Below are 72,089 nucleotides of genomic sequence, written 5' to 3'. Positions count from 1 at the left end.
GTGCAACAAGTAGCCTATCAGAACCAAACACCTTCAAGCCCATCGGAATACCCTTCATCGCAACTAAGCCCAATCAGAATGCAAACGTCCACAAGAACCAAATCTGTCGGAATGAAAGATGTATTCAGAATCACAACTGAGAATCGTAATTAAGCAACCTCCAACTGTTCGCAATCGCATCACATTGAATCCCATTCACAATGAACACTGCCAAACAACCCCGATGCGATCCATCGTTCGCAACAATCCACTAGTCGCAACCTATTGTAATGCAAACTGAAGTTTCTGTTGGAGAATCGTCTTCCAAAAGCTTCTGATCCTTCTTATCCCGCCTCCTTTGCCAATCACAATCAATCGTAGTTGGATTGGAACTTGAACTTGGAGATTGGCAATCCAAATTCGTATCAATTCCTCCCTCTTCAAAAAGAATTGCCCTTAATTCAGAAAGGTCATCGTTATCGAGATATGATGAAAAAAAGTCAATCTTCCTCCAACAACTCTAGGAACTTGCTGAGTTCAACCCTAACCCTGGCTTAAATTTGTGGAACAAAGTCCATCTTCCTATATCCCCATAAGCATTAGGACCATCAACACTTCCCAAAATCATGGCTTCCTAATTTACAGCAAACCACAAGAATAGAAGTCCAAACATCACAAATTTCTTCCCATGTAAATACTTGGGATTTGGACGCCTTCGCCATGAACACTATTTGGAACTTCCCCATATTGTCTTTTGGAGGGTACAAAATAGAGACAACAACATAAGGGTTCACATGAACATAACCTCTGCCTCCTTTGATGGAAACACACCTTGACATCCCACAAGCAAATATACCTTTGGGTCTTCTTCTAGCACATTTGGTCCCACCTTAGGATTCTCCTTAACCACAACCACATTTTCGGGATCAAGAACCTGCTCCATCTCTTCTACCTTTTCAAACTTTTCTTCAACTTCTTCATCTTTCAACATGAAATTGAAAATTTTAATTTCATCCTCCCCAATTTCATCCTCAACCAAGAAATTTGTAATGACCCAAAAATCAGAGGTGAAAATTTCATTTTTATTATAGCTAAAACATTGATACCATTTATTCCAAACATGTAAAATCCTTATTAAATAAAACATTTATCAGAGTTCGTCCCAAAATCATTCATTGCAAAATCATAGGTGTGTGCATTGCGATCAATTCGAGCCCTTTATTTCCAAATCGGTGAAACCTGAAACCAAAGCTGTAAACCGTAAGCACAAAGCTTAGTGAGTCCCCCAAAGCATACCCCACACACACAATCCACATAACATATATCGTGTTAGCTGTACAAGCTATCTCTACCGTTAGCCACAAGGGCTATCTCTACCATCAGCCATAAAGGCTGTCTCTACCATCAGCCACAAGGCTATATCTACCATCAACCATAAAGGTTGTCTCTACTATCAGCCACAAAGGTTGTCTCTACCATCAACCACAAAGGTTATCTCTACCGCATATCATGCATACATACATATCACACGCCTCTACATAGCAAGTATACCAATTATCATAAAATTAGCCAATTAAAGCTACACACATATCACATAAGCCATGAATACATAAAACCTGTAAGAATGCCATAGGCTACCCCATATGGTCTTTACCTAGGACTACCATGGGCTACCCCACATGGTCTTACATCAAATGCCATGGGCTCCCCTACATGGTCTTTACCTAGGAATGCTATGGGCTACCCCACATGGTCTTATATCCAATGCCACGGGCTCCGCCTAGGGTCTTCTATACAAAAACACACAATCACATATCATAACAAATCGCATATCATATCAAATCACATAATGACCAACGTATATAACATAATCACATAATGGATAGGACTTGGTGCCTTAGACCCATAGGTATGGTGAGAAGACTCACTTGACACTGCTGAAGCCCCACAAATAAAGCTTTTTATCTCCCCTTGCTGGTTGACAAATTCTTGAACTATCAACATCAAACAATACCCAATTAATAACTGGGTTCCAACACATAACCCTAACTCTATACTTAGGGTAAAAGACTACTTTACCCTAACTCAACTTTATTCAATACAAGGCCTAATTCAAAGCCCAAAAGCCAAACCATGGACCAAAGCCCAACACATGGCCCTATTTTCCAAATTGGGCCCAAACCTTTATTATAATCTTATCTTAAGGCCCAACCACTTATTCCAGTCCAAATAATTGGCATTCTGATGGTCCAATAGCTAATAGTCCTCAAGGCCCAATTATGGCCTAATTTTTCCAAATTGGGCCCAAGCCTCTCTAATGAGTCCTATCCTAAGGCCAAATGATTTCCTTAGTCCATAACATGTTCCCAATTGGCCCATTAAGGCCCAAATCCAATTTTAGGGTTGCTCACATAAAGTATCGATTAGGGTTAAGTGTTCATTCTTAACCCATTAAGGGCTTAATCCATTAAGTCCATTATTGCCTTAAGTTCATTTACCAATGATTATTAATTAATATTTTTAAATTCATTAAATAATCTTTATGCGGTCCCGATAAGTCCCAAATTTGGGTTTCGTGACATTAGAGTTTTCCAAACCCTAATTAGGGTTTCCAACCCATCTTAGACCAATAGGCCCAAAGCCAAATCATTAAGCCTATTAGGGTTTCAACATCCAATTGAATCAAACACAGTCATGCAAGCTCACCGCCACCCGACACGGCGGCCGGTGGCGGCAGCCACCACCTCACGGTGGTGGTTGGGGTTCCTTTCTTTCATTATTCCATTTTCTATTACATTTTACACGACTTTTGTCCCAAAATAACACACACACACACACTAAACTAGCATACACACACATATAACCACATGGTGGTGGCTGGTGGTGGCGAGTGGTGGCAGTGGGGTCTTTCTTCGGATCTCCGGCCAAGCAAGGCTCGTGCAACCTCAACCATCACAACATACGGGCACAAACACCACCATGCCCACTTCTAGCCGCGAACGAGCCCAACCGTAAATGGAAATCGGAGGGGCGTTTACGGTGGTGAGGAATGGTGATAGTCCACCAAAAACCGCAATCACAATAGCCACAGAAGAGGAAGAGGGCACAACTGGTTTTTGTTTGACATCGGCGATGAAGGTGTACTATGATGGCGACAACGACGACACACGACAGGTCCAACCATGAACGGAAGTTAAGAAGTGAGTACATGGTGACAATCCGTCATTGAGACACGACCATAGCAACACCATAACCTCCAGTAGCAGCAACGACGTTTCTGACATCCAACACCGAGAGAAACGACAAGGAAGAGAGAGAGAGAGATGGTGGTATAATGTTATGACGACTGTCCTCGATGTTCACGGCTTCGCCGGCGGTAGCAGCCACAACGGGGCGTCTCGGTGGTCCTCCGACTTCAACAAGCAAGGGATGATGATCGATGATGGAGGGGTTCGTGAGGTGTGCGACCACAAACGGAGAGATAAGGTGGGGTGGCGGCTGATTCTTTCACTTAGGGTTAAGGTTTAGAACCCTTAAATACGCGCTCCATATTAGAAGTTTGCCATAATGGCAGAACTGGTCGCTCCCCATAAACACTTTTGCAACAAAGGCCCAAATTTTACTCTTTATACCCCCGCTCCCCCAATTCCTTTCATTTTAAGTCCGAAATTTACCTTTTTAACCCAAGCTCCTGAAATCCTTTACAATTTAAGTCTAATACTTACCAAATAACCCCTTGGCCTCCAAAATCTTTTCAAAATAAATTCCAAAATTACTTTTTAACCCCCGAATGATCAGATTGATAACATTTAGCTTCTTAAAACCATTAATCCCGTAAATAATATGAATTTATTGCGACTACTCGTTCATCAAATTCTATCTATTTATTTATTTATTAAACAGGATGTTACAACTCTCCTGAAACATCCCAAAAATACAAGCCAAAAATTTTGTTTGAAAACAGTACTAAAACCATAATATCCACACATCATAAAAGAAAATCATAAGTTGTGTGTCTTAAAATGTCATAAAATATGTCTCATATCACAATTGATGTCAAATCATGTCAAAAATATCAGAGTCTAACTCCCAGGCTAAAACTGTGGTGGGTGTCATGCTATCATCCCGAGCCCTTCCCCTTGCTAGCCGAAGTACCTGAAACCAAAACTGAAACTGTAAGCACGAAGCTTAGTGAGTTCCGGACCAAACTACCACATACCATACAATAACATATAAAGCACATATTGGGCCTTACCCACTGCATCAGACCGAAGTCCGGAACTGACTAGGGCCTCGCCCACTGTACCGGACTGAAGTCCGGAACTAACTAGCGTCTCACCCTCTGCATCAGACCGAAGTCCAGAACTAACTAGGGCCTCGCCCTCTGCATCAGACCGAAGTCCGGAACTAACTATGTCACAACTAGAAATTTTGTGTCTTGTAATCACTATACTTAAGTAAAACATTGAACCAAAAACTTAAGATCATGTGTGATGCCTTCAAAAACTTCAATCAAATGCTTCATACAAGTACTACAAATAGTCAACAAGTAATTGGAAACCCTAGAAGTTCTTGTTTAGGTCAATTTTGGACTAGGACTTCCTTATTGGACTCAATGGACCAATAAGCTTCCAATTTGACCATCATGGGCTTAGAACCCTTAAATGGGCTCTAATTGGACCCACATACATTTATTTCAACCTTTTGGGCCATATTGGGCCTAAAATGGAATAAACTAAAAGTTTTGCACCGTGATTAACCTAAACTAGCCTAACAAAGTGTGAAAATCATATTATATTTTTTTGGAACAAAAATCATCCAACTTAACTTCTACATGGGCTTGAGGGCATAAAAGCCCAAAATTTTCCCTTTTCCTTCCAAATTCTCGGCCCAAGGCCCAAACCCAAGAAGAGATGAAGAGAGTTGACTTGCAATTGACACCTCATTATTGTCTTTTGGATCTCCATGCAACCTATTCCATGTTTCCATGCATATCACCTCAAGGGTCTATTTCTACCTCTCTTTCTCTTGCTCTCGGCCATTTCAAACACACACACACACACACACACCTCATAAATTCTCTCTAGAATACTTAAGAACTCATCCTTCCTCACCATTCAAAAATCTCAAAAATTAAGAGGCTTTCAAGAGGATATTTCTACAAACTCTTCATCTAAGGTAAGGTTATGCTTGGATCTATGACTTAGATTCTTTGTTTTTATCAAAAATCTCTTCCTAATCCACGCAAAAATCGTGATCTTGCATCCTAGAACCACCTCAAACTCGAGATCTTCAAGAAAAGGGTGCTAAGGCTAAAAATCACCAAGCTTTCTTCCATCTTTTCTTCAAAAACCGAAACCACACCCTAAGGTGAGCTTCATACTCCCTATCTTTCGGTTTTATAAGTTTTGTGGGGGGGGGGGGGGGGGGGGGAATACAAGTGAAAGTGTAGATCTATATGTGTTTTGTATGCCTTGTATGATTTCTATGCTTATATGTGTGTTTTGTGTGTTTATGATGTTGGATCTAACCATAAGCCCCTAAAAATCGAGATATACTTAATGTTAAACAATACTAGCATCAAATATATTTCTACATACAAATTATTCCAAGAAAAATAGCTAAATGGCTTAATAACATCTTCTTTGGGCTAAAAACTCAATTTTTGGACATAAAATGTTAAAAATATAAAGTTAAAGCGCCCAAAATGACATATTACGAATTCTGATGGATGAGAAGAGTCAAAACAGTTTCAATAAAGTATTTTCTGGAAATATACTCTTTTGGAGGGTTGAAAATATAAATTCCAAGCTTAATGGGCTAAAAATGACATTTTCGGCCCAATAGGGCCCAATATGCGAAATTTACTGTTTTGAAGGGCCAAAACTGTATTTTTCTGTAAAACAGTGGGCTATTAGTGTTCTAAGTCCTTTCCAAGGGTTAAAAATGCTTTTCATAATTAAAGAGGACCAAAGTTATAAAATTTTTCCAATTTGGGCCAAAAATGTAAAAATTGCGAAAAAGAGGGGCTACAACCGAGAAAACTGCATTTTCAGGGACTAAAGCTGTTTTCAACTAAGAATATGCTGAAAAATGTCAATTGCAATAAGTTTTGGTGTTAAAATGACAAGAAAAATGGTTAAGGACTAAACCGGAAATTTATTTATTCCAAGGGTTGAAAAAGTAAATTTACCAAACAAAGAGGAGTTGTAAACAGAAAATTTTCAATGTTAATTCAATACATCCGTTGTGATCAAATAATGGCACTACGACTATCGACGAATTTCAATACACAACAACACCAAAAATCGTTATCAAACGAATTGATTCGGTCTCGAATCAATAACAAACCCGAAACTACTAACACGACGATCACTCGATTCATACAAGTAATATTCGGGAATTCAATACACACGTGAGAGTGCACAGACGTCGACGCACCATCTTTGGGCCGCAAAGTGTAAAATCCTGTTTGTTGGGCCTAGCTAGCCCAATGACCTGATCTTTAGGCCCGAAGACTTCAACCTTACGAGTTGTTGGGTCCTACATGATCCAACACAGCGTAAAAGGACTTTTATTGGCTTTTATACTATTGGTCCCCAAGGGTCCTTTGGTACTGCTATTAAAGTCGAGAGTTCACCAAATGCGAGTCGGGCCAAGGGTTCTTCGCATTCACTATAGCCTCGACCGACTAATAGGATTATTGAGATCTTCGTGCCCTCTCTTCTCCTCGGTCGTGGGGCTACACGAAGTCAGGGCGGTTGGGTTATGTGAATAGTACGAACGACGCCTACGGGATCGTTAGTATAATTGTAAACTGGTCGTTTGTGTAACGCGTTTGTATAATAATTCACCATGCGCAATAATCCGACATCGCCGGGAATCAATGACTTCACATGCCGCGATGGTACAATAACTACATGGAATTCAAAGTGTTAGGAAAACATCGGGTTTTCCTAGGGTATTTTTTTTTATACATATAGTTTCGAAATGTATATAAGTTTAATGAACACTTATTACAACTATAGAAACAAACAAGCATACTTATGGATGTTCACAAACTTTTTCATAAACTCTTTTAAGAAAATATCGGATTTTCTGGTAGTTTTTCAAAAAATACAAAACGTTGTTTTTTTTTTCAAATACCGCTTATGAACTCACCAACATTCCATATGTTGACGTTTTTCAAAATACTTGTATTCTCAGGTAACAAGTAAACTGAAGGAAATGTATTCAGTGATGGCTTGCAGTTTGTTTATCTATGATCGAACAATTTATTTTTGGGAATGTAATATTAAAACAATGTACTCAGTGTAAACTCTACCAGTTGTACTATATTAATGCATGGTGATGAACGATGTTATGTTTCATATATATTCAATGTTATGGTATTCAATTAAGTCACGACAGCCCTCGGACGTTTCCGCCGTCTGGTTCGGGGGTGTGACAAACTAGGGCCTTACCCTCTGCATCGGACCGAAGTCCGGAAATAACTAGGGCCTTGCCCACTGCATCGGACCGGAGTCCGGAACTGACTGAACATATCATAACCTAATCATATCATATAACAATAATACATATACTGAATACTGCATCAGAGCCAGTCCGGAACACATAACACATAAACATGTCTGAATCATAAAGACATCAAGCATACTGAACTACTTCTCGGGACCACCCCGACATCGGACCATAGTCTGGAACTACTGCTATCTAAACGGGCCGACATTGTGGCCGTAGAACCGTTCCTACTGGAAGGAAACTCACCTCGAAGAACTGACTGCTGAAAATTCGAGTGAAAGATCCCTGACTGCTATCCCGATTCCTCTCCAGCTATCATGACCAATAAAACACTTAATCAAAACGAGGATCCTTCTATTGGTGAAATGACTATTTTACCCCTGTTATGGTGTGTGTCATAACCAAGGCCCAAACCCTTAACTTCTTTCTAAGTCCACTAAGAGCCCACCAAAGGCCTACTAATGGCCTAATTTTTCTAAATTGGGCCTAACTCCTCATATGGCCCTACTTAAGCCCAAAAACGTCTTTGGCCCATACTCTGACTCCTGCTGGCCTACTAAGGCCCAAAGTCCAAAATACAGCCCACACCAAGGCCCAAATACCCAAGGTCCAAACTGACTGAGTTACGCGGGGCGTACTCCAAAGTACGCTTAGCGTAACTGTTTGATAGCGAGTACGCTAAGCGTACTCCCATGTACACTCAGCGTAATACCTTGTTAAGTCTTTTCTCCATTAAGGGCTTAATATTCCTAGTCAGAAGCTACAAACTTAGATCTAAGTCTTATTCCATGCCTTAAACCATAAAGTTGCTTACTTGATGGCTTACATGACTCATATAAGCTCAAACTCTAAAAATAATAATATATTTCCATGGAAATGGCTAGATCTCATGCATGGCTTCATGAAAGCCTCAAAGATTGAAACTTTATTGCTAAGAAAGTGTTTTGAGCCTCAAGGATGGCAACCCTAAGCTCAAAAACGGATTCATAAGATCAAGGTCCAACCTTTGGACCTAAAGAGGTCCAAAACTCTCATAATCAGGAAGAAAGTTAAGTGCTTTATACCTTCTTTTGTGACAAAAGGGGGAGCTTAGTCCAGATCCTTGAGCTCAAGCTTCTTCTCCAACCTTCCCTTTCCTTCTTCACAACTTTCTTTCACTAAAAGCACTCACAAAAGCAACTTCACACAATGAAAAGGGGTAAGAACGAGTTAGGGTTTTCTTGTGGGTGAGGAGGCTGATAAAAAACCAGGGGGAAGGCTATAATGGGGTTTATATAGCTATTAAACCCTTAAATTAGGGTTTTCCTTATCTGTTCACGTATATTGCACATACACTTTGGTACGTTGCACGTATGTGTGCGCCGCCCGATTCTAAACGCGGCCCATTACGCCCCGCGTACACCCTGGCTATGCTTAACGTAAGTCTGATGGGTGGCCCAAGTCTTTGGTCCAAGTGCATAAGTCCAATCCAATACTCCTATTATCCATACTTGGCCCAATTATAATTTAAGAAAATTAAATAATTAACCTCGAAAGTCGATCGTTACAAATCACCCCCACTTGAATCAGACTTCATCCTCGAGGTCTGCTACTACTGAATTTGAAAACAACTCCGGATAATGCTCTCTCATCTCCTCCTCGGACTCCTACATCCACTCTGAACCCTTTCGGTGTTGCCACAACACCTTTACTAGCTGAACTACCTTGTTCCTCAAGGTCTTCGTCTTCCGATCCAAGATCGCAATGGGTCTCTCAATGTAATTTTGGTTGCTATCAACTTGAATATCCTCTAATGGAAAAATGATGACTCGTCCACCAAACACTTCCGTAACTGAGATACATGGAACGTGTTGTGGATCTGACTGAGCTCTGCTGGAAGGTCCAAACGGTAAGCAACCCGACCCACCCGGGCCAAAACCCTAAACGAACCTATGAATCTGGGGCCCAACTTGCCCCGCTTCTGGAATCTGATGACACCCTTCCAGGGTGACACCTTCAAGAGGACCATATCACCCACCTAGAACTCCAAGTCCGAACGCCTCCTGTCGGCATAACTCTTTTGCCGACTTTGAGCAGTCTGAAGCCTGCTACGGACCTGCTGTATCAACTCTGTGGTCTTGAGTACTACCTCCGTACTCCCCATAACTCTCTGAACGACCTCATCCCAACAGATTGGGGTCCTACACTTCCTCCCGTAGAGCATCTCGAAGGGAGGCCAGTCTATACTGGAGTGATAGCTGTTGTTATACGAAAATTCTGGTAACGGAAGATACGTATCCTAACTACCACCGAAATCTAGGACACATGCCCGTAGCATGTCCTCGAGAGTCTGAATTGTCCTCTCGCCATTCGGTCAAACCCTAAAAGTCAACCACTTCTTATCATAAGTTAATGTCATTATTTCTTATATTGAAGAAATTTAAAGTTTGTTTGATTATTTTAATATTATTTTTAAGCGAACGGGTGAAAGGAGGTGCCGTCTCGGGTTTTGAAATTTAAAAACCGCAAACACCTCGTGTCTTACAAGTTCACGGCCAAACTTTTAAGTTTGGGTCGGAAAAACTTCCAAAAATCGTAAACTCATGTATATACATGAGTTTACTCCCCAAGTTATTCACTTTTCACTTTTCAACCCAAAAGAGTAAACTCCAAAAGAGTAAACTCAAGAAATCCTCTCAAGTAGCAAACTAAAAACAGTTCAAGATCTTCAAACTTGTAAGTGTTCTAACCATTTCAAGTTGGTAAAACACTTAATCTAGTGTTTGCACATCTATTCATCCATTCATTTATGTATTTTGTCTAGATTTCAAAAAAACACCAAAAACACCAAGAACACACACTAAGTGTTCTTGGCCTTTTAGCTCAAATCAAGCCTCCTAATAGTAAGTACTTCCATCCTTGAGTGTTATTAAGCTAGTATTACATTTAAACACCAAGAAATTATAGCAAGAACACAAGGTTAGAGGTGTTCATGGTCCAAGAATGTTCTTGGGCCGTAAACAGCATAAATGCCACCAAAGTGTGCCTAAGTCTCTAATCTAAGTCCTAGTTTGATGTATAAACCATCCTTGACATGTTTAAACCTCCCTTTATTATGTTTAAGCCTTGAAAAACATCAACGACCAACATTTATAGGTGTTTAAAGTTTAGGGATCTCCCAAAACAATAAACACCCTAAAGTGTGTTTAAGTTGGCCATTTTCCTTCCTTAGGCCTAGAAACTAGCTTATACACTTACCTAATTGTGTTAAGGACTTGAAAACATGGCAATACCCTTTTCCATGAGGTTTTACGGTAGTAAACCCAAAGGGAAATGTCCATGAGGCCGTAAAATCCTCCGAGTGTTTTTGATGCCCAAGTCCCTTCCAAAGGCCATATCACTTAGTAGAAATGCTTCAATAGGCTTGTTAAACCACAAAACAACACTTGGTCAATAGGAGTAGAGTTTACGACCGTAAACTCTAGAGTTTACGGTCGTAAACTCTAGAGTTTACTGCCGTAAACTCCCTAGGATATGACCATCAAAACCGTAAACTCCAAGGGAGTTTACCCTTGAACTCCAAACACCCTAGCTTTGCCCTACCAACACTTGGATGCAATCCTTGTGATCTTTAACACTTGAAACAAGGTGTTTTCATGTTCTAGAGTGTCCCAACTTAATTTATTAGTTATAAATTGGCTAATTACTTATATATATGTTCATTATATGATAACTAGGCTCGTACGTGTGTACAAGTCTTCATTTGTCACCTAGCACCATACCTGACACTTCAATCCAATCCACTCACCACAAGTGAGTTCATACCCCGTTAACTAACCTTTGAAATACTTTTATATGTTTTAAATGCTTTTATGGGGGGGGGGGAATACAAGTTGAATACTTATAGTTATTACATCAATCATATGTGATTAATAACTACAAAACCAATGATGTTACTACTGTTCAAACTTTTTATCAAACTGTTTTACTTCAAACTGCTTTACAAACTCTTTTACTTATCTATTACTTTTACTTAAACTCTTTTATACTTATTATAATTTGCATGACCGTATATGTATAGTTATATAAGCAATGTTTAAAAGGCTTAGGAAGGCTGTCCGCCCTATTTCCTTTTCGCGCTTGAGATGTGGTCTGGTGGGATATCGGGTAGCCATTCGAAGGTTGTTTCAATATTAATTATATATCATGTGTACATATATAGTCATAAAAGTTCTTCCAAATTTATTCGTACTAGTTATTTCATTAGTGTGTTACCATATGGGTAGCATGGGATAATACTTATATAATTGCTAGATCAATGAGTCAGTTCATTCATAAGTCAATACTTATTACTATGAGAACATATACAATTATACTAGAAGGAGAACATATACACCTATACTAGAAGAAGAACATATACAACTATACTAGAAGAAGAACATATACAACTATACTAGAATGAGTAACAATACATTTACATATACATGAATACGTTATCAAATTGTGATCCACTGTATCGGAGCATGCCTTCAATGTCATGGCCCGAGTTGTAGCCAGAGTCTCTTGGAGGGAGAGCGTGAGTTTGCGTATAGATCTATACTGGATTGACTATCCTACACCTTGTTGCTAGCTACAGCTAGACCTGCAGGTCTGCAGGTGCCAAACGTCATACCTTTTTACGACCTACATTTGTCATTGTTACCTAGTCGATAGTATGGTACAATTGATCACATGATGCCTTAATATAAATCCTGTTTAAGGTAGTTAGTACAGCAGTAGTTCCTATAGTACAACACTACAATACTACAATAATTTACCCTTTTCATACATTTAGTGATCATTTCACTTAAACATTAATGTACAAACTATATTTTGTTAATGATAGTTACACTTGGGAAAATTACACACTTTTACGATAAACGAACATACAAAACAGTTACGCCTTGGTAGAAGGCTACTTTTAATAGAAAATATAGGTTTTTCTGAGAGATTCAAACTTTTACAAACACTTACAAACATTCACATACTTTTGCCACCAATGTTTACAAACTCATGCTTAAAACTACGTTCAAACATTTTGATACAAACACCGACACTAAAATACTTATGAACTCACCAGCTTAATGCTGATAAACTCTTTCAAAATAACTTGTATTCTCAGGTCATCAGTAGACAGATACCGAGGCCAGCTTTTGAGAAGATGGAGCGCATTCAAGACTCATCCTATTATTTTGATTTACTTTTTGGTGTCTATAACTGTTCAGAACACACTTGTATTAAAATTATATATTTAATGCAATGGATGATGTTGTTTGCTTATTTACTGTTATACTGTGTTGTGATACTTTACATGACGTCCTCCGCCCAAAAACGTTTCCGCCATTCTTGGTTTTGGGGTGTGACAGATTGGTATCAGAGCATTGTTTATAGTGAATTAAGTATATCAACCCATAAAAGATATACTAACTATAAACCCATTTGGGATTAAAACACTCTGACTAAGAGTCTATACTTTAAATACTAAAATAATTAATTAAGTATGCAAGTCTGCATTCATACTAAAATCAGTGTCACAATGACAAGAACAAAAGTATTACGATTGTTAAATATCACAAGTGAGCCCGGGGATGTATGGTCAGTCCTGGGAATGACATAGCCTGATCAACTATGCTGGTCCGAGGAGTGATTAGTATATGCCCTAGAATGGTTGTGATATGTTAACAAGTCTAAAAACTTACCAACAATACCATAAGGAGAACAGTAGAACCTAAACTTAAAATACTATAGGGGTATTTTGTGCTACTACAAGCTATTTATACGCTACCATAGGGGTATTTTGTGCTACTACAAGCTATTCTTATACCTCTCTTCTCGCGTAGATTTAAATGGCTGGATTCCATCATGGCGACCCGGAATTCCCAAATGAAGGCAATGCTGGGTGGATCGAAGAAGAGCCCGAAGATGACCATCCAATCCCTTTGGATGATCACCTCCCAGAAGGCTTTTCTGATGGATCTGACTCTAAGCCTGAAGTCAACGACCTACCGCCAGTAGGTTAAGCCCCAAACAACAACCCCCGACCACCTTTCCCAGGTCCTACACCCTTGTGGGCAACCAACTTGAATCGCTGGAGCGATGAACAGGGTCAACCCTTACCTTACTTTGAGGACCGAAGCTTTTACAACCTTAGCGAAGGTGGCTCTACGGATCGAGCTCTGCCCATCGTTATCCGCAGGATAGCTCGTAATGGTGAACAAGGTCGAGTAGCCATCGACCGAGTCATGGAGATTGATGCTAACTCTGGTGTCAAGACAGTCCGCATCCGCCATTTCGAGGAAGAAATGGAAAGGACCAGGAGAACCAATGAGACCCTGCAGCAACAGCTGGCTGCCTCCTGAGCCGATGTCATAGAACTTCGAATTCATCAAAGGGCTCAAGAATGACACCTTCAAGAGGTGGTCCGTCAAGTGGCAGACCTCAGGGTTCGCCCGAGGAATTCCCATCACCGTTAGAAGATGTCTAATACATCGTTGTCTTTTGGTTAAGGAATAGCCTTTAGTATCTGTGCCCTAAGTAGCACTTGTCTGTAAAATATTCCTAACTTTCAGTACTCTAACTAGGAATCTAGGAACTATCAAACTTTCCGTATGGTATGATGTAAGACCTACTGTTAGGTCGATTTTTCCCTGAACTTATTACATCAGTAATACCAGTATTATTGACAATTACTTTTGTGGGAAAAATCTGTACACTTGTGTTTTCCTAGTAATCTTCCTTGTTGTGGTCTCGAACACTCATTCAACTGTTGGGCTATGGTTAGGTAGTCCATGTGTCACTCTCACCCCACTTACAATTGATTCTTACCATTGTGTTTATCTTTATAAACTTATAGCTGAAAGATACCTCCTCGCAAATCTCCTAGGAATAACCCTGCACCTCCACCACCTCCTCCTCCGGTCATCGATACTGCAGCCCTGCGTGCTTCCCTAGCTGCAGCAGTGGCAACTGTCATGACTCAGTATCACTCTATTGATGCCAGCAGAGGTGGAACCCCTCTTGACTCTATTCCTGTTGTAATCCCTGTGCGCTTGAGAGAGTGCTCCTACAAGGATTTCACCAACTACAAGCCGAAGTCCTTCCAGGGAACCGACAGAGTCATTTCCCTCTCGTAATGGTTCAAGAAGACTGAATCAGTCTTTGAAATTTGTTCGTGCCCGGCTGCGAGCAAGGTCAAATATGCCGCATGCACCTTTGAAGGAAAAGCCCTAACGTAGTGGAATGACCACGTTAAAGCGCTAACTCTAGTAGTGGCGAATGACATGGGTTGGGAAACCATGAAAGACCTCATGATTGAGGAATACTGCCCGAGGGGTGAAATCCAGAAATTGGAGCAGGAGCTGTGGAGCCTAACCATGAAGGGCTCCAAATTCAGCGAACTGGTGGCCCTCTACCCCAATATGGTTCCCACTAAAGGGAAAAAGATCGAGAGGTACATATGGGGGATAGTGCCTCCGTATCAGGGGGATGTCCTATCGTCAAACCCTGCTACCTTCGACAGTGCCAAGCGACTGGAACAGAGACTCATTAACCTCGGAGTCAAAGCCCCTGCAGCAACAACAACCCTAGCCATCTCGGAACCCTCCAAACCCGATGACACTAAGCGGAAGTTCTGGGAGGAAAAGATGAAACATCGAGCTGCCGAAAAGTAGCAAGTTGTGGCAGTGCATGCCACAATAACCCCTGCTGCTGCTACTGCTCCGGTGGGATAGTATGCTGGAAATTTGCCTAAGTGCAACAAATGAAACTACCACCACAACGACCCCTGCCATGAAATGCAGTGCTCTAATTGCAACAAGAAAGGACACACAGTCCGTTTATGTAAATCTCCGGCGAGGATGATCACTCAAGTCCCCAGCTCTGGCGTGAGCTAGACCTGCTATGGATGTGGTGAGGCGGGCCACTATAAGAGGGACTACTCCAAAGCAAAGAATGCTGGTGGAGAAGCGAGGGTACTAGCAATAGGCCATGGGGAAGCAGTTGCTGACCTGGCGGTGGTGACTGGTACGTTCCTCCTCGATAACTCCTATGCATGCATTCTGTTCTATAGTGGAGCCGAGCGAAGCTTCGTGAACCATAAAGTTGCTAGCATGCTTAAACAAAAACCACACGCACTTAAGGAACTATTCACAGTAGAAATGGCTAATGGAAAAACAGAAAGTACAAATAGCATATACTTAGGATGTACCCTAACTGTAGATAACCATTCATTCCCAATCGACCTTATGCCGGTCTTGATTAAAAGCTTCGACGTTATCATCGACATGGATTGGTTGAGTCTTCATCGCGCCGACATCATGTGCTACGAGAAAGCAGTCCGTCTAAACCTCCCGTCTAACGATACTCTTATCGTCTACGTCAACAAACCCGGTGCGAGTCTACGTATTATATCAAATATTCAAGAACAGAAGTATCTACGTAAAGAATACCATGCATTCCTTTCTCACGTCGGCAATACGAGTCTTGAAACGAAAGAACTAAAGAACATTCCAGTAGTGAGCGACTTTCCCGACATCTTCCCAGAAGAGCTACCAGGATTACCTCCACAACGACAGGTCAAGTTCAGAATCGACTTAGTCCCAGGAGCTACCCCAGTAGCCAAGTCGCCCTACCGATTAGCACCAACAGAGATGCAGGAACTATCTGGTCAACTTAACGAACTGCTAAGCAAGGGCTTTATAAGACCAGGTTTCTCGCCTTGGGGAGCACCGATCTTATTCGTTAAGAAGAAAGACGGATCATTCCGTATGTGTATCGACTACAGAGAACTCAACAAACTGACGGTCAAGAATCGTTACCCTCTGCCTCGCATAGACGATCTATTTGACCAACTGCAAGGGGCGAACTACTTTTCCAAAATTGATCTAAGATCCGGATATCACCAGTTACGAGTGCTAGAGGAGGATGTCCCAAAGACAACCTTCCGAACTTGTTACGGACACTACGAGTTCGTGGTGATGCCATTCAGATTGACCAATGCGCCCGCAGTTTTCATGGATCTGATGAATAGAGTATGCCGACCTTATTTGGATCAGTTCGTCATTGTCTTCATAGATGACATCCTGATCTACTCCCAAAGTAAGGAAGAGCATGGCGATCACCTACGACAAGTTCTAGGAACTTTACGAACGGAGAAGCTTTATGCGAAGTTCTCTAAATGCGAATTTTGGATCCGAAGAGTCGAATTCTTAGGACACGTGGTAAGCGAAGAAGGAATCCATGTGGACCCATCCAAAATTAAGGCCATTTAGAATTGGTCAGCACCGAAGATGCCTACAGAAATTCAACAATTTATAGGTCTCACTGTTACACTATGTTGTGATACTTTAGATGACATCCGTCACCCCAAAACGTTTCCGTTGTTCTTGGTTTTGGGGTGTGACAGATTGGTATCAGAGCATTGTTTATAGTGAATTGAGTTTATCAACCCATAAAAGATATACTAACTATAAACCCATTTGGGATTAAAACACTCTGACTAAGAGTCTATACTTTAAATACTAAAATATTTAATTAAGTATACAAGTCTGCATTCATACTAAAATCAGTGTCACAATGACAAGAACAAAAGTATTACGATTGTTAAATATCACAAGTGAGCCGGGGATGTATGGTCAGTCCTGGGAATGACATAGCCTGATCAACTATGCTGGTCCGAGGAGTGATTAGTATATGCCTTAGAATGGTTGTGATATGTTAACAAGTCTAAAAACTTACCAACAATACCATAAGGAGAACAGTAGAACCTAAACTTAAAATACTATAAGGGTATTTTGTGCTACTACAAGCTATTTATACGCTACCATAGGGGTATTTTGTGCTACTACAAGCTATTCTTATACCTCTCTTCTCGCGTAGATTTAAATGGCTGGATTCCATCATGGCGACCCGTAATTCCCAAATGAAGGCAATGCTGGGTGGATCGGAGAAGAGCTCGAAGATGACCATCCAATCCCTTTGGATGATCACCTCGCAGAAGGCTTTTCTGATGGATCTGACTCTAAGCCTGAAGTCAACGACCTACCGCCAGTAGGTGAAGCCCCAAACAACAACCCCAGACCACCTTTCCCAGGTCCTACAGCCTTTTGGGCAACCAACTTGAATCGCTGGAGCGATGAACAGGGTCAACCCTTACCTTACTTTGAGGATCGAAGCTTTTACAACCTTAGCGAAGGTGGCTCTGCGGATCGAGCTCTGCCCATCGTTATTCGCAGGATAGCTCGTAATGGTGAACAAGGTCGAGTAGCCATCGACCGAGTCATGGAGATTGATGCTAACTCTGGTGTCAAGACAGTCCGCATCCACCATCTCGAGGAGGAAATGGAAAGGACCAGGAGAACCAATGAGACCCTGCAGCAAGAGCTAGCTGCCTCCCAAGCCGAAGTCATAGAACTTCGAATTCGTCAAAGGGCTCAAGAATGACACCTTCAAGAGGTGGTCCGTCAAGTGGCAGACCTCAGGGTTCGCCCGACGAATTCCCATCACCGTTAGAAGATGTCTAATACATCTTTGTCTTTTTCTTAAGGAATAACCTTTAGTATCTGTGCCCTAAGTAGCACTTGTCTGTAAAATATTCCTAACTTTCAGTACTCTAACTAGGAATCTAGGAACTATCAAACTTTCCGTATGGTATGATGTAAGACCTACTGTTAGGTCTATTTTTCCCTGAACTTATTACATCAGTAATACCAGTATTATTGACAACTACCTTTGTGGGAAAAATCTGTACACTTGTGTTTTCCTATTAATCTTCCTTGTTGTGGTCTCGAACACTCATTCAACTGTTGGGCTATGGTTAGTTAGTCCATGTGTCACTCTCACCCCACTTAAAATTGATTCTTACCATTGTGTTTATCTTTATAAACTTATAGCTGAAAGATACCTCCTCGCAAATCTCCCAGGAATAACCCTGCACGTCCACCACCTCCTCCTCCGGTCATCGATACTGCAGCCCTGAATGCTGTCGTAGCTGCAGCAGTGGCAACTGTCATGACTCAGTATCACTCTACTGATGCCAGCAGAGGTGGAACCCCTGTTGACTCTATTCCTGTTGAAATCCCTATGCGCTCGAGAGAGTACTCCTACAAGGATTTCACCAACTACAACCAAAGTGCTTCTAGGGAACCGACAGAGTCATTTCCCTCTCGCAATGGTTCGAGAAGACCGAATCAGTCTTTGAAATTTGTTCGTGCCCGGCTGCGAGCAAGGTTAAATATGCCACATGCACCTTTGAAGGAAAAGCCCTAACGTAGTGGAACGACCACGTTAAAGCGCTAACTCTAGTAGTGGCGAATGACATGGGTTACGAAACCATGAAAGACCTCATGATTGAGGAATACTGCCCGAGGGGCGAAATCCAGAAATTGGAGCAGGAGTTGTGGAGCCTAACCATGATGGGCTCCAGATTCATCAAACTGGTGGGCCTCTGCCCCAATATGGTTCCCACTAAAGGGAAAAAGATCGAGAGGTACATATGGGGGCTAGTGCCTCCGTATCAGGGGAATGTCCTATCATCAAACCCTACTACCTTCGACAGTGCCAAGCGACTGGCACAGAGACTCATTAACCTCGGAGTCAAAACCCCTGTAGCAACAACAACCCTAGCCATCTCGGAACCCTCCAAACCCGCTGACACTAAGCGGAAGTTCTGGGAGGAAAAGATGTGTAACGACGTAAATTTTAAAACCAAATTTTCATTTTTTCAAACGTTAAAAACATCGAGTAATAATTTAGATTCCAATGTAAACAATATTGTCACGACTGATTACATAACAAAGTTCCCAAAAATAGTTTCCCCCGAGTGTGTGTGTACGATCATGCCGGCGCCTTCCCACGGTCCTCGCTAGTACCTGAAACACATAACACAACAAATATAAGCATAAATGCTTAGTGAGTTCCCCAAAATACAACCTACGCACATACGCCTTTCCAGGCCCTGACCTTCCGGTCCATGTGTCTCAGGGGACTTCCGTCCCGACTGGGTAAACCTTCCGGTCCTACCCACGTCAACCTTACGGTCCATTTTACAACGCCCTTCGGCCCATAACATAATGCCTTCCGACCTATATCAAGCATATCATACATGGCACACATAACGATTAACTTATCACACATAATCCATATATCTCATATCATATTCGACCTTCCGGTCACACAGTCAAACCCTTCCAGGTACAGTATAGTGAGAAGACTCACCTCGTATATCTCGATAACTCGCGAACCCTGGAAATCACTCGTGCTCGAACCCCCGAGCTATAATCCTCCTATAACATCATATATCTCTAATTAATACTTGTACCACTAAGGTTGACCATCCCTATCAAGTCAACACTGGTCAACTCTGGTCAACAGTCAATGGTCAACTTGACCAGACTCGGCGAGTGCACTAGAGCGACTCGGCGAGTCTAAGCATTTTCACCAACTCGCAAGGATTTTCCTTTGACACGTCGAGTACTCCCCTGACTTGACGAGTTCCACCTGGTTATGAATCGCAGGGCCACCGCGACTCAACTCGCCGAGTCGCAAGGACAACTCGGCGAGTTCCAGCTCGACTCAGTCCACCTGTCAATCCCTCTCTAACTCCCCGTGACTCACTGAGTCAACCATAACTCAGAAGGACCACTCACTAAGTGGTTAAGGACAATCTTCATGCTACTCGCCGAGTTTGTTCTTCAGACTCGGCGAGTCCATGCCATGCATCGACTCAAACTTGCTTCTGAGGTCAGATCTGCTCCATAAACTCATAGATATGGCCATCCTAAGCTCATTTATCGCGTAAAGTCGCAGTCTTGGCCACCATGCAACACTTACAAGGTTCTTTTTGGAGAAATGACCACTAATATGGCAACCCTAGCCTCCAACCCAAAAGGAAGGACATAAAGCATATCATTTGGGACTTTCTGGATCTACTAAGGTCCAGATCTAGGTACCATATCTCCATGGGACCTCTCCCACTTCAGTTACAAAGCAAATAAGGCAAGAAGAAACCCTAGATTTGACTATATCAACATAAACACGGAAATAAGCTCTGAAAGATACCTCAAGAAGCTTCCCTTGGCGAAATGGAAGTAGATCCAAGCTCCCAACTCTTCTAGCTTAACTTTCCCCCTTCCTTTCTTGCAAAAACACAAAAATTTGGAGAACAATAGCCTCTTATCTCACTCACAGGAGCTCTCAGCTGCTTTGGTGCTCTCAAGGATCAAGGTGGCCGCAATGAAGGGCCATAAGATCCTTTAAATAGAGCTTAGGACCAGAAAATTAGGGTTTCATCAAACAACACGGACTTGCCGAGTCCATCCCTTGGACTCACCGAGTCCAGGCGCGAACCCACGTCCAGAACCGCGACCCTACTCGGCGAGTTCGAGCTCCAACTCGCCGAGTCCCCTCACAAAACACCAAAAATATGCGAATAAAAGATACCTGGAAATCCGGGCTGTTACAATTCTCCCCCACTAGAACTAGACTTCGCCCTCGAAGTCTCGCTTTGCAAATAGCTCTGGATGCTGCTCACGCATCTCACGCTCCGGCTCCCAGGTCATCTCTGAACCCTTCCGATGCTGCCACTGGACCAACACCAGGGGTACCTCCTTGTTCCTTAAAACCTTGATCTTCCGATCTCTGATGGCCACTGGTCTCTCGACATAATTCAGGCTCGCATCTACCTGAATATCCTCTAATGGAACCACTCCGATTCATCGGCTATACACTTCCTCAGCTACGACACATGAAAAGTGTCGTGAATCTGCCCCAACTCTGCTGGCAAATCCAAATGGTAGGCTACCCGGTCTACCCTCGCGATCACACGGAAAGGACCAATGTATCGGGGCCCCAACTTGCCTCTCTTCCTGAATCGAATCACTCCTTTCCAAGGAGAGACCTTCAGGAGTACAAGATCGCCGACCTGAAACTCAAGCTCGGACCGGCGTCTGTCTGCATAACTCTTCTGTCGGCTCTGTGCAGTCGTCTGGAGTACGATCTGGAGTATGATCTCCGTGCTACCCATCACCCGCTGCCCCACCTCACCCCAGCAGATGGGGGTGCGACACCTCCGTCCATACAACAGCTCAAAGGGTGGCATACCAATGCTCGAATGATGGATGTTGTTATACGAAACACTGCTAAAGGTAGATAGGTGTCCCAACTCCCTCCGAAATCCAAAACGCATGCTAGGAGCATATCCTCAAGCGTCTGAATTGTCCGATCACTCTGACCGTCTGTCTGGGGATGATATGCGGTACTAAAATGCAGTCTAGTACCCAATTCATCATGGAACTTCTTCCAGAAGCTGGAAGTGAAACGCACATCATGATCAGAAACAATCGAGATCGGCACCCCATGCCGTGATACCACCTCCCTCCCCTATAATTCCGCCAACTTCTCCGCAGAAGAGCTCTCGCTGATGGCCAGAAAATGAGCGCCCTTCATCAATCTATCTATGATCACCCAAATCGCATCGACTCCCCTCACAATCTGCGACAATTTGGTGATAAAATCCATGACAATCTGTTCCCACTTCCATTCGGGAATATCTATCGGCTGCAATTTACCGTGTGGTCGCTGGTGCTCGGCCTTGACCTGCCGACAAGTCAAGCATCTCTCAACAAACCATGCAACATCCCTTTTCATACAGAGCCACCAATACTCCTTCCTTAGGTCCAAATACATTTTCGTAGCCCCGGGATAAATCGAGAATTTAGATCGATGCGCTTCCTCCATCAAAATAGCACGCGCACCACCCACAAACGGTACCCAAATCCGACCCTGAAAAGTCATAAGCCCTCGGCCATCCGTGATGAATCTTGATATCTGACCTACAACCCGCTCCCTCTTTTGGTTTTCTGGTTTCACAGCCTCAGCCTGAGCTCCTCGAATAGTATCCAAAATTGGGATCATTACCGTCAACCTCAAACAAATATCTCGGATCGGGTCGCTTTCCGTCCTACGGCTCAATGCGTCGGCTACCACATTAGCCTTGCCTGGGTGGTACAGGATCTCACAATCGTAATCCTTTACCACATCCAACCACCTCCTCTGTCGCATATTCAGATTTGGCTGATCCATCAAGTACTTCAGGCTCTTGTGGTCCGTGTAGATGGTACACCGAACCCCATAAAGATAATGCCGCCAGATCTTGAGGGCAAACACCATAGCCCCCAATTCCAGGTCGTGGGTGGGATATCTCGACTCATGAGGCTTCAACTGCCTCGAAGCATATGCTATCACATGACCCCTCTGCATAAGCACCGCCCCCAAACCCGATATAGATGCATCACAGTACACCACGAAATCCTCCATCCCTTCCGGGAGTGCGAGCACCGGAGCCTCGCATAATTTCTGACGAAGCGTCTCGAATGATGACTACTGCTCCGGTCCCTATGAAAACACAGCACCCTTCCGGGTCATCCTAGTAAGTGGCACCACAATCTTGGAGAAATCCTTGATAAACCTGCGATAATATCCAGCCAAACCCAGAAAACTCTTGATCTCAGTGGGCGATCTCGGCACCTCCTACCTCAATACCGCCTCAATCTTGGCCGGGTCGACCAATATCCCTTTCTGGTTAACAAGATGCCCGAGGAACTAGACCTCTCGTAACCAGAAATCACACTTGGAGAATTTGGCATACAGCCTCTCCGATCTCAATACCCCAAGAAACTCTCTCAAATGTTCCTCATACTGATCCCTAGACCTCGAATACACCAAAATATCATCAATGAATACGATCACCGACCGATCCATCATTGGCCGGCACACCCGGTTCATAAGATCCCTGAACGCAGCCGGGGCATTGGTGAGCCCAAAAGGCATCACCACAAACTCATAATGTCCATAACGAGTTCTGAAAGCAGTCTTCTGGATATCTTCCTCTCGAACCCTCATCTGATGATACCCAACCTCAAGTCTATCTTGGAGAACCAAGATGCCCCCTGCAACTGATCGAATAGATTGTCGATCCTAGGTAACGGATACTGGTTCTTAACAGTCAACTTGTTCAACTCCCGGTAATCGATACACATCCGGTGTGAACCATCCTTTTTCTTGACAAACAAAATCGGCGCTCCCCAAGGTGAGCTACTCGGTCGAATGAACCCCATTCCCAACAGCTCCTGAAGCTGCGAGGATAACTCGTGCATTTCCGGTGGAGCGAGATGATAAGGTGCCTTGGCGATGGGCGCCGCTCCCGGAACCAAATCGATACGAAACTTCACTTGCCTCTCCAGAGGCACACCCGGTAACTCTTCAGGGAACACATCCGAAAACTCGCATACAATAGGAACGTCATCAATCGAATTGGGCCTCCCCGCGGCCACTCGAGTATCCATCACGTAGGCTATGAATCCATTGCAACCTTGCTGCAAACTCTGCCTTGCCCTGGCAACCGAACAAAACGCCGACCCACACCGGGTCCCTTCACCATAAACCGTAAGCACTCCACCACTAGGGTCTCGAATCGTCACCAGCTGTCTCTCGCAGTCAATGACTACCCTAAACTTACTCAACCAGTCCATGCCCACGATAACGCAGACATCCCCCATAGCTATAGGAACCAAGTCTATAGGGAACTCGACCCCAAAAATCTCGAGCACGCATCCTCGAATCACCTCAGTGGCATATACCGCTTTCTCATTTGTTATAGAAACTCGCAGGGGTCGACTCATCACCTCCCGATCAATACCAATGTGCTGGCTAAAAGCCAACGATACAAAAGACTAACTCGCACCCGAGTCAAATAATACCAAAGCAGGTACATAATTCACAAGAAAAGTACCTACGCATATCAAAATATAAGCACAATATCTCAACATAAAGGTAAATACATGAAAGAATACATACCGGCTACGACATCAGGCACCGTGCGGACCTCCTCCACAGTCAACTGGAAAGCTCTCCCACGAGCCTTCGGAGCCTCGGCCTTCACTGGCCGAATCTCGGTAACCCTGGCAGCAGGCGTAGATCCCTGGCGAAGCTGGGGGCACTCGGCCTTCCGATGGCCAGTCTGGTTGCAATGAAAGCAAACCATGAATCCCTTGGGGCAATCCCTAGCAATGTGCCCCTCCTTGCCACACTTGTAGCAAGCACCCGATCGACATGCCCCCTTGTGACCCTTGCCGCACTTTCCGCAATTGCGACCCTTCTGACCTCCGGATCTCGAATCGGCGGACTTGGTCCGCTTGGCTGCCGGCTGCGACTGAGCCGGCCTCCGATCCACCCGTTGAGACTCGGCCTCTTCCCTGGCCTGGGTCTCCAACTCGATCTCACGCTTCCTGGCATTCGCCTGAAGCTCAGCAAAAGTCTGATATGACGAGTTCGATACGAACTCCCGGATATCCCTCCTCAGCACTCCCAAATACCGACTCATCCGAGCCTGCTCCGTGGACACCTTCTCGGGGCAGAACATTGCCCTCTCATGAAACTTCCGCGTTATCACCGTGACAGAATTATTACCCTACTTGAGGGTCAAGAGCTCCTGAACCAACCATTCCCTCTCCACCTGGGGAACGTACTCGTCTCTGAACATAGCAGTAAACCTTTCCCAAGTCACAGCTGAAACCTCTGCCAGAGTGAAGTTCGCCGTCACGAACTTCCACCAATCCTTTGCTCCCAGGTGGAGCTGGTTCAAGGCGAACCGCACCCTCAGATGCTCCGGACATGAACATGTGTAGAAGCATCCCTCGATATCAGCAATCCATCTCATCGCAGCGATCGGATCCTGCGTCCCGTCAAACTCAGGTGGCTTCGTGTTGCTGAACTCCCGGAACAGCAACGAGTCACCTCCTTGTGGTCTGGCAGCGGCCACAGTTGCGGTAGCTACAGCGGCCGCGGCCTCAGTCAACGCGGCGTACCGCTCATCAAATGTCTCCATCAGCGTGGTCTTAATAGACCCAAACATCTCCGGAATCTCAGCCCGGATCGCTGCAACTACCTCCTCATGAATCATCTGATGAAGCTCCTCATCAGTCACACTACTCGTACCAGGTCTGTGGCGTGGTCCAACCATGATGTCTCTGAAATACAACATAAAAAATATCAGAGACTCTATCGAGCATAATCACACTTGATAATGCAGTCCTACTCAGTCTCCGATACCCAGGGATTCTTACTTGGGTTGCCCACTGACCTGGTGTCTTTAGTAGTACGGGCCCAATACTACCAACTACACCGCATCAGTATTCACCCCAAGTGCTCCTCCCCAAACCCCGGATCCTGAGTACTCTATTCTTGCCATGCACTAGTTACCTACTCGCTCTTAAAGCACCTCACAGAAGTAGGTTTCCCTAGACTAAGGCATCACAAATCAGGCCACTCTAGTCCTAATATGAATACCTAGTATACTAGCATGCATATCATATCATATCATATCTCATAACACATATTGTAAGAGTATTTTGGGGATTTTACCGTTCGAGCGCTGGCTGACCGTACACACTCCTTCTTCTTTGGTTGTTTCAAAAATCACTTATCAAATTTTATTGATTTATTAATTAAAATTTTCACAAATCCCCGGTTTGAGTTCAATTACGCCCGAAGGTGTACCCGAATCCCTGAAACCAAAGCTCTGATACCAACTTGTAACGACGTAAATTTTAAAACCAGTTTTTCATTTTTACAAACATCAAAAACATCGAGTAATAATTTAGATTCTAATGTAAACAATATTGTCACGACCGATTACATAACAAAGTTCCCAAAAATAGTTTCCCCCGAGTGTGTGTGTACGATCATGCCGGCGCCATCCCACGGTCCTCGCTAGTACCTGAAACACATAACACAACAACTGTAAGCATAAATGCTTATTGAGTTCCCCAAAATACAACCTACGCACATACGCCTTTCCAGGCCCTGACCTTCCGGTCCATGTGTCTCAGGGGACTTCCATCCCGACTCGGTAAACCTTCCGGTCCTACCCACGTCAACCTTACGGTCCATTTTACAACGCCCTCCGGCCCATAACATAATGCGTTCTGGCCCATATCAAGCATATCATACATGGCACACATAACGATTAACTTATCACACATAATGCATATATCTCATATCATATTCGACCTTCCGGTCACACAGTCAAACCCTTTCGGGTACAGCATAGTGAGAAGACTCACCTCGTATATCTCGATAACTCGCGAACCCTGGAAATCACTCGTGCTCGAACCCCCGAGCTATAATCCTCCTATAACATCATATATCTCTAATTAATACTTGTACCACTAAGGTTGACCATCCCTATCAAGTCAACACTGGTCAACTCTGGTCAACAGTCAATGGTCAATTTGACCGGACTCGGCGAGTGCACTAGAGCGACTCGGTGAGTCTAAGCGTTTTCACCAACTCGCAAGGATTTCCCTTTGACACGTCGAGTACTCCCCTGACTCGACGAGTTCCACCTGGTCATGAATCGCAGGGCCACCGTGACTCAACTCGCCGAGTCGCAAGGACAACTCGGCGAGTTCCAGCTCGACTCAGTCCACCTGTCAATCCCTCTCTAACTCCCCGTGACTCACTGAGTCAACCATAACTCGGCAGGACCACTCACCAAGTGGTTAAGGATAATCTTCATGTTACTCGCCGAGTCTGTTCTTCAGACTCGGCGAGTCCATGCCATGCATCGACTCAAACTTGCTTCTGAGGTCAGATCCGCTCCATAAACTCATAGATCTGGCCCTCCTAAGCTCATTTATCACGTAAAGTCACAGTCTTGGCCACCATGCAACACTTACAAGGTTCTTTTTGGAGAAATGACCGCTAATATGGCAACCCTAGCCTCCAACCCAAAAGGAAGGACATAAAGCATATCATTTGGGACTTTCTGGACCTGCTAAGGTCCAGATCTAGGTACCATATCTCCATGGGACCTTTCACACTTCATTTACAAAGCAAATAAGGCAAGAAGAAACCCTAGATTTGACCATATCAACATAAACACGGAAATAAGCTCTGAAAGATACCTCAAGAAGCTTCCCTTGGCGAAATGGAAGTAGATCCAAGCTCCCAACTCTTCTAGCTTGACTTTCCCCCTTCCTTTCTTGCAAAAACACACAAATTTGGAGAACAATAGCCTCTTATCTCACTCACAGGAGTTCTCAGCTGCTTTGGTGCTCTCAAGGATCAAGTTGGCCGCAATGAAGGGCCATAAGATCGTTTAAATAGAGCTTAGGACCGGAAAATTAGGGTTTCATCAAACAGCACGGACTCTCCGAGTCCATCCCTTAGACTCGCCGAGTCCGGGCGCGAACCCGCATCCAGAACCGCGACCCTACTCGGCGAGTTCGAGCTCTAACTCGCCGAGTCCCCTCACAAAACACCAAAAATATGTGAATAAAAGATACCTGGAAATATGGGCTGTTACAAGATGAAACATCGAGTTGCCAAAAAGTAGCGAGTTGTGGCAGTGCATGCCACAATAACCCGTGCTTCTACTGCTCCGGTGGGACAGTATGCTGGAAATTTGCCTAAGTGCAACAAATGCAACTACCACCACAATGGCCCCTGCCGTGAAATACAATGCTCTAACTGCAACAAGAAAGGACACATAGTCCGTTTCTGTAAATCTCCAGCGAGGACAATCACCCAAGTCCCCGGCTCTGGCGTGAGCCAGACCTACTATGGATGTGGTGAGGCGGGCCACTATAAGAGGGACTTCCCCAAAGCAAAGAATGTTGGCGGAGAAGGGAGGGTACTAGCAATAGGCCATGGGGAAGCAGTTGCTGACCCGATGGTGGTGACTGGTACGTTCCTCCTCGATAACTCCTATGCATGCATTCTGTTCGATAGTGGAGCGGAGCGAAGCTTCCTGAACCATAAATTTGCTCGCATGCTTAAACAACAACCACACGCACTTAAGTAACTATTCATAGTAGAAATGGCTAATGGAAAAAACAGAGAGTACAAATAGCATATACTTAGGATGTACCCTAACTCTAGATAACCATTCATTTCCAATCGACCTTACACCGGTCTTGATTAAAAGCTTCGACGTTATCATCGACATGGATTGGTTGAGTCTTCATCACGCCGACATCATGTGCTACGAGAAAGCAGTCCGTCTAAACCTCCCATCTAACGAAACTCTTATAGTCTACGTCAACAAACCCGGTGCGAGTCTACGTATTATATCAAGTATTCAAGAACAGAAGTATCTACGTAAAGAATACCATGCATTCCTTTCTCACGTCGGCAATACGAGTCTTGAAACGAAAGAACTAAAGAACATTCCAGTAGTGAGCGACTTTCCCGACATCTTCCTAGAAGAGCTACCAGGATTACCTCCACAACGACAGGTCAAGTTCAGAATCGACTTAGTCCCAGGAGCTACCCCAGTAGCCAAGTCGCCCTACCGATTAGCACCAGCAGAGATGCAGGAACTATCTGGTCAACTTAACGAACTGCTAAGCAAGGGCTTTATAAGACCAGGTTTCTCGCCTTGGGGAGCACCGATCTTATTCGTTAAGAAGAAAGACGGATCATTCCGTATGTGTATCGACTACAGAGAACTCAACAAACTGACGGTCAAGAATTGTTACCCTATGCCTCGCATAGACGATCTATTTGACCAACTGCAAGGGGCGAACTACTTTTCCAAAATTGATCTAAGATCCGGATATCACCAGTTACGAGTGCTAGAGGAGGATGTCCCAAAGATAGCCTTCCGAACTTGTTACGGACACTACGAGTTCGTGGTGATGCCATTCAGATTGACCAATGCGCCCGCAGTTTTCATGGATCTGATGAATAGAGTATGCCGACCTTATTTGGATCAGTTCGTCATTGTCTTCATAGATGACATGTTGATCTACTCCCGAAGTAAGGAAGAGTATGGCGATCACCTACGACAAGTTCTAGGAACTTTACGAACGGAGAAGCTTTATGCGAAGTTCTCTAAATGCGAATTTTGGATCCGAAGAGTCGAATTCTTAGGACACGTGGTAAGCGAAGAAGGAATCCACGTGGACCCATCCAAAATTAAGGCCATTGAGAATTGGTCAGCACCGAAGACGCCTACATAAATTCGTCAATTTCTAGGTCTCGCTGGCTACTACCGCAGGTTCATACAAAACTTCTCCCGAATTGCGAAACCTCTTACGACACTGACCCAGAAAGGCGTGGCCTTTGACTGGGAAGAGAAACAGGAGAGAGCATTCCAAACGCTCAAACTAGCCTTGTGCACCGCACCGGTATTATCCCTCCCCAAAGGGATAGAAGACTTCGTAGTCTATTGTGATGCATCGAATCAAGGGCTTGGGTGTGTTCTGATGCAGCGAGGTAAAGTCGTCGCCTATGCCTCACATGAGGTCAAGGAGCAGTTGTGTTTTCTCTGAAGATCTGGAGACATTACCTCTACAGTACGAAGAGCACTATCTTTACAGACCACAAAAGTCTGCAACATATTTTCGACCAGAAGGAGCTCAACATGAGACAACGACAGTGGGTCGAGCTACTCAGTGACTACAAATGCGAAATTCGTTATCATCCAGGTAAAGCCAATGTAGTAGCTGACGCCCTAAGTCGGAAAGAATATTCTGGTCGTAGAGTCAAATCTTTGATTATGACTATCCATTCACACTTGTCCACACAAATTAAAGCTGCGCAGCTCGACGCTTTGAAACCTGAAAACGTGGCAGGTGAACCCCTGAGAGGAATGGATAAGAACTTAGAGGTTAAGGGTGCCGGAGCTTATTATTTCATGGACTGGATCTGGACCCCAAGATTTGGTGGTTTCAGAGACTTAGTCATGACTGAGGCGCACAACACTCGGTATTCCGTCCACCAAGGTTCAGATAAGATGTATCTGGATCTCAAAAAGTTATATTAGTGTCCTAACATGAAAGCAGAGATTGCTACCTTCGTAGGTAAATGCCTTCTTGCGCAAAGGTTAAGGTCGAGTACCAGAACCCTCCGGTTTGCTACAACAACCAGAGATTCCAAAATTGAAGTGGGAGCGGATCACTATGGATTTCATAACCAAGTTTCCCAAGACAACGGGTGGACTTGATACCATATGGGTCATCGTCGACCGATTGACCAAGTTTGCACACTTCCTTCCGATCAAAGAAACTGACAAGATGGAGAAACTTACAAGAACTTACATTAGGGAGATTGTAAGACTGCATGGTGTTCCCTTATCTATTATCTCAGACAGAGATAGTAGATTCACTTCGAGGTTCTGGCAGTCGTTACAAAGTTCCCGAGGAACTAGGTTGGACATGAGTACGACTTACCATCCACATACTGACGGACAAAGTGAGAGGACCATCCAAACACTGGAAGATATGTTGAGAGCCTGTGTGATTGACTTTAGAAAGGCATGGGATACTCATTTACCCCTTGTCGAGTTTTCCTACAATAACAGTAATCACACGAGCGTCAAGGCTGCTCCATTCGAAGCCTTCTATGGCCGAAAGTGCAGATCCCCTCTGTGCTGGGCTGAAGTGGGGGATACCCAATTAGCTAGGGGGAAAGTTTCTGACAGTACTCTCACCGGCCCGGAAATCATTCGGGAAACGACAGAGAAGATCGTTTAGATCCGTGAATGATTGAAAGCCTCTAGAGACCAATAGAAGAGCTACGCTAATAAGCAAAGGAAACCTTTGGAATTCCAGGTGGGAGACCGAGTCCTTCTCAAAGTCTCACCTTGGAAAGGCTTAATAGGCTTCGGTAAGCGTGGGAAGCTTAATCCGAGATATATAGGGCCTTTCGAGATTCTCGCAAGAATCAGCCCTGTAGCATACAAACTCAATCTACCCGACAAACTTCGTAACGTACATTCTACATTCCACATCTCTAACTTGAAAAAGTGTCTGTCCGACGAGACTCTTGTAATCCCACTCGACGAGATCGATATCAATGAGAGCCTCAATTTCATGGAAGAACCAATAGAGGTCATGGATCGAGAAGTCAAGCAGACGAAGCAAAGTCGTATCCCGATTGTGAAGGTTCGCTAGAACGCCAAGCAAGGACCGAAATTCACTTGGGAGCATGAGGACCAGATGAAACTGAAATATCCTCATCTTTTTGCTTAGTTATTTGTAACTACTGTGTTTGTTTAGACTTTAATTTCAGGAGGAAATTCCCTTTAACAAGGGGATGACGTGACAACCCAAAATTTCCATTCGGTCAAACCCTAAAAGTCAACCACTTCTTATCATAAGTTAATGTCATTATTTCTTATTTTTAAGAAATTTAAAGTTCGTTTGATTATTTTAATATTATTTTTAAGCAAACGGGTGAAATAAAAGTCGTCTCGGGTTTTGAAATTTAAAAACCGCAAACACCTCGTGTCTTAGAAGTTCATGGACAGACTTTTATGTTTGGGTCGGAAAAACTTCCAAAATCCGTAAAATCATGTATATACATGAGTTTACTCCCCAAGTTATTCACTTTTCACTTTTCACCCCAAAAGAGTAAACTCCAAAAGAGTAAACTCAAGAAATCCTCTCAAGTAGCAAACTAGAAACAATTCAAGATCTTCAAACTTGTAAGTGTTTTAACCATTTCAAGTTGGTAAAACACTTAATCTAGTGTTTGTACATCTATTCATCCATTCATTTATGTATTTTGTCTAGATTTCCAAGAACACCAAGAACACACACTAAGTGTTCTTGGCCTTTTAGCTCAAATCAAGCCTCCTAATAGTAAGTACTTCCATCCTTGAGTGTTATTAAGCTAGTATTACATTTAAACACCAAGAAATTATGTCAAGAACACAAGGTTATAGGTGTTCACGGTCCAAGAATGTTCTTGGGTCGTAAACACCATAAATGGCACCAAAGTGTGCCTAAGTCCCTAATCTAAGTCCTAGTTTGATGTATAAACCATCCTTGCCATGTTTAAACCTCGCTTTATTGTGTTTAAGCCTTGAAAAACATCAAAGACCAACATTTATAGGTGTTTACGGTTTGGGGATCTCCCAAAACCGTAAACACCCTAAAGTGTGTTTAAGTTAGTCATTTTCCTTCCGTAGGCCTAGGAACTAGCTTATACACTTACATAATTGTGTTAAGGACTTGAAAACATGGCAATACCCTTTTCCATGAGGGTTTATGGTAGTAAACCCAAAGGGAAATGCCCATGAGGCCATAAACTCCTCCAATGAGTGTTTTTGATGCCCTAGTCCCTTCCAAAGGCCATATCACTTAGTAGAAATGCTTCAATAGGCTTGTTAAACCACAAAACAACACTTGGTCAATAGAAGTAGATTTTACGACAGTAAACTCTAGGTTTTACTGCCGTAAACTCCCTAGGATATGCCCATCAAAACCGTAATCTCCAAGGGAGTTTACCCTTGAAGTCCAAACAACCTAGCTTTGCCCTACCAACACTTGGATGCAATCCTTGTGATCTTTAACACTTGAAAGAAAGTGTTTTCATGTTATAGATTGTCCCAAATTAATTTATTAGTTATAAATTGGCTAATTAGTTATATATATGTTCATTATATGATAACTAGGCTTGTACGTGTGTACAAGTCTTCATTTGTCACCTAGCACCGTACCCAACACTTCAATCCAATCCACTCACCACAAGTGAGTTCATACCCCTTTAACTAACCCTTGAAATACTTTTAAATGTTTTAAATGCTTTTATGGGGGGGGGGGGAATACAAGTTGAATACTTATAGTTATTACATCAATCACATGTGATTAATAACTACAAAACCAATGATGTTACTACTGTTCAAACTGTTTTACTTCAAACTGCTTTACAAACTATTTTACTTATCTATTACTTTTAAATAAACTCTTTTATACTTATTATAAATTGCATGACCGTATATGTATAGTTATATAAGCAATGTTTAATAGGCTTAGGAAGGCTGTCCGCCCTATTTCCTTTTCGCGCTTGAGATGTGGTCTGGTGGGATATTGGGTAGCCCTCCGAAGGTTGTTTAAATATTAATTATATATCATGTGTACATATATAGTCATAAAAGTTCTTCCAAATTCATTCGTACCGGTTACTTCATTAGTGTGTTACCATATGGGTAGCACGGGATAATACTTATACAATTGCTAGATCAATGAGTCAGTTCATTCACGAGTCAGTACTTATTACTATGAGAACATATACAACTATACTAGAGGGAGAACATATACAACTATACTAGAAGAAGAACATATACAACTATACTAGAAGGAGAACATATACAGCTATACTTGAAAGAGAACATATACAACGATAATAGAACAAGTAACAATACATTTACATATACATGAATACGTTAACAAATTGTGATCCACTATATCGGAGCATGCCTTCAATGTCATATACCGAGTTGTAGCCATAGTCTCTTGGAGGGAGAGCGTGAGTTTGCGTATAGATCTATACTGGATTGACTATCCTACACCTTGCTGCTAGCTACAGCCGGACCTACAGGTCTGCGGGTGCCAAACGTTATACCTTTTTACGACCCACATTTGTCGTTGTTACCTAGTTGATAGTATGGTACAATTGATCACATGATGCCTTAATATAAATCCGGTTTAAGGTAGTTAGTACAGAAGTAGTTCCTATAATACAACACTACAGTACTACAATAATTTACCCTTTTCATACATTTAGTGATCATTTCACTTAAACATTAATGTACAAACTATATTTTGTTAATGATAGTTACACTTGGGAAAATTACACACTTTTACGATAAACGAACATACAAAACCGTTACGCCTTGGTTGAAGGCTACTTTTAATAGAAAATATAGGTTTTTCTGAGAGATTCAAAATTTTACAAACACTTACAAACATTCACGTACTTTTACCACCAATGTTTACAAACTCATGCTTAAAACTACGTTCAAACATTTTGATACAAACACCTACACTAAAATACTTATGAACTCACCAGCTTAATGCTGATAAACTCTTTCAAAATAACTTGTATTCTCAGGTCATCAGTAGACAGATACCGAGGCCAACTTTTGAGAAGATGGAGCGCATTCAAGACTCATCTTATTATTTTGATTTACTTTTTGGTGTCTATAACTGTTCGGAACACACTTGTATTAAAATTATATATTTAATGCAATGGATGATGTTGTTTGCTTATTTACTGTTATACTGTGTTGTGATACTTTACATGATGTCTTCCGCCCCAGAACGTTTCCGCCGTTCTTGGTTTTAGGGTGTGACATCGTCCGTCTGAGGGTGGAAAGTAGTGCTGAAATGAAGATGAGTACCCACCTCGTTGTGAAACCGCTTCCAAAACCTGGAGATGAACCAGACGTCTCAGTTTGACACTACCGAAACAGGCACTCCATGACGTGCCACTACCTCTCGCACACAAATTTCGGCCAGCTTCTCGGGCAAGATGCTCTCCTGGATCGGTATAAAATGCTCACTCTTGGTCAACCGATCCACGATGACCCAAATCGAATCAACCCCTCGTGCGGTCCTAGGTAGGTTAGTAATGAAATCCATTGTGATATCTTCCCATTTCCACATGGGAATATCTAACGGCTACATCTTGTTGTGGGATCTCTGGTGCTCTACCTTGACCTTCTTGTAGGTCAGGCACCTCACCACGTACCAAGCTACATCCCACTTCATGCAAGACCACCAGCAATCGAGTCGCAAATCTCTATACATCTTTGTCGCCCCTGGGTGGATGGAGAACCGAGACTTGTGGGCCTCATTCATCAACACCTGTCGTACTCCGCCCCAATACGGTACCCAGAACCTCCCATGTAGGGTCAACAATCCTCTACTGTCATAATCAAAGGAAGCTACTTAGCCCATGATCCTCTCACACTTCTGACACTCCTCCTTCAGGCCCTCAGCTTGTGCCTCCCTAATATGCTTCAACAGTGGGGTAATCACTATCATCCTCAGACATATGTCTCTGATCGGGGCCGCTACCGCCTTGCGGCTCAGGGCGTCGGCCACTACGTTGGCCTTGCCTGGGTGGTAAAGGATTTCACAGTCATACTCCTTTACCACGTCTAACCACCGACGCTGCCTCATAGAGGTAATGTCGCCAAATCTTGAGGGCAAACACCACTGCCCCCAACTCTAAATCGTGTGTTGGATAGTTAGCCTCGTGAGGCTTCAACTGTCTCGAGGCATAAGCTATCACATGCCTTCGCTGCATTAACATTGCTCCCAAACCTATGACCGAAGCGTCACAGTAGACTACAAAGTCATCCACTCCTTCTGGCAAGGTAAGAATCGGTGCCTTGCACAAACGCCGTCTGAGGGTCTTAAATGCTGGCTGCTGCTCAGGGCCCCAGGGAAATGCCACCGACTCCTTGGTCAGTCAGGTGAGTGGAGCTGCTATCTTCGAGAAATCCTGGATAAATCTCCTATAATACCCTGCCAAACTCAGGAAGCTCCGAATCTCGGATGGAGACTTCAGGACCTCCCACTGCATCACGACCTCAATCTTGGTCAGATCTACCAATATACCCTTCTGGTTGACAAGGTGCCCTAGGAACTGCACTTCGCGCAACCAGAACTCGCATTTGGAGAAATTTGCGAAAAGTCTCTCCCTCTTCAAGGTCTTAAGCACCTCCCTCAAGTGCTCCTCATGCTGCTCCTAAGTCTTGGAATACACCAAGATATCATCAATGAACATTATCATGGACCGATCCAGCATCGGCCTGCACACGCAGTTCATGAGGTCCATGAACGCGACTGGAGTGTTGGTGAGCCCAAACGGCGTCACCACGAACTCATAATGACCATAACGGGTCCTAAAAGCGGTCTTCTACACATGCTTATCCCTGATCCGCATCTGGTGATATGCGGAGCGTAAATCAATCTTGAAAAACCAAGATGCTCCCTGAAGCTAGTCAAATAGATCATCTATCCTTAGAAGTGGGTAACGGTTCTTCACTGTTACCTTGTTCAACTCCCAGTAATCTATACGCATACGGTGCGACCCGTCCTTCTTCCTCATGAATAGGATCGGGGCTCCCATGGTGAACTGCTCGGCCTGATAAATCCTTTGTCTAGCAGCTCCTGCAGCTGCATGGACAATTCCTGCATCTCGAGAGGAGCCAACCGATACATTGCCTTGGCTATTGGAGCCGCACCAGGAACCAGGTCAATCCTAAACTCAACCTGTCTCTAAGGAGGCATTCTAGGAAAATCCTCTAGAAATACATCTAGGTACTCCCGTACTACTGGTACATCGACATCTGTCGCCGTACCCTTCTCTTGGGCATCCATAACATAGGCGACATACCCTGCACATCCCAGCTAGAAGTAGCGCCTCGCTCTCGCTGCTGAATAAAGAATTGTTCCGCGTTGTGGCCTATCACCCTGAATCACTAACTCTCCCCCACTAGGAGTGCAGACCGTTACTAACTGCATCTCACAATCAATCATTGACCCATTGGGGCTCAGCCAATCCATACCCACTATAACCTTATTCCCTCACCGGGAATAGGAACCAAATCCACTGAGAATTGCTCGTCAAATAACCTCAACGAACACCCCCTATGTACTCTCGCAACCATGATGGTCCTATCATCAACTATCTCAAACTCAAGTGGGCAATTCAGCTCCCATGGAGCTCTGCTAAACCTCTTGCTAAGCGCAAGAGAGACAAATGATCGGGTAGCCCCCGAATCAAACAATACTATAGCTGAAATGCCGTTCACTAAGAACGACCCTATACACAAACACATAACCATAAGAAAAAATAAATACTAAACATAGATAAGAGGAAAATTCATACTTATCACCATGTCAGGAGTCGCTCACGCCTCTTTTGTTGTCATCTGGAACGCTCTACTCTTCGCCACTGGTGCCTCAGCCCGACCCTGACGGCCGTCTGTAATCCACAATATAGCAGGGGCAGGTGTCGCCACCTTCCCTACTGCTGCTAAGTTAGGACACTGGGACCTCTTATGGCCCCTCTGATTGCACTAAAAGCAAATCAGATCAGATGCTGAGGTGGGAGCCATAGTAGTAGTAGCTGTACAATCCTTGCTCATGTGCCCAGTCCGACCGCACTTGTAGTAGCCGTAACTCTCTGCCTTTCACACTCCATCGTGCAACCTCCCACACTTGCCACACCGACTGTGGCTCTGCTGTCCCCTAGATCTGTGCTCCGATAGCTTGGGCTTTTTGCCCAAAATCCTTATGTCAGATACCACCTCTGGCTTCCTCTTCGTCTCAATCTCCAAATCAATCTCCCTCTCACGAGCCCTCGCAATCATGTCATCCAAAGTTTTATAGATGGACCGACTCATAAACTGTCTGATATCACTCCTCAATATCTCATGGTATTGGGCCTTCTTGATTTCCGTATCTTCCGCATACTGAGGAACGAGAAGAGCCCTCTCCCTAAACTTGAACGGCACTGTCTCCATCGTCTGATGGAGATCTTGGAACTCCCTGGCAAGCTGCTGCACCTCAATGGTCGGTGCAAACTCCGCCTAACCTGGTCGTGAAATTAGCCCAGGTCATCGCATCAAGGGCTGCGTCATTCCCAATGGCATGTCCGACCTCTTCCCACCAATCACGTGCCCTACTCTTCAGAAGACAGGATGCAAGCCGGACCTTGTCCCCATCGGGACATCTGCTAGTGCGGAAAGCATTGGCCACATCAGCTAACCATCTGGTACTCGCAATGGGGTCTCGGGCCCCCTGATAGTCTGGAGATCCACAACCTCTGTACTCCCTGAAGGTCAAAGTACATGAACCCATCAAGGCTGCCATCTCAATACGGAAGGCGCTCAACCTCTCATCAGGAATCTCTAGAATGCCCTCCTTGAACGTAGCAAAGATCATAGGAATCTGGTCTAGTATGCTGTGTGTGGTCTCTGAGGAGATCAGCTCCCTAGTCTGCTCATGTAAATGCTCGGCCCCCAAGCCTGGACCTGATCCCTCTCCGGCACTTGAACTCCCGACTGCTGGTCTAGGGTGTAAAACCACCATTCTGAAACACAAAGTGACAACGTTAGAAACACTGATGTAACGAGAATGATCACATTTACTACAAGTTCCCTAGTCTCGTCTCAGCCTCCCTTGATTCGAGTACGGATCCTCTACTTGCAATAGTATGGGCCCCTACTACCTTCCACATCTATCTGTACTTTCCTTAAGAACTTCCTTGACTCCACCAAGTCCCTTCTACTGCTACTGTTGCTCTTACGCTAATCTCATCCTAGGCTTGCCCTAGGGTAATTACCAACTAGGGGTGAGCATGGTGCGGTTCGGTGCGATTTTTGGCCAAAACCGAACCGAAAACCGCAACTTTGATTTTTTGAAATTTAGAAACCGCACCGTTCGGTTTTTATGCGGTTTAGTTTTTGCGGTTTTTTGCGGTTCAGTTTTTTTTTTTTTGCAGTTTTTTGTTAGTTTTTTTTTTTTGTTTTCATTTTGCCTTTTTACTAAAACTCAAGTAACTCGACGAGTTACTTTGACTCAGATGAGGAGTGCTAATCATTTTTTGGACATGAACCGGTACCACCACTTATTGGTTTGAAATCAAATTACATAACCACTTATCCAACATGTTTCTAATGCTTGAACATAATACAAATTTAATATAATATTTGTTTCACATGTACATGCAATAATATTAATGTATTCATAAAAATGATACTATCATCACTAGTACTCTTCACATTTAAATGTAAAAAAATATCATAAACATTATTTGTTATTATAAATATCACTAACTGTATGCTTAAAAATATACAATTATCATCCGATAGATAAGATAGATATTTATATTTATAGAAATTTTAATTATCATAAGTTCTTGGTTGTTACAAATATCAACACTTATTATATATATATATATATATATATATATATATATATATATATATATATATATATATATATATATATATATATGCGTTGCGGTTTGATTTTTTGTGGTTTTTGCGAGACTAGAAACCGCACCGCACCGAGTTTTTTCGGTTTTTTTGGTTTGCGGTTTGGTTTTTGCTCACCTCTATCACCAACTCACTCTCCGCCATCAGCTGCATAGGAAGTCCCTGTTTTCTTCCATATCACTCAGACTAGATAATTCTTCGAATGAGAGATCCTACCCTACAATGGTTGGACTCAAACAAGAGCTGCGAAATAGAGCTTGACCTAACCTTCTGAAATTATTTAATTCTCGCACTATGTAACTTAACATATTCATTTACTAGTTAGTGAAAGACAACTAGAACTCCTAAAGCACTAAGCAAGTAACATCTGAGCATTGAGTACACATAATCAAGCATATACTACTTAGGGTATCATACTGTCAATTTGATAAGTGGGAATGGATGGTCATTGATAGTGTCTTCGCCTTGTTGCCTGAGCTTTCCTTTCGGCTTAGGGCATCTGTCACCACATTGGCCTTGCTGGGATGGTAGCGGATTTCACAGTCGTAGTCACTGAGTAGCTCTACCCATCGCCATTGTCTCATGTTTAAGTCCCTCTAATCGAAAATGTGTAGTAGGCTTTTACGGTCAGTGAAGATTGTGGACCTGGTTTCGTAGAGATAACTTTACCTCTCTGCATAAGCACACAGCCTAAGCCTTGATTGGACGCATCGTAATAGACAACAAAATCCTATATCCCTTCGGGCAGGGATAGGATACGTGCGTTGCACAAGGCTCGCTTCAACATTTGGAAAGTAGTGTCTTGCTTTTCACTCCAACAAAAGGGTACACCTTTCTTGTGACAACCCGAAATTTCCATTCTGTACGAACTTTGTCAAGTCAGTAGAAGTTAGAACAGTCACAGTAAATTTTCATACTTTTCCGTATAAGTTTGAGTATTTCAGGATTTACACTTAAAGAGATATCAGGAGAGTGGATGCACTAGGGTTTTGTGCAACTATGTTATTCCAAAACTCTATTATATTAGAGTTTATTGCGTGAATAAAAATATTTTCTGCCAAAAATCCCAGGACTATATATATGATTCTTAACCAAATTATTTCATTAGTTACATTTCCAACTAGAGAAAAGCCATTTCTCTCTCACGGATCTTCGGGTTTTCATCCCAAATCGTGAGTACCTTTCTCTAGTTGTATTATACAGGTTATTAAGTGCTTATAACATACAAATCATAACAAAACCACAAGATTTGAGAGTTTACCGCCCAAGAACACCTTGGGGAGTAAACTCTTTTACAAGGGTTAAATGATGCCTAGTCCTTTCCCCATGATATGTAACCACCTTAGGCTTGTATGCTAGTGTTGTTAAGACTAGAAATTATCCAAGAACACCAAGATTTAGGTTTTCACGGCCCAAGAAGTTCTTGGACCGTGAACTCCAAACTCAAAGGCCAAAGAGTGCCTTAATCACTCCTAAAGCCTTGGACAATAGCCTTGATTTACTTCTAGTGAATTTAGGTACTTTAAATCATCAAATGCCCATCCCCATGAGGGATTAAGATTGTAATATCTAAGGGAAATAGTCTTTGGGCCGTGAACATCAAGGAAGGGCACCAAAGTGTGCCTAAGGCCTTCATTAGCCTTAGATAAATGTCTAGAACCTACCCTACATGAGCATGGGACTTGAAAGCATAAAACACCCCTCTTCATATGAGTTTACGGTAGTAAATTTAAAAGGAATTAGCCTTGGGGCCGTGAACTCCTCAAAGGAGTGTATAAGTGCCCTAAACCCTTCCAAGAATTAATCCACCAAGTAGGAATGCTTCTAGGGATCATTTAGAACTTCAAAACACCAAAAGACATTAAACTTAGGAGTTCACGGCCGTAAACTCAAGGGTTTATAACCATAAACTCCTTGCGTGGGGTTTATTGGAGAGTAAACTCATGTATGTGGTCCCTTGGAACCCTAAACTCACTAGCCTTGTCCCACAACAACTTAGATGCAATCCTTACCGTTTATAACACTTATATAAAGTGTTCATTATGTTCTAGGATGTCTTAACATTATCAATTAGTATTTTAAGACTAATTGGATACATATATGTGGTATTATATGTTAACTAGTGTTATAAAGTGTGTTCAAGACTTCACTTGTCACCTAGCGATCCTACATCTTCAGTTCATCCGTACCAGTCACTACAGGTGAGTTCATACCCCTTAACCAATGATTTAAATGTTTTTAAATGCCTTAGGGGGGGATACAAGTTAAATACTTATAGTTATTACATCAATCACATGTGATTAATAACTACAAAACCAGTGATTTCTTACTGTTCAAACTGTTTATCAAACTGTATTGTTTCAAACTGTTTTATAAACTCTTTTACTTATCAAATACTTTTACTTAAACTCTTTTATACTTATTATCAATTGCATGTCTATGTATGTATAGTTATATAAGAAATTTTTAAAAGACTTAGGAAGTCCTGCCCACCCTATTTCCTTTTCGCACTTGAGATGTGGTCTGGTGGGATATCGGGTATCCGTCCGAAGGTCATTTAAATATTAGTTATATATCATGTGTACATATATAGTCATAAAGGTCCTTCCAGTTCATTCAGTACCCTTGGGTAGCAAGGGTATACTTCCATGTTCATGCGTACCAATTACATCACTAGTAAGTTACCATAGGGGTAGCACATGAGGATACTAACACTATTACTAGAATAATGAAACATACAGTGAGTCAGTTCATTCATGAGTCAGTTCGAGTAGTACTCACAGTACATTACTATACATGCTAGATAAAGAGATAACATACATTACAACTAGTACACACAATACATTACTATACATGCTAGATAGAGAGAACATGCATTACAGCTAGCACACGCAGAACATTTCAGCACATACAGGCTAGACAGAGAAATATTTCACTTTCAGTTAGCATATTTATTACATATACATTTATGTAGTTATGTGAACCATTGAGCGGGTCATGGCACTTCCTACCATGACCACTCTTGTATGCCAAATCTCCTTAATTGGAGAGCGTATGACTTTGCGTATATATCTATACTGGATTGACTATCCTACACCTTGCTGCACGCTACAGTGGAACTTGCAAGTCTACGGGCGCCAAATGTCATTTCTTACAACGTCTTACATCGTCGTTTTACTAGTGTCGGTAGTGGGATATAGGTCGATCACATGTTATTTGGAACACCTTTTTTTGTTAAGGTAGTTAGTACCATGATAGTCACTTATTACAAATATTACAGTACGATAATATTTTCCAATTACATTCACTTCGTGAATATTCACACAATGCACGGTAATGTAGTAACTATGTTTTTGGTTAATGATAGTCAGAATTGGGAAACACACACTCTAAAAAGAGACATACACACGGACACGAGATGCCTTGGTAGAAGGCTACAGTTAGTAGGAAACATAGGGTTTTCTAGGAGAGTTCAAACATTATACAAAACATCTTACAGAAACAACTTTCAAACGTTTTCATACAAACTCAGACATTAATATACTTATGATCTCACCAGCATTAAGCGGATACTCGCTTTCAAAATAACTTGTATTCTCAGGTCACTACTAGACAGGTACAGGTGTCAGACTTTTGAGAAGATGGAGTTCGTTCAAGTCTCATCTTTTATTTTGGTATGTATAGTTTTGGTGTCTATAACTTTGAAAGAACACACATGTATGAAATTATATTATTAATGCAATGGATGATGTTATTGCTTGTTTACTACTATTCATTATTGTGATACTGTACATGACGTCCTCCGCCCCAGAATGTTTCCGCCATTCATGGTTTTGGGGTGTGACAGATTGGTATCAAAGCATTGTTTATAGTGAATTGAGTATATCAACCCATAAAAGATATACTAACTATAAATACATTAGGATTAAAATACTCTGACCAAGAGTTTATCCTTATAAATAATAAAATATTTAATTAAGTATACGTGCTTGCATTCATACTAAAATCAGTATCACTAGGACAGTACAAAAGAATTATGATTGTTGAACAACACAGGTGGACTTAGAGACATATAGTCAAAACTGGGAAGATATAGCCTGATCAACTATATTATCCGAGGGTTGACTAGCATGTGCCTAAGTATAGTTGTGTGGTTGCAACAAGTCTAAAATCTCACCAACAATACCACAATGAGAACACTAGAACATAACATTAAACTTAAAATACTATAGGAGTATTTTACAATTACTATAAGTAACTTATGTTGTAACTGTTGGATAAGGTGTCTAAGTCCATAACTTATTTGGTATATACTTGACCCGACCGACATGGTTCATTTGGGTTGCATCTCATCCAAACTATTATGGATAATTTTATGAGAGTTATACACATATGTTTATTAATATATTATGAGTTATAATATATTAATATGAAGTTACGTTATTTAATTAGTTTTAGTCTTAAATTAATTATGAATTAATTTAGAGATTAAAAGGAAGACTAATTAGATTATGGGCTATTTGTTTTATATAGTGTGGGCTAATACTCATTTGTTAATGGGCTAGGCTTATGTGGAAGTCCATGGATGATCCATGGAGCTTTTAACCAATGGATCCTTGGAAAGGAAAAGACATGGGTTATTAGGGTTTCACCCTAACTGTAACATCCCGAAATAGCAAGAGTTGTGTGGAAGGGCTAAAAGTGTAATTTGGGAAAGAGTGACTCGTCGAGTCCATGGATGGACTCGGCGAGTAGAGTCGCGACTTTGTCGCGTGTTAAATAGCCGACTCGGCGAGTCAGTGAGATGGACTCGTCGAGTAGGCGCTGAGTGGAGAAAACCCTAATTCTCGGGGTTGAGCCCTATATAAAGAGCATTATGTTTCCTCCCCAGCCTCTTTATCACCCCTTTGAGTCCTTGAAACCCTAAAATCATGGTGAAGCACCATTTTTGAGTGGATTGGAGCTTGGAGAAGTAATTGTTGGAGAAAGTTTGGAAGTTTGAAGGTGTGGAGCAAGGGGTTTTGCTTGGATTCGAGTTTCCTTGCAGTTTAGGGCACTCTTTGAAGGTAAAATCTCGTTCTTGAGCTGCTATTGTCTTGTCTCTTCATTTTGGGGTTTGGGGGAAACTTATCTTGGGTTATTTTGGAGTCTAAAGGTTGGATCTGAGGTTGCTACCTCAGATTTGGAATGGAGGAGGGTTAGAACGCAAGAAAGTCCCTGTGTTGAGTGTTGGATGAAGCTATCTTGTCCCAAACCTTGGCCCTAATGTGCAAAATGCATAGATCTCTTTGGATTCACGTAAAGATTGCCACTTTACGTGATGGATGAGTTGTAGGAGGCTAGATCTATGTTTTGGATCAATTGCATGGTCTGGAACGCTTCTGTTTGGATTCAGACCGGTGGTACTCGGCGAGTCACATGGGTGGACTCGACGAGTTGCTTGAAGACGAGCTGAGACTCGATGAGTTGGAAGAACAACTCGGCGAGTTGGATGAAGATGGTCTGGAACTCGACGAGTTGGATGAACAACTCGGCGAGTAGGTTGAAGATAGCCTTAGACTCGGCGAGTCTGTTCTTGGACTCGGCGAGTCTTGTCGAAGAGTCCCAATATCTTCTGGTTGAGTCGAAGAATCGGCGAGTCAAGGGATGACTCGGTGAGTTAGGTGCGAATGGACTCAGAGTTGTTGGACTCGGCGAGTCTCGGGGTGACTCGGCGAGTTAGGTCGCGGATTGAGTGAAGTTTTGAGTTGGGAACTCGGCGAGTCATAGGGTTGACTCGGCGAGTGGGGTCAGTCAGGGGTTGACTTTGACCCAGTCATTGACCAAGGGTTGACCAGTGGTCTCCAAGGGTATTTTGGTAATTGTTGATTATGGTTTTGAGTTCAGTGCATTGGTGGCTGTCCAGTGGTGGAGATCGTATCAGGGATCGGAGCAGTTCGGGTTATCTGTTCAGTCGACAGTTTCAAGGTGAGTTATCCTCACTATATCTATAGGGTTTAAGGCACCAAGGTCGACCCTTTTTATCGAAAGGAAATCCGAGTAATTGTCTGTTGTATGATATTGCGGAAATGGGCCGGAAGGCGTTACGTTATGGGCCGGAAGGCATTACATGTTGTGGGCCGGAAGGCAATGCGATGTGGACCGGAAGGTCATGGCCTGGAAAGGCGTATGTGCATAATTAGTATGTTGGATGAGTCGTAGGGTGATGTTATGCTAGTAATCGGCTAGGCTGGTATCTTGGTTAGAGTAATGATATGTTATGTGATCTGTTGATCGATTTGCTAACTGTGAACTGTTATATGATTACATGTTATGTGCATGGTTGTTTTATGTTCTGTCATGATATGTATGCTTCTATGTTGCGGGCCGTAAGACGATATGATATGGGCCGGAAGGATATGTGTTATTGGCCGGAAGGCGATATGTTTTGGACCGGAAGGTTGTGGCCTGGAAGGGCGTATATGTGGTTGGTATTTTGGGGGTATCTCACTAAGCTTTCGGGCTTACAGTTGTGGTTTTTATGTTTTCAGGTTCTCAGGAGTCTGTGGCAAGGCAAAAGCGTAATCGTACCATTCCTCGCATTGGTGTTTTATGAAATGGACCTGGGAAAATACTCTGTTAAATAATGTATTGAAAACCTTTTTGTAACAACGTTATTAAAATGGGTTGTTTTTGAAAAGTTTTAATTGTTTCAAAATTGCGGTCGTTTCACTAACCATGCACACTATATAAGCATGCTTATGGAGCATGAAATGGGGCCTAAGAGGAAACTAGTGAACTAGTGTGTGTGTGCTTGTGTGTGGCCGATTTTATACAAGGGTGTATACTCTCTCAAAGTTTTCCAAGAGTTTGTGGTGTTTTGTGATTCCATTTGAGGCATTCACACTATTGGTGCTTGGCCCTCAAACTCCTTAGAACCAAACTCACCAAAAGGTATGTAATCTCTTCTAACTCTTTTATGTTGAAATGTTCCCCATGCCATGTTAGATAGGTTATAAACCTTGAAAAATTATTATTTTGCATGTATTTAGACAAACATAGATCCAAGGTTTATTAGGGTTGCATGCACACTTAGGAAGTGTTAAATTGCTCAAAACCCAATAGTGGTATTAGAGCCTAGGCTTGCTTGTTTCATACTTGATGCAAAATAGTGAAAAAAGTCGAAATCGTTGCTGCCTGCATGGTGGACTCGCCGAGTCCATTGGGGGGACTCGACGAGTCCAAGGCAAACTTCAACCTACTCGACGAGTAAGTTCATGCACTCGACGAGTAGGATCAACTGAGTTCATATTTTCGACTTTTGTTGCTGGAAATGGACTAGAAACATCACCCTAAACTGTTTTGGTGTTATAAAACTTATTTTAGTTGGTGTAATGGTTGTTCTAATCCATTTACAATAACATATATCAAAATTCCATGATTTTATATAATTCTTGAATTTTTGATGATCATGTTCATGTTCTTATGAATTTAGAAAATGATAGGAATTATTTGCTGAATTGTTTAGAATTAATTCTTGATGATTTATGTGTTTTAATGGAGTCCATAATTTGTCCTCAAGTTATGGATTTCCAAAGGTCACTCTTATTTAACACACACTTAAAACACATAAGTTACATGAAAATGAAGAGTCTTCATTTTTATGAACCTTTAATTCATATGTTATGCAATGAAGAGTTTTGCAAAGTTACAAAACTTGCCCTCAAGTTTTGGAATTTGTAAAGTTTCACACACTTTAATAAACTTTAATTCCAACCCTTAGAGTTTTAATAGTTAAAATTCAACCCTTATACTATTTATAACATTAATGGTTAATTATTATATATATGTATAAGAATAAGTCGTTTTACCGTTAGTAGGCCTCATTCACGAAGCCGGTCAATAAGGTGGGTATAAGGTTGTTGCCTATAAAATGGAGACTTAATGGGTGTATACTCTCACCCACCGCTTGCTTGATCGGTGGAGGGTTGTTAGCCGAACGGGTAGAACAATGACTTTAAATCCTCATTAAAAGTATAATGAATATTATAAAATAACTAAACTCTTTTAATTCCCAATCTTAGTTATTTTAGGAAAAATGTGAACATGGTGCTAGTACATGGAATTCACACTTTGTACCTTACCAAGTCGTTGGTGGAGCGTGTGTGGTTAACCGGCACACTAACTAGGACTACTGAGGATCACGAAGGGTGACTTAACGTTTGTCATAGATCAATAGAGCGTGTGTGGTTAACCGGCACATTGATTAGGTGATAATATTAAGGGTACCAAGTGAATTAGCATGGTTATTCACACCTTGTTTTGTGATCCTCGGCATCCCAGTCACAAAACCTGAAGGGCACAATCGAGATTGAAACATGCGATTGAAAAGTTCAATGAATCTCAAAAGAATCTAGGAATTTCAAATCCAATTAAACCTAATAAATCATTTCGTTTTCATGGTGGAAATTGGTGAATCGTCATTCACCTACCTTTCAAATATATTATTACTTAGATTACGACATCCCTCTTCTAAGTGTAATATATTGTGATTGGATCCTAGCCTTAATATTACATTTGGGTGTCTTATTAAGGATTCTATATATCTAATCTAAACTTACTCTCTTCTTTCAGATGTCTTCCAACACTAATGCTTCGGGATCTAACCCAACTGGTTCTTTCTCTCTCATGAATCTTTGTGGAAGGGTCATCTTTGATGGTTCCAATTCCATGGATTGGATTAGGAACATCAGGATGGTTACTCGTTATGAGGACAAAGAATATGTCCTCGATAAGGAGTTAAAAGAACTTGATGAGTCTACTGCTACTCCTGAGGAGATCGCTGAATTCAGGACTCATGAGAGAGATGCTACTAAGGTGGCATGTATCATGATGGCCACGATGATAGCCGAGCTCCAAAAGTCATATGAAGATTTCTACCCTTTTGAGATGCACCAAGACCTGATGGAAAGGTACCATCAGAGTGCTCGTCAGGAGCGGTATGAAATAATCTCCTCCATAATAACTACCCGCATGAAGGACGGTGAATCCGTCACGGGCCACATGCAAAAGATGCAAAGGTATGCGGACCGTTTGCTGAAGATGAATGTTAACATCCCTGAGGAGTTGGCAATTGACATCATTTTGCACTCCTTGCCTTCTTGTTATGATCATTTTCGAATGACATATCATATGAACAAGGAGGAAGTTACCCTCAGCAAGCTTCAAGGACTCTTGAAGACCGCGGAATCCGGTCTTAAGGGTAAAGCGGTTGTTACCTCTACTACTCCTACTCCAACATCTACCCCTGTTTTAGCTATTGGGCAAGGCAAAGGGATGAAGAAGAAGCACCCTTCGAAGGGTACCAAGGGAAAGTCTCTTGAAGGCTCGTCATCAAAGACCAAGAGCAGTTCTGCCACTCCTTCTGCCATTCCCAAGGATGCTGAATGCTTTTATTGCCATGAAAAGGCACACTAGAAGCGAAACTGCCCTAAGTACTTGCAGGATCTAAAGGATGGGAAAGTGAAACCCACCCATGCAGGTATTTACACTATATTGTCTAATTACTCAACATATTCTAACTCTTGGGTGCTTGATGCAGGATGTGGTATTCACATATGTTTTGATTTGCAGGGCCTAAGAAGAAGTGAGGATGTGGAGCATGGGAAGATAAACTTGATCATGGGGAATAGGAAGGCTCCACCTGTTTCCAAGATTGGAGTTTATACTTTGTTGCTTAATAATGGGTTAAAATTAGATTTGAATAAATGTGTGTACTCATCTGAAATGGCGAGGAATATTATTTCTTTTCATGCTTTGTACAAACAAGGTTTTACCTTTTCGTTTGATAATGAATGTGGTGGTATTAATGCTTTCTTTAATAATGTGTTTTATTTTAAAGCATTACCTTGTGATGGTGTGTATGAAACTGTGTCGATTGTAGACAACTTAGGAAATAATGTGTTGTATATTGATTCTTCTACTAGCCTAGATAAAGCATCATTGTGACATTGTCGTTTTGGACATGTAAACAAGAAACGCATAGGCCAACTCCAAAAGAGCGGAGTCTTGGAATCATTTGACCTTAAATCGGATGATAATTGTGAATCTTGTCTACTTGGAAAGATGACAAAATCACCCTTCACTGGAACTTGTGAGAGGGGTGAGGGTTTGTTGGACCTAATACATACTGATGTATGTGGACCATTCAAAACCGCCACAAGGGATGCTAATCGGTATTATGTGACTTTTATTGATGATTTTAGTAGATATGGGTATGTCTATTTAATCAAACATAAGTCAGAAACCTTTGAAAGGTTTAAGGAATTCAATCAGGAAGTAGAAAATCAATTGGGCAGGAACATTAAGATGCTTCGATCCGATCGAGGTGGTAAGTATCTTAGCACCGAGTTCCTTGACTATCTTAAGGAGTGTGGGATTGTCTCACAATTGACTCCTCCCAGGACACCACAGCTGAATGGTGTGGCTGAGAGGCATAATCGAACTTTGCTGGACATGGTTCGCTCTATGATGAGTCGAGTTTCATTACCAATCTCTTTTTGGGGGTATGCCTTAGAGACTGCCACCCATATCCTTAATCTAGTCCCTACAAAGAAGGTTACCAAAACACCTCATGAGATGTGGACTGGGAAGGTTCCCAATTTGGACCACATCAAAATTTGGGGTTGCGAAGCTTTCGTGAGGCGTGAAACTCATGATAAGCTTGAACCCCGAAGTGAAAGGTGTATTTTCATCGGCTACCCACAGAAATCCTTCGGTTACCTATTCTACAGACCCAGTGAGAATGTGGTCTTTGTAGCACGAAGAGGGATCTTTCGCGAGAAAGAATTTATAAGCCAAGGAGACAGTGGGAGGCATATTGATCTTGAAGAAATTCAAGAATCAATTGGTGAAGGAACCTCAGACACTAGCAATCAACCTGAGGAGGAAACTCCTGTTGATCCAGTTGACGAGTCTGTACCTCCAAGGCGTTCTACACGAGTTAGGAACACACCTTCGTTTTATTATGGTTTTCATATTACTACGGAAGGTGATACGTTCATCAGTGATAGTACACTGGTAAATTTGGATGAACCTAGCACTGTAAAGGAAGCCATGGCAGGCCCGGAGTCTGCTAAATGGAAGGAGGCTATGGACAGCGAGATACAGTCCATGTATGACAATCAAGTTTGGAACTTGGTTGACCATGTACCAGGCCGTAAAACAGTCGGGTGCAAATGGATCTTCAAGAAGAAGACATACATGGAAGGAAAGGTGCATACTTATAAGGCTCGACTGGTTGCGAAGGGTTTTACTCAAACTCAAGGTATTGATTATGATGAAACCTTCTCGCCGGTAGCAATGATTAAGTCTATTAGGGTTATGTTAGCCATTGCAGCATTTCATGATTATGAAATATGGCAAATGGATGTCAAAACCGCTTTCCTAAATGGAAAGTTGGCTGAGGATGTGTACATGAATCAGCCAGAGGGTTTTGTCAGTGCAGAGTACCCTAATAGAGTATGCAAGCTTGAGAAATCCATTTATGGATTAAAACAAGCATCTCGTAGCTGGAATCTTTGTTTTGATGAGAAGGTAAAAGGGTTTGGCTTCTCGAGAAGCGAAGATGAGTCTTGCGTGTATGCCAGAGCTAGTGGGAGTATAGTTAGCTTCTTGGTAATGTATGTGGATGACATACTACTCATAGGAAATGACATCCCAACCTTGCAGGAGGTTAAGTCCTGGCCTGGGAAGTGCTTTGCTATGAAGGACCTAGGGGAGGCTACCTATATCCTAGGGATAAGGATATTAAGAGAAAGGAGTAGAAGACTAATTGGACTTAGTCAGAGTATCTACTTGGATAAGGTGTTGAAAAGGTTCAACATGGAGAATTCCAAGAAAGGAGATTTACCGATCCAAAGCAATACCAAACTAAGTAAGACTCAGAGTCCGAGTACAGAGGCAGAGATAGTTGAGATGAGCCAATTACCGTATGCTTCCGCAGTTGGCTCGATCATGTATGCTATGACTTGTACCCGTCCTGATGTGGCATTTGCTTTGAGCATGGTCAGCAGGTATCAGGGGAACCCTGGCAAGGCTCATTGGACAGTGGTAAAGAACATTCTCAAGTACCTGCGGAGGACTAAGGATTGGGTCCTTATCCTTGGTGGGAGTGATGACTTGAGAGTATTAGGGTATAGTAATGCTAGTTTTCAGACTGATAAGGATAATTTCCGCTCTCAGTCAGGCTGGATCTTTACCTTAAATGGAGGGGAAATTTCTTGGAAGAGTTCCAAGCAGGAGACGGTGGCTGATTCGACTTGTGAATCAGAGTATATAGCAGCGAGTGAAGCAGCGAAGGAGGCGATATTGCTAATGAACTTCATCGGAGACCTTGGAGTTGTACCAGCTATTAAGGAACCTATATAGATTTTCTGTGACAACAATAGTGCGGTTACCTTAGCCAAGGAACCAAGAGATCATGGCAGATCCCGACACATTGACAGAAAATATCACTTCATAAGACACAAGATTGAAGAAGGACTCCTTGTGACAAGGAGGATATCGTCGGATGAGAATCCTGCAGATCCCCTTACGAAGGGACTGACGAGGGTTAAGCATTTTCAGCATGCGAGACGCATCGGGCTGAGGGACGATATTAGTTTTGCAGATTAGATAGTTTTCCTGAAACTTGTAAAATGTAATCGACGTTTGATGATGAATAAAATTTGTGATTTATTTATGAGTAAAGTGTTACTATCATTGTCAATTATTTACTATTGTTTCAGTTTTGCATGTTTTGACTTCCAGAATAATTAATTTATTAAAACCTCCACAATCGATCATACGTCGGAAGTAGGTATGAATCAAGATTGTCATGAATTGGGTTTGTAGATGCCTTAAAGGTGTTTAGACATGGTAATGGTTGCTGCAACATTCATGAGTACTCATAAGTTATGAGTATTGGTATAAACCCACGCTCACTTGTATCACTTCATGGAATTTATCTCGAGTGATCGTGAGACGATAATATCATATAAATCTTCAAACCTAGAGATATGAGTTGTTACCTATGAGTTGGTTGTGCATTGATTGCACGTAAACGCATCAGTAACTTGATGTTATAAAACGTGCCTTTGTGTACAATTCAATAAGTAGTAGAACAATCATATCAGTCGAAGTTTATCTGTTCCTTCTAGAAATAGAAGCGATATCTGGGCCCCTCGATGATTTTGTGTTGACCCATGTACCAGGCCTGGTCAGAACTAAACCGATGTGTTCAGTGAAGTTCTTCGTCAAACAAATCGGAAAATCGAGAAACAACTGCTAGACAATAAGCAAGACATAGTTCCATGTGTTGTCCGGCTGATATCATGAGAACAGAGGATTATGTGATCATTTATCTAAAATGGCGCTTCATAGTTCAACAGAGTCTTCATAGTTCGAGGGAGTTTTCGAGAGCTACGATTGCTGGTTGGTTCCTAAAGTTATAGGCAAATACAGTTATTAGACTTATCCAAGTGGGAGTCTGTTGGATAAGGTGTCTAAGTCCATAACTTATTTGGTATATACTTGACCCGACCGGCATGGTCCATTTGGGTTGCATCTCATCCAAACTATTATGGATAATTTTATGAGAGTTATACACATATGTTTATTAATATATTATGAGTTATAATATATTAATATGAAGTTACGTTATTTAATTAGTTTTAGTCTTAAATTAATTATGAATTAATTTAGAGATTAAAAGGAAGACTAATTAGATTATTTGCTATTTGTTTTATCTAATGTGGGCTAATACTCATTTGTTAATGGGCTAGGCTTATGTGGAAGTCCATGGATGATCCATGGAGCTTTTAACCCATGGATCCTTGGAAAGGAAAAGACATGGGTTATTAGGGTTTCACCTTAACCATGCACACTATATAAGCATGCTTATGGAGCATGAAATGGGGCCTAAGAGGAAACTAGTGAACTAGTATGTGTGTGCTTGTGTGTGGCCGATTTTATACAAGGGTGTATACTCTCTCAAAGTTTTCCAAGAGTTTGTGGTGTTTTGTGATTCCATTTGAAGCATTCACACTATTGGTGCTTGGGCCTCAAACTCCTTAGAACCAAACTCACCAAAAGGTATGTAATCTCTTCTAACTCTTTTATGTTGAAATGTTCCCCATGCCATGTTAGATAGGTTATAAACCTTGGAAAATTATTATTTTGCATGTATTTAGACAAACATAGATCCAAGGTTTACTAGGGTTGCATGCACACTTAGGAAGTGTTAAATTGCTCAAAACCCAACAGTAACGACCAAAAATTTCAACAAAATTTAATCTTTTCAAAAACAACACATTTTAATAATGTTATTACAAAAAGGTTTTCAATAAATTTATTATAAGAGTATTCCCAGAACCATAACATAAAACATAAACACGAGGAGCGGTACGATCACGCTTACGCCTTGCCACGGTCTCCTAACGAACCTGAAAAACATTTAACCACAACTGTAAGCCCAAACGCTTAGTGAGATACCCCAAAATACCAACCACATATACGCCCTTCCAGGCTATGACCTTCCGATCCGAAACATAATGCCTTCCGGCCCATAATATAGTGCCTTCCGGCCCATAACATAAATAGCATACATAACATAACAAATCATAGAACAATCATGCATATCGGGTCTACTGTGTGACTGGTCCGCCCTATTGGGCCTTCAGTCCACCGGGTCCATCCTCCGCGTCTAGTCATGTCCTTCGAGTCTGTAGTGGGGTTGGTCCGCCCGCACTGGGCCTTCAACCCACCTGGTCCACTCTCTGAGTCTACAGTATGACTGGTCCGCCTGCATCGGGCCTTCAGTCGGCCTGGTCCACTCTCCGAGCCTCGGCAACTCTGGTCTGCCCTCGTGGGGCCGACAACCTATCCGTACCGCTCGCTGGGACTTCGGAACAACCGGTCCGCCCTAGGTATCTTGGCCTACAGCACAAAGCAGGAACCGCCTCAACCCAACTCCAGTCCAAACAACCATGTCCATATAACATACAATCATATAACAGTTCATAGTCAACAAGCCGGTCAAGAAGATCACATAACATGTCATTACCCTAACCAGGATACCGACCTAACTGGTCACTAGCATAGCATCACCCTACATATCAGGAAACCGACCTTAACCAGGTCTCTAACATATACCATCCTAGCTAACAGGATGCAGACATATCAAAGCAATAACAGAACAACAAGTACCCGAATCTCAATCCGATAAAGGGCCGACCTTGGTGCCTTAGACCCTGTCGATATAGTGAGGATAACTCACCTTGCGAATGCCGATACTGTGAACTGAAGAAGCAGACTCTCGAATCACCAACTCACCGAAAATCCCGAACTAGCCATCATAACAAAATAATCATTAGGCCAAGCATACATTCACTTATCGGGCCAAGAACAAAGTCCAAATATTATACAAGGTCCAATATTGGCCCAATTTACCAAATTGGGCCCAACTCACCAAATGGGCCTAGTCCAATGTCCATAACAATAATTGGGCCCAAAACACTTTATCCATAAATTCCCATACTTGGCCCAATAACAAACTACCCACAAAAGGCCCAAACTCAAAGGCCCAATATAAAGATCCAATCAGGGGGAGTACGTTGGGCGTACCCTCCTTGGTACGCGGGGCGTACAACATTGATTCGCAAAGGGGAATCAGGGCTGTGGCCCGCTACGCGGGGCGTAACCCTCATGCTCAACAATTTCACATAATGACTTAATGGTTTAAGCTCTTAAGCCCAAACTTCAGATCCTTAGGCCAAATATGATTAGAACTCATAAAGTCTCAAACTTTATCACCTGGGACGTCCATAAAGCTCTTAATCCAAGGTCTTAATCCATTAAGACCTATATATGTCACACATGGAACAACTACAGCCCTTGGGACCTCATTTTTCTCACTCAAGACCTCTCCAAAGGTCTGAAAGGACAAATAATCTTGACCAACTCGAAACATGCAACAAGGTGAGGACTTTTGGGACAAAAATGGTGTCAAAGCTTCACAATACATAGATCTACACAATATGAGTGTCAAGCAAGAAGCTTTATACCTCAAACAAGCTCCAAAGGATGGTATTTCTTTAGATCTACAAGCTCCAATCGTTCCTCTTCTTCTTTGACAACTTCTCCTTTCTGCTTGTAGCCTTTCTTTTGCCAAAATGAGCTTTGCAAGGTCAAACACACCCAAGAATGGAGGAATACGGGTTTTCTAGGGTTTCTGAGGTTAAGGATGAGCTTAAGGAGGCTAGGGTATGAACCAACATGTTCCTTATATAGTGGTGGCTCTTAAATTAGGGTTTGGGGTTTCTGAGAGTATGCTGGGCGTACCTCTAGTACGCTGGGCGTACTCACCCGACCACCCTGAAATCTTTTTTTCATTACGCTGGGTGTACCCAGCCAGAACTCAAAACTCATGCATGCATCCCACGCATGCATGGGACCTTTCCCACTTATCTTGCAAAGCGCTATAACAATGATCATCTTCAAAATGTTGCAACTCCTCTACTCTAAACCCGCTCCCAAATAACTTTACATTCATACGAGGGTGACAAGAAGCCCAATGCTTCTAACAACATACACCAGCCCAAAATCTTCTCGGATGAAACCCATTTCCCGAAAAAGGACCAGAATTACCCTTCCTTTTAATTCTCAGGGACTCATAATTAAACACTTTAAGAACGGGGTGTTACAATTCTCCCCCACTTGAATTAGGCTTCGTCCTCGAAGCCTGCAACAACTCTACTCCGAAAGTACCCCTACAATGCACCGCCTGGCATTCACCAAAACAGGCTACTTAGGACTCGACCATCAAAATCCGAAATCCAACTTTACCTTTCTTGCTGACAGGATGACACATGCTTCAGCCTCAGAGCAACTCCCACGAGTTCTCCACCGCAATCTCATAACCACACCGAACTGGCTCTAGTATCCTGGGGTTAGGAAAACCCCGATACACTAATGACACTTCCAAACATCCTTGCGAATGAATTTTCACCACTTAAAACAAAATCTATGTGGAAATCCGAGATTCCATCCATGCATTCCTGCCGAGCCTCAGCAACCATCCAACCCGGATGTGATCCCATACCACTGCCACAGTCACGCTGCTCAATGACCATAATTTGACCACTCCAATCATAACCCGGCGCTGCTACTTCCACTTCCATGAATTTACACTCCTTTATAGCATAACCGCTATCCATGCAACACACATGTCCTGAATCTGCTCGCAAGGACTCGTGAGTCCATTCACTACCTCCACCAATCAAGATAAATACCCGGGGCCAGACCATCTAATGCTAACACATCACAGCATACCCAACCCATTTCCTCGAACTGATCCAATAATACCTGCAAAGTCTTCAACATGACTGGACCACCTTACCAGGTCTTCAGCCAATCTGGACCACTCTCAAAACCTTTAGGCAATCTGGACCGCCCTCCAGGGATTTCAGTCTGGCTGGACCGTTCCCCAAGCCTTCGGCCTGACTGGTACGCCTACCGGCCTTCAGTCTATCTGGACCGCTCGACTAGAATTCATCACTCCGAGTTATCTCTCCAGGGAAATCCTCCCATGCATACTATTCTAGCCCTCAAAGGGTTCTGAACTCTATCTCCATCATACATACTCGATCCAGGCCTGATCCCAGGCCCTCCGCAATCAAATACCATAGGTCTGTATCCCGCCCCGCACGCCTGCTATTCACCCATACCAGCCTGCTCTCGGCTGACAGAAATACCGTTGAATCCCAAGCAGCTAAAAAATCTCTCAATCCTATCGACCATCCGAAGAATTTCCAATTCTCCCCCACTTAGGGCACTGACTACCAATCACCAGTCGCTATCACCGACCTCCCAAAACAACCTTGCACAAAACCCAACACTTACACGTGGACTGATTCCCACTAGCATTAGCAACCTTCGCAAAAACACATTTTCACACTGATCATCCCGCTCGAAAGAAACTCAATCTTCAACCAACCGCTCCTCAGACTGCAGATGCTACCCGACATTCAAACCAACGCCGCATTTCCACTAATAATCCTCATGAATGATAACCAACGAAAACCCAAACTCTAACCCATAACCATACCAAACCCTCAAGGAACAACGGATACCAGAGCGAAAAACCACACAATGAGACTAGCAGATAATAATACTCCACAATAATCACAAGATAACAAGATAACAAGAAAGGAACATACCCACAGCTGCATCCGACACTGCTCTGACCTCCTCTGCTGAAAGTTGAAAAACACGACCCTGAGCCCTTGGGGGCTCCGCTCCACCCTGACCTCCGCCTGTGATCCTCAAAGTGGCCAGTGCCGGAGACTGCACCAGTCCTGCAGCAAGCTGTGGACACTTGACCCTCAAGTGCTCAACCTGATGAAAATGATAACAAATCCTTGAATCCCGAACCGGTGTTGACTGCCGACAATCCCTCGCATAGTGCCCCTCCTTTCCGCACTTGCGGCATGCACCATCGGACCGACAAACTCCGGTGTAACCCCTCCCACACTTCCCACAAAAATGGCTGCTCTGATCTCCCATCCTGGAATCAACGGTCTTAGACCGTTTCGTCATCGGCTGCGGCTGCACCGGAGCTTGCCTCAGCTCACGCAACTGCAACTCAATCTCTAACTCACGCCGCTTGGCGGCCTCCTGCAACTCCAACAAAGTCTCACACCTCTGCGCGGACACAAACTGTCTGATATCTCTCTTCAGCATACTCAGATATCGGGACATCTGAGCCTGCTCCGAAGCGAACTCAGGGCAAAACATCGCCCTCTCAGTAAACATCCTGGTGATCTCTGTCACCGACTCCGAATCCTACTGCAGCTTAAGGAACTCCTGAGCCAACCTCTCCCGCTCAACCTGTGGAACATAACGAGTGCTGAACATCTCTCTGAACTGATCCCATGAAACCGCAACCCTCTGCGCATCCGAGTATGACCCCGTGGTCAATCTCCACCAATCCTTTGCCCTGAGCCTTAACAGGTTCAGAGCACACCTCACCTTCTGATCAGCAGGGCATGAGCACGTGAAGAAACACCCCTCCACGTCCGATAACCATCTCATAGCAACGATCGGGTCCTGAACTCCATCAAAGGTGGGAGGCTTCGTATTATCGAAGTCCCGATACAGAAAACTTCTACTAGCTCCTCCCACTGCCGCTGCTACAGTCGATGTAGCCACTGCGACAGCCGTCTCAGTGAGGGCTGCATAGTGCTCATCAAAATACTCCACCATGGCGGTCTTGATCGACCCAAACAGTTCCGGCACCTCGGCCCAGAACAACGCAGCAACCTCATCATGCAGGATCTCACGAATCCTCGCATCCAACTCGCACGTGCTCATATGACCGATAACCTCGGGCGGTACTGACTCTCCCAGAACTCCCTCTCCTGCTCCCGATCCTGACCTGGATCCACTCCCAGCATGCCTCGACATCTCCATACTGAAAATAAACCACACAATCTCAGAGACTTCCCACTACCCCAGGGACCAACTCTCAACCCAACCCTAGAGGTCATGGTTTCCCTGATACGCATATAGGTCCTGTGCTTTCAGCAGTACGGACCCATACTACCTTCCACACCTACCCATATTTGTATGAAGTACTACCACAATGCCCTAGTGACAAATATACATAGCAAGCACTCAATCCTCACTCCTAGAGGAACACTGGAAATCTCATACAGAGGGAAACCCTAGGCTAGCAGGCATCACAAAATAGGCAACATTATCATGAAATCCTGAAGATCCCTAGCCTAGTACTAGCATGTTGTTCTATCAAAGCTCGAAAACAAATATCATGTATGGTATTTAGGGGTTACTTACTGGCTATGCCTGATCGTACCTCTGCGTCCTCTTTTTACTTAATTTGAAAACCATTTGAAATTCTCTTTTAAAAATTCCCTTGATTTGAGACTGGATTCACACGAATGTTCCTCCAATTCACTCAAACCAAGGCTCTGATACCAACTTGTAACGACCAAAAATTTCAACAAAATTTAAACTTTTCAAAAACAACCCATTTTAATAATGTTATTAAAAAAGGTTTTCAATACATTTATTATCAGAGTATTCCCAGAACCATAACATAAAACATAAACACGAGGAGCAGTACGATCACGCCTTCGCCTTGCCACGGTCTCCTACAGAACCTGAAAAACATTAAACCACAACTGTAAGCCCGAAAGCTTAGTGAGATACCCCCAAAATACCAACCACATATACACCCTTCCAGGCTACGACCTTCCGGTCCGAAACATAATGCCTTCCGGCCCATAACATAGTGCCTTCCGGCCCATAACATAAATAGCATACATAACATAACAGATCATAGAACAGCCATACATATCGGGTCTACTGTGTGACTGGTCTGCCCTGTCGGGCCTTCAGTCCACCGAGTCCATCCTCCGCGTCTAGTCATGTCCTTCGAGTCTGCAGTGTGGTTGGGCCGCCCGCACTGGGCCTTCAACCCACCTGGTCCACTCTCTGAGTCTACAATATGACTGGTCCGCCCGCATCGGGCCTTCAGTCGGCCTGGTCCACTCTTCGAGCCTCGGCACATCTGGTCCACCCACGTGGGGCCTACAGCCTATCCGGATCGCTCGTTGGGCCTTCGGAACAACCGGTCCACCCTGGGTATCTTAGCCTACAGCACAAAGCAGGACCCGCCACAACCCAACTCCAGTCCAAACAACCATGTGCACATAACATACAATCATATAACAGTTCATAATCAACAAGCCGATCAAGCAGATCACATAACATATCATTACCCTAACCAGGATACCGACCTAACCGCTCACTAGCATAGCATCACCCTACATATCAGGAAACCGACCTTAACAAGGTCTCTAACATATACCATCCTAGCTACCAGGATGCAAACATATGAAAGCAATAACATAAGAACAAGTACCGGGATCTCAATCCGATAAAGGGCCGGCCTTGGTGCCTTAGACCCTGTCGATATAGTGAGGATAACTCACCTCGCGAATGCCGATACTCTGAACTGAAGAAGCAGACTCTCGAATCACCAACTCACCGCAAATCCCGAACTAGCCATCATAACAAAATAATCATTAGGCCAAGCATACATTCACTTATCGGGCCAAGAACAAAGTCCAAATCTTATACAAGGTCCAATATTGGCCTAATTTACCAAATTGGGCCCACCTCACCAAATGGGCCTAGATCCAATATCCATAACAATAATTGGGCCCAAAATACTTTATCCATAAATTCCCAGACTTGGCCCAATAACTAACTACCCACAAACGACCCAAACTCAAAGGCCCAATATAAAGATCCAATCAGGGGGAGTACGCTTGGCGTAACCTCCTTGGTACGCGGGGTGTACATCATTGATTTGCAAAGGGGAATCGGGGCTCTGGCCCGCTACGCGGGGCGTACGAGAAGGTTATGCGGGGCGTAACCCTCATGCTCAACAATTTCACATAATGACTTAATGGTTTAAGCTCTTAAGCCCAAAATTCAGATCCTTAGGCCAAATATGATTAGAACTCATAAAGTCAAAAACTTTATCACTTGGGACGTCCATAAAGCTCTTAATCCAAGGTTTTAATCCATTAAGACCTATATATCTCACACATGGAACAACTACAGCCCTTAGGACCTCATTTTTCTCACTCAAGACCTCTCCAAAGGTCTGAAAGGATAGATAATCTTGACCAACTCGAAACATGCAACAAGGTGAGGACTTTTGGGACAAAAATGGTGTCAAAGCTTCACAATACATAGATCTACACAATATGAATGTCAAGCAAGAAGCTTTATACCTCAAACAACCTCCAAAGGATGGTATTTCTTTAGATCTACAAACTCCAATCGTTCCTCTTCTTCTTTGACAACTTCTCCTTTCTCCTTGTAGCCTTTCTTTTGCCAAAATGAGCTTTCCAAGGTCAAACACACCCAACAATGGAGGAATACGGGTTTTCTAGGGTTTCTGAGGCTAAGGATGAGCTTAAGGAGGCTAGGGTATGAACCAACATGCTCCTTATATAGTGGTGGCTCTTAAATTAGGGTTTGGGGTTTCTGAGAGTACGCTGGGCGTACCTCTAGTACGCTGGGCGTACTCACCCGGCCACCCCGAAATCTTTCCTTCATTACGCTGGGTGTACGTCCAACTTACGCTGGGCGTACCCAGCCAGATCCCAAAACTCATGCATGCATCCCATGCATGCATGGGACCTTTCCCACTTATCTCACAACGAGCTATAATAATGATCATCTTCAAAATGCTGCAACTCCTCTACTCTAAACCCGCTCCCAAATAACTTTACATTCATACGAGGGTGACGAGAAGCCCAATGCTTCTAACAACATACACCAGCCCGAAACCTTCTCGGATGAAACCCATTTCCCGAAAAAGGACCAGAATTACCCTTCCTCTTAATTCTCAGGGACTCATAATTAAACACTTTAATAACAGTGTGTTACATATGTGCTAGATTCTTATACCTCCCTTCTCATGTAGATTTAATGACTGGATTCCACATTGCCGGAGACCCGTACTTTCCACCCAACGGAAATGCTGGATGGATTGAGGCAGAGTCTGATGATGAGCATAAAATCCATTTGGATGATCATCAAGCAGAAGTCTTCTCGGATGGATCTGACTCCGAGTGCGAAGTCAATAACCTACCTCAAGTAGGTCAAGCCCCAAATAACGACTCCCGACCCGCATTTCAAGGATCCACACCTCTGTGGGCAACAAACTTGAATACATGGAGCCATGAACAGGGTCAACCCATTCCCTACAATGGAGACAGAAGTTTCTACAACCTCACTAATGGAGGTTCTGCTGACAGAGTCCTTCCCATCATGGTTTGTAGGATTTCTCGGAACACGATACTTGGTCAATCATCTATCAATCGAATCTTGGAGATTGATGCCAACACTGGTGTTAACACTGTCCGCATTCGCCAACTAGAGTCTGCTCATGAAAGGACTCTGGTCCATAATGCAACTCTTCAGAGGGAACTCACTGAAACGCGAGCTGAAGTCAGAGAACTTCGAGCTCAGCAAGCAAGGGCTGATAGGCGTATGAGGGACCTATAACACCTTCTGTCAGGATCAAGACTCACTCTGGCAGTTCTCGTCGCCGATAGATCCTTATTAACTTCTCTTTTGGATATAACCTAGTTATGTAAAACTTTGGTCTATTTTCCTATCTTGTAAATCATAGGCATGTTAGGTTATGATTAGGTTGTAATTCTATCAAAATTTTCCCATTTTGGTTGCTGTAAGGCCTCTTACTGTAGACCGTTTTCCCGAACTTTTTACATCTGTAATACCAGTAATATTGACAGGTACCTAATCTTATGAGGAATTATTATCCATATATGATCATCTATTAGTTTAGGTCTTCATTCAATCATATTGTTGGGCTATGGGGAGTTAGTCAATGAGTCCTTCTCATCAATTCTTCCATTGAATTCTTATCAACGCTTTCATCTTCATAAAATTATAGATCAAAGATGCCGCCTCGCAAAAATCCAATGAGAAACCCAAATAACAAAACACCACCTCCTCCACCTCCGCAGCCACCTACTCCTCAGTTCGATACGATATCTCTGAATGCTTCCGTAGCTACGACTGTGGCTACAACCATGGCTCAATATCATTCATCGGGTTCCACTGGAGGAGGAACCCCTGTTCAGTCTGTTCAGATGGAAGCTCCTGTGCGCTCGAGAGAGTGCTCCTATAAGGACTTCACGAACTGCAAGACATTGTCCTTCAAGGGGACTGGCGGGGTCATTACCCTCTCGCAATGGTTCGAGAATACCGAATCGGTTTTCAAAATTTGCTCTTGTCCCGAGGAGAGCAAGGTGAAGTATGCTGGTTGCACCTTTGAAACTAAAGCCCTTACTGGCGGGGTCATTGCCCTTGGGGTAGAACGGGTTTTGGCGACGAACAATTTCAGGTTGTTACATTATCCCCCTGTTAGAGGGAATTTCGTCCCGAAATTCAAAGAATAAGATATAGATCATGAGTTTGAAATGAGACACGAATGAATTTATTACTTCGGATCTTCACTTTCTCAAGTGGAATCGGGTCTCTACTGGGTGTTCTAGTGAATTCTCACTATCGGGACGTGTCCTTGTTTCGTACCTTGAATCTCTCTCAATCTATGTTATTAATTGGTTTTCTTATGGAAGTTCCAACCCTGGATGACTTCGGTTTCGTCAAGGAATCACTAGGGTTTCGTTGGGTAGAAGCTTCTAAAGATTCGAGACATGATGTACTGGATAGATGTTAACAAGCTCTAAGAGCATCCGAACCCAGAAGATTGCAGAATCAATCTCTACAGAGATCTCGAAAGGTTTGATGTGGGACTAAACTTTAAACGTTCGAATGAGATTCCCGGAAACTCTTCGGGACAGACATTTAGTAGAAAGAGCTACTAACTTCCCGTTTCTCAATGATCGCAGAAACGAGGGATGTGTGGTAATTCGTATCAGGAAAACTTTTGAGTTTTAAAGCATGAAAAAATACGAAGGTTTGATGCTGAAGATCATGAGAGTTAGGTCGGGGAGAAGACATAGACAGGCGACCCTCTTGAAACCAAGATAACAACATGAATGAGGCTTAATCATTCCATGTTAAACGTAGCATCAAAGCATATTCGCGAAAAGTTTCCCATTTAACCGAATGGAACAGAATAGTCCTCTGGACTGAGGATTCAATCTATAGGTACGAAGTTAGTGTTCTCAATCTCATTGGTTAGTCGTCTTGATGATACACATTTCGATCACGTACGAAGGATTGAGCTTAGAAAACGTTCGAATAGATAGATAACAGATTTCCCTCTTTGTACTGGAATCGGAAAGAGTTGCAGGCATAAGAATTATCAAAGAGAAGTATACCTGCGGTGACAGAGGGATCAGTGGTGGTAGCTGCTTTGGGGCAATTCCTCTTGAAGTGCCCTGCTTCACCACAATTGTAGCAGGCCGGACTGATTCCCGCTCCGGATGATTGGTTCGTTGATTTGGCTGGTTTTCTATAGGTTCGAGCAAGATGGCCCTTCTTGCCACAGTTGTCACAGATCCTTTCGCGACATGGACTGGGAATGCGGTGATGGTAGTTGCACTTACCACACCAAGGAAGGGTACCGGTGTATCCACTGGTAAGAGTTTGGGCTGTAGATCCAACAGCTGAGACAGCAATAGGAGCAGTAGCAGCATGGACTACTACCGTTTGCTGTTTCTTAGAAGACCCTTTCGTACTCGGGGCCTTCCGCTTGTTCTGAGATTTCTTTTTACTTTCACCTCCACTTGTGTCTGACTCAGGAGTGGTAGCTTTCTCATCAGAGTTGTCTTCGTGATCGATCAAGAATTTTGCAAGACATTTAGCGCTGTCGTAGGTGTCTGGCTTCGTAGCCAAGACATTCCCTTTTGTTGGCTGGGTCAATCCCCAGATGAATCTCTCGATCTTTTTACTCTCCGGGGTAACCATTCCCGGACAGAGTAATACCAGATCATCGAATCTTGAGGTATAAGCAGCTATGTTGGAACCCCTCATCTTAAGGTTCCAGAGTTCGTGCTCTAGCTTCTGAATTTCGCCCCGAGGGCAATACTCTACGAGAAGAAGCTCCTTCATAGCTTCCCAACCCATGGCATTCGCTACAGGTAGAGTTAAGGATTTGACACAGCCGTTCCACCAAGTTAGGGCTTTATCAAGGAAGGTGCAAGTGGCGAACTTTGTCATACTCCGAACAGGCACATATTTCGAAGATTGATTCGATTTTCTCGAACCATCGAGTTAGGGAAATGACACCTCCAGTGCCATCAAAGGTTATGGGCTTCGCATTCATGAAGTCTTTGTAGGAACCCCCTCTTTGGTGTTCCTGGCTGTCTTCTGGATTTTGGGGTTGGGGACCACCTCCGGAGCCACCGGGATTCATTTGTGACATGGCTGCCACCATTGCAGCAGTCAGAACTGTTTGAAGTGATGCGAGATCAAATTGAGGAGAAGGTGGTGGCAGAGGAGGATTGTCGTTGTTCTTCTAGCTGGGTCTCTTTCTCGGAGGCATCTTGATCTAAAAAGATCAGGAAAGAGAGCATCATAAGTCCTCTGAATTGAATCAAGAGATATGGAATAGGGGATATCTCATCAAGACAGATATAGCATCATACTAAGCGAAAAAGCAGGAAAGAGTTATCAAGACAGAACATTTTATCGCTAGTGGAATGGTTAAGTAACTTCGCGTATACGAGGATTTCTACGAAGGATTAGCTCGAGAAATGCTCCCATAGTATTTCATGGTTCGCTACAGTGACGATTCGTTGTTTGGGATATTAGGTAAGTCTTAGGCATGTTGCGTACCACAGTCACTCCCAAGCACATGTTGGCCGTGTCTCGAATGAATATAGTTGGCCAAGCTATATTGATCCCAGACACGACTACATAACTGCCCAGGTTTAACCGCAGTGTACAACACCCATTTACTTATGTTTTGTTCTACTTGTAGTTACGGATTTCGACGGTTCGGTATACTTGTATAATTTTGAAAATACTTATAGTTTTGAAGATACTTTTAATTCAGAGCACTGAGGCCCTTTAGTGTTTATAGTTTTATACCATGTAAGGTTTGGTATAATCCGTTCACTATAAACAAGGGCTCTGATACCAATCTGTCACACCCCAAAAATCAAAGGCGGAAACATTTCCGGGGTGGACTACCACGTTGTGTATCAAATCCAATGTACATAGTAATCACAGTAAACAACCATTACATTACATATATATGAAAGTTTACATTTGTTTCAAAAGTAAAGTTATACAAGATATACATATGCATCATATTAACAAAAGTTGAGACGAATCTTCTGAGCACTCCGTCTTCTCCAAAAGATATCACCGGGTACCTGTCTAACTTGGACCTGAGAATACAAGCGGTTTGAAAATCAGCATAAAGCTGGTGAGTTCATAAGAGGTTTTGTTTTATGAAAATGTATCGGTTTCCTTTAGTTTCCGAAAAGGTTTGTTATCCAAGAAAATCCCATATTTTCTTATGTAAAGTTAGTTTAGTTATCATTTGTTACCAGTTCGATTACGTGTTGTATTTTACCCCAGGAAAATCCCATATTTTCCTAATTGTAAGACCAGTTGTATATCCCAAAGTATAGTTTAATACACAAAACTATATGATGAAAATATTGGGATCACTATCCCAAAAGAGATATAAGATAGTTTGACACATATGAAAGTACAAAATTAAGATCATGGAACTACCATCCCGGACTAGACACGAGATAATTGGATATATATGGAAATATAGGTTGAAAACCATGGGATCACTATCCCGGACAAGATATAGATTTAGACCATGGGATTATCATCCCGTACTTGATATAGATTGAAATCATGGGATTACTATCCCGAAATAGATATAGATTGAAAACCGTGGGATCACTATCCCGGACAAGATATAAGTGTAAACCATGGGATTACTATCCCGCATAAGATATAGTTAAAAATCATGGGGCAAACATCCCGTACAAATTATAGATACCTAACCATGGGATCACTATCCCGTATAAGATATAAGATATATACATACTGAAAAACCATGGGAATAACATCCCGTACTAGATACAAGTTCAATAGACTGAAAAACCATGGGACTACTATCTCGAACTAGATACAAAATAGTTTGATAAAACCATGGGATCACTATCCCGAACCAAATATAAGATTATAAAACCCAAGCTGTGAATAACTTATGTTAATACATGTTGTGAGTTGGGTAACCATGCTAATACGACAACGAGACCTCCTTGACGTTTGTCAGACGTCGAAACAATATCCAGAAATTTGTCACCCCAAGCGTGCCCGCCTAACTGTAGCTAGCAGTTAAGGTGTGGGATTGTCAGTCCCGAATAGATCTATTCACAAATTCCGCGCTCTCCCTCCAGGAGACTCTGGTTACACTTCCGGGGAGGATTTACTGATCATCCATAAAGGGTAGTAACTATCTCACAAACTAGTACTAAACTATTCACAGGGTTCTCATACGATATCGACATACAGGAGATTATGAAACGTAATACAGCGAATATAGATACATACAATGAAATTATCTGACAATACATTCAAATGATATGGAGATAAACTGAATCAGACATAGTTTATCTAATGAATTTATATAGATATCAGTACATGATAAAACGGACAGTAAAGAACCCCAAATTATTCCCATAATAATTTGATTAGTTTGGTTATTTCCTTAACTAAAATACATTTAGTTGTAATTGATAAATCATTCCTTATGCTCAGCATAATACATAAGGAGTAAAAGAGTTTATAAGTTTGTCAGATATAGTTTGAAACATATCAATGTTATGAATTGAAAACATTTATAGTTTGCTTGTATTCCCCCCCCCCCCCTGAAAACAGTGAAAAACACGGAAAAGGGCGTAGGGGTATGAACTCACCGGACGAGAAATGTGATGATTTGGATGCTAAGAGTTGATCTGGGGCTTGTAAACACACGAGGTTCCTAAGTATAATGTAAAGATACACATTTGTATCTAATTAGGACTTAGATTGATGATTTGATAGGGACAATTGCTTCTAGTCGCGAAAACACCCCGATACAATTATTTGGAGGGACCCGGGTGGCGTTTAAGGACATGTAATGATGGGAGAGACTTAGGAAATGAGTTTACTCCCCAAGAGTACACTTCTAAATGGTGTTTACGGCCAAAACACCCATTCCCCATGAGTTTACGGCTGTAAACTCATGATGGGTGGTTTATGGTGCAATTTGGACTTCAAACACTTAGGGGACGATTTCTAGATTTGGTTTAAGGGTATGGAATAAGTTTTAATCACCAAAATGACACATTTTAGGGAGTTTACGGCCTAGCATGGTCTCATGGCCGTAAACTCCTATAAACCCATGAAAAGTTGTGTTTTTGGATTCCAAACTAATCACATGTGATTGCTAAAATTGTTTCAAGGCCTTACATGCATTTACTTGAAGTTTTGAAGGGATTTTTGGAGTTTACGGCCAATGAGACCCCTCTCATGGCCGTAAAATCTCTTAGAGAGTAAATCCATGTGTTTTAAGGCTAAAAACTTGCATGTAAGAGCTTCTAAAATTCCCTTAAAGCCTTGAAGTGAATTTGGGACACTTTATGACACACTTTTTGGAGTTTACGGCCAAGGAACACATGCTATGGCCGTAAACTCTTAAATGAAAGGGTTTTGATGTGTTTAAGGCCCTTAAACTATTTTTGGTTGGTCCTTTGATTTATTCCAAGGCTTTTGGTGGTGTTGGATGGCTTTCTAACACCTTAGAAATGGATTTGCACCATGTTTCATGGAGTTTACGTCCCAAGCACAAGCCTTGGCCGTAAACTCACAATAATCCCTCAATAATGATGTTTCAAGTGTCCAAATGATAATACCAATATTCTATAATTCATATCTAAGCCATATTAGTGATTTGGAGGGGTTTAAGGTCAAGAATACCCCATATATATGAGTTTACGGCCCAAGCATGTGCCTTGGCCGTAAACTCCTTCAAATGTATCAAATTTCATGTTTTAAATGTTATAAGTCCTTTTCATGAAGCCATTAAGCCATATCTAAAGTCCAAAATTGCTTAGGAGGGGTTTTAGGGCTTAAAAACCCACTTATTATGAGTTTTCGGCCTAAGCTCATTCCATGGCCGTAAAATCATATACAAGGCCTTAAATCATGATTCAATCTCGAATTTGAAGGCTAAAGATGCTATACATTAAGGTTAGGAAGGTACCTTAGGGATTTGAGGCCTTAAAATTGAGTTTTGGACCCTTAAACTTTGGATTTAGGAGAGAGGTTAGAGAGAGAGTAGAGAGAGGAAGAAAAAGCTTCAAATGAGTGCTAAAACACGTTTATATAGGTCCTAAAACTTGGATGCGGTGGAATTCTACCCGATACCGACGTTAAACGCGGCTTTTGGTCGCACCCGATTAAGTTTCCGTCACCCGGCGGGGACGTTTCTAAAACTTATGAAATAAATATTTTGGGCTAATTACATGAGTTCTTGAGTGGTTTAGACACTCATTAAATTATAATAAACATATAAGTTTAAATATTTTAACCCAAAGTGAAAACGGAACGAATTTAATAACGATGAATTTTTCGGGAAGAACGGGTTTTGGCGACGAACAATTTCGGGTTGTTACAAATATTGCCTTGGTTAGTATTCCAACGAACTTTCACTAATGGGAAGTGGCGTTGTTTCATCCGCTTGACCTCGATCCATGGTCACCATGGTTCTTCTAAGAAGGTGAGGCTCTTGTGGAACTCGATCTCGTCGAGGGAATTGCAAGAGTCTCATCGGATAGATTCTTCTTGTAAATTTGGGATGTGTTGGGTAGGGTGTACTTTACCAAGCTCGCAGGAGTAGATTGAAGTAGTGAGTTACAGGTCTGATTCTGACAAGAATCTCGAAAGACACAATTATTTGGGGTATTGGCTTTCCATGCTTTCCGAAGCGTACTAAGCCTTCCCAGAGTGAGTGTCTCTAGAGGAATTTGGTCGGTTATACCGGCATTCTAAAGGTTTCTTCTTCTTGTTTCTCTTCCTGTCAAGGGTTGCTCCCTTTAGGGTCAAAGTTGGGAGGGGGTCCGTATTTTTCGAGAAGTTCCAAAGGAACTAAGACGGTAGATCAGCGAGACCTAGAATTTTTTTGGTGTATTTCTGCTAACGCCTTCGATGCTGACTGTTTCTCAATGGTTTTGATCAATTGAAAGGGTCCTTATGAATTTCCACCTTGGTAACGGTGTGTCTTGAGAATTGAACTCCTCAATTCCAAAACTCATATCTAGAGAACTTCGGGTAATACTTCTCTGGTCGTATTGCTTCCGTGGTTTGTTGTAGCTGTTCTCCCTGGTTTCCTTCTTACTACGAGGGTAGATAAGTAAGTCATTTGTAATGACGATGATGAACTGATCCTAGCAAGAAGGGTATATCCTATTTATTACGTTCATGACTCCCACGAGTGGTTTGGTCCTATCCGAGGGTTATTACTACGAACTTTCAGCGTCTGCATCGAAATTGGAGGATTGTTCTCGGATATCCTTCTTCAATACTCGTGACTGGTGATATTCAGATCTTAGGTCCAATTCCTGAAGGGTACCTCGTTTCTTGAGGTTGGTCGGCCTATTCGTCAATGCGAGGCAAATAGTAAAGGTTTCTATTAGAGATGTTGTCGGGGCCTCTGAAATCGATGGAATTGTGAGCAATTTGTCTTTCTAATTTGAAGAATAAGAAGGTGGCTTTTCAGGGTGAGAAACTTGGTTCTTCAATTTCATTGTTGAGTAGTTCGACAGGTTTTCCCCGACAGCTCTTGTAGCTGGGTAGGAAGTATGTGGGTTTGGTTCACGCGTCTATGACTTTTTGAATGGTAGGACATTTACTCGTCCTTCTGGGCAACCTTAGCCCGAAGCTCATGGCAGGACTCGTACTCTATCTGTCCCAAGCTTTTATGCTTGAATTTTGTCTGCTACATGCGCGATATTCCCGAAGGTCTCCCGTATATACATGTGATAAGGCTTCGAGAAGTATGACACTCCTCTGGTTCGTGTTTTGGAGTTCCACAGCGAGAGATGACCCAAAGGTCCGTGCTAGGTGTTTATGAGAGACGATAGTTTCGATATTCAGGGGTTAGGCGAAAAGCCCTTTTGTAGTCGTTTAATCAAGAAGACGAGGGCAATATCAATCAAAATTGGAATACGACAACACTATCTTTTTAGATAACATGAGATAAGTTGTATACAAAGGAAGAGATCAATAGAGTGATAGAGTGTCCTGTATTTCTTTTTTGTGTGTTCCGTTTTGTTTGATGTTATGATTATTGTAGATGATTCCTACCACAGTGTCTAGCACTGGTAGTGGGTGTGTTTTCGATAGCCAGTAATGATACTTGATATCATGACTCCTGACAGGTCTCCTTACGATCGAGCGGTATATGATTGCCGTATGTAAATTGACATCGTGAAATTTGTCGAGTGGGTGACCCCACTCAACCCCTAATACTAGACATGGAATCGGAGTCAGGATGGAATTATCTATTTCAAGACTTAAGTATTTTGATTTTAAATTATCCCCGATGTATGGACAAAGTCATTACAACTTACAGGTAATGCTCCTAAGGTCACATATGAATGTCTTTGGTTTGATTTGTATGAGAGAGAAAATATTTTAGCTACTTTTTAGAAGGAAGGTTACTTTAGTAAGCGTACCAAATTCATTACAAACATATAGTACTTAAACGTATTGTCGTTGGGAACATTACAAAAGTCCTAACATGGTTCCCTTGCTGCTCCTGTTGGTGTGTTCGTCACATTCCTCCTGTTCCTTCATCGTTCTTCTCAGTTGGACATTCTCTCTTGAAGTGTCCCGTTTCACCGCATAGGTAGCATACTGGGCCTACCTTGGTGCAGGTGATTGAAGGGAGGTGATGGGCCGAGGCCCTACAGAAACGAACGGTATGCCCTTTCCTGTTGCAGTTTTTACAGTGCATCTCCCGGCAAGGCCCATGGTGATGAAAGCCACATTTGTTGCACTTTGGGAGTGATCCCTCATATGGTCTGGTAGACATTTGGGTGGCAGACCCCGAGGCTAGTGTCGAGGCATTTGTCATGACTGCTGTTGTAATGGTAGGGGCGGCCCTAGGTTGTTGTCTTTTAGTGTATCCCTTAGATTAGTG

This window comes from Lactuca saligna, chromosome 2, assembly GCF_052625555.1.
Source record: "Lactuca saligna cultivar CGN05327 chromosome 2, ASM5262555v1, whole genome shotgun sequence".
Taxonomy (NCBI): domain Eukaryota; kingdom Viridiplantae; phylum Streptophyta; class Magnoliopsida; order Asterales; family Asteraceae; genus Lactuca; species Lactuca saligna.
This window is presented reverse-complemented; position numbering follows the sequence as displayed.